This window comes from Petromyzon marinus, unplaced genomic scaffold, assembly GCF_048934315.1.
Source record: "Petromyzon marinus isolate PM22_M1 ecotype Great Lakes invasive population unplaced genomic scaffold, UKy_Petmar_22M1.pri1.0 PM_G_Scaffold_10, whole genome shotgun sequence".
Lineage (NCBI taxonomy): Eukaryota > Metazoa > Chordata > Hyperoartia > Petromyzontiformes > Petromyzontidae > Petromyzon > Petromyzon marinus.
This window is the reverse complement of record NW_027422651.1, coordinates 462,950-530,250: the sequence shown is the minus strand read 5'-3', so window position 1 is coordinate 530,250 and position 67,301 is coordinate 462,950. Positions and strand designations below refer to the sequence as shown.

Below are 67,301 nucleotides of genomic sequence, written 5' to 3'. Positions count from 1 at the left end.
GCTGTTATGGCACACAATGAGAGGGCAAATGGTTATAAACATGCCTGGAAGCCCTCGTATCTTCAAAATGAATGTTCACCAAAAACTCCGAGCACACAATTTCAGCTGTCTGGCTACAAAAGGAATATTTATGAGAGCTAAATTCAGCTGACATAGCAAAGGGTGTTGAAAACAATACTATTTGTGTTAGGCAGAAATGCATAAATTAACGTTCAATCGCAACTTAGAGGTGTGAATCCAGGCTCAGATGTCCTTGAATGCTGGGATGAACAGTTCCCACTTCAGCTGAATGTGTGTGCTGTGTTCACCTCCTGTTTCCATTATTATAAAGAGTTCCAGAGGAAAAAAAAATAAACTACTGTTATGATAAAACCTCCGTGTTCAACAGAGTTAATAGACGTTACTGCAAACACAAACTGTACACTGTCACTGGGTAAACAGGCGGTGGCGTGTCTAGAATCATGCCTGGCCACCTTCATCTGCTCAGCATTAATGCTTCCTCACTGCACCAAGTAATTAATTGAGGATCAACGAACATAGCCGAGGCAAACTGGATTTTGCGTCTCTCTCCGTGGTGAGATGTTAACTACCTCACCTGGTATACAGGAAGTCGTGGGTTCGATCCCGACCCTGACACCTGCTGTATATTTGGAGTTTGCGCGTCTCTCCGCTGAGTGTCTTTGACCGATAGACATTGACACACGTATTCTTGTTTCTTTCAGTAAAGTTACGTAGATAGAAAATAACAATAACAGATAATAGAATTACATTAAATAAAGACCATTTGTGTTGCGATCAAAATGACGTGAGTTTTTTTGCTTTATTCACAATTATTTATTTATTGTATTGCTATTTTTATTTAATTTTCTATCTACGTGACTTTACCGAAAGAACCAAGAATATTAATTCCTGCAGTCACCAAAGTTTTAAGTCAAAACATTCACACACGTTGACAAAGCCTCACCTTGTGTTGTTGTGGGCAGGTCGCTTCTGATAACAAGAGCGGTATAGCAGCTCAAGCGGACTTGGCCTGCTAACAAAAGAACGAAAATAAAAACTGCGTGAATATTTACAATAAAACAAATTTACAAAGTGGCGAGCCGGGTGAAGACAAATTAAACTTAAGCGAGATAATTAAAGTGAACGCAATCAGGCGAGGGCAGGAGGCAGGGCCCCGCGTGGCTAGGCCCCGCGTTGTAAAGTTCCAACCTGGACATCGATTCCAATGCTCGCTGCTACTCAACTGACATCCCTACGAGAGAGAGCGAGGCTCTACCTTGGTAAACAACAACAACCACCACCACAACAACCACAATCGCAATGATAATTTCTCACCTCGGATTTCAGTGCAGGAAGCGAGTTTCCTGCTACCTCGTGACGTCACCCGGCAGCAGGTGACATGACGTCACATCCGAGGTACGAAACACGTTCCTCCCACAATGAGCCGCTCCGTAACTGAATAAATTAGAGAATGAATAAATTATGTTAATGTCACATGTCCCATATGTCGTGGGCAATGAACCCGTCGCAATAACTCGTGACGGCTTTAACGAACACATTATGCTAATGAGCCGCCAGTCACTGGGCGTAGCTTTGCCAAAATAAGGATTGGCACTGGAACGCAATCGGCAGTGACCCAAGCGGAGATGACGTCACGCTCAAGAGCGCGGTGGAATACCTTGGTGACATGACGTCACTAGCGAGGTACACCTCACCCTGGCGTTTCACGCTGATGAGGTAATGCAGAGTGGTGACGTCACAGAGCGGGGTTGGAGTTTAAGTTGATTTAGATTCATTTTACATTGTTCCCTCCCTTGGGTGTGTGGGCTCAGCTACAACAACAACGTGGACATTATTGTGTATACACTGTGTGTGTGTGTACACTGTGTGTATACACTGTGTGTCTGTGTATACTGTGTGTGTGTGTACTGTGTGTGTGTACACTGTGTGTGTGTACACTATGTGTGTACACTGTGTGTGTGTGTACAGTGTGTGTGTGTGTACACTGTGTGTGTGTGCACTGTGTGTGTGTACAGTGTGTGTGTGTGTACACTTCTAGATTTAAAGCTTTCGTGACTGCAAGGATCCATACTCTTTGGTTCAAAGGGTAAAGTCACGTAGGTCAAAGATGTTGTACTGTCCCCTGACGATATCCTTGTCAGCTTCGATGTGGTCTCTTTGTTCACCAAGGTCCCAGTACCTGATACCATTGAAATAATTGAAAATTTTGTCCAACATGGACTAGACCCCGACACACCTGCACTGGTTAGGCACTGCCTCAACAATACCTACTTTACTTGGAATGGCTCCTTCTACAAACAAAATGAGGGTACCCCCATGGGATCCCCCTTATCACCAGTGATAGCCAATATTTTCATGGAGAAATTTGAATGAGACGCCATCCAGACTTCCACCCTCAGACCTTCCCTGTGGAAGAGATATGTGGATGACACTTTCGTCATTTGGCCACATGGCCTCCCAGCTTTGAACCTTTTCCTACACCACATCAATTCCAAACATCCCGCCATCAAATTCACCATGGAAGTGGAGAAAGATGGCAAGCTACCATTCTTAGATGTTCTGTTTGAGAGGAGACCTGATGGCTCATTGGGGCATTCTGTCTACAGGAAACCCACCCACACAGATTCCTACTTGAAACCTGATTTCCACCACCACCCAGCCCAAAATAATTCTCTCATCAAAACTTTATACCATAAGGCTCATTGCATTTCGGACGAACACCACCTGACCAGTGAATTAAAACATGTACACCTGGCCCTTAAAGGGAATGGTTACTCTGACCGTATCATCCGCCAAGCTGTTTCTCCCTCCATACAGAAACAACAACTTGATACTCCGGTCAAAACCATCACACTACCATATATAGCAGGCGTTACTAAAAAGATTTCCAAAATTCTAAACAAACACAAGATCCAGGTCCGGTTCAATACAGTACACAAAATTCGTGATCTGATCCCATCCGTGAAGGATGTCATTCCTGACTTACAGTACCCTGGGGTTTACAAATTGAGTTGTACCTGCGGTGATTGCTATATCGGGGAGACAAAGCGAAATGTCTCTGACCGAATCCACGAGTACAAATCAGATTTGAAACACGGCAAAACGAATTCTTCTGCCGTGGCTGATCACTGTTACAACGCTGTGGGTGATCACGATATCATTTTCTCCGATACCAAGGTTCTTTGCAAACCCACGGGTTTTTATCAGAGATTTGTTCACGAGGCAATTCAGATCTACAAACACAGACACAATTTCAACCGAGATGGTTTCAAATTTAGCAACCATTGGAAAAATGTTCTAAATCGAACTAAACATTAAACTAATTTCAATGGTACAGTATATTTTTCAAGTAGTGGTACCCCAAACTTTCGCAGCTCTTATAAATTCCCTTTTCACACCATCAATAGGTAAACTCTCCCCCCCCCCCCCCGCGCCAAACGGCAAGTCCACCGGCACGTACAACACCTCTTTTCTAAAATCGGCCAATCAAATGCTAATTTTTATGCTAATTTCTTTGTCAGGACACCTTGTTTGCTCGCACAAAGTTTAAAGGTCCGCGGTCTGAGTGTGGTTGTGTTTCGCTAAATTCTCCTGTTTGATTTGTACTAGGTGCCTCGGTGAATGTATATGCTCTGACTTTAACATAGCTATTTCTGTGACCAGTTACAAGCTAATCACTCAGCTATTTCAATGCTAAATTCTATGCTAATTCCTTTGTCAAGGGGTGCCTCTGCGGATGTGTATACTTTAACTTATCTATTTCAATGAGCCATTTCAATGCTAAATTATATGCTAATTCCTTTGTCAAGGTGCTTTGTTTCTTCTCACACAGCTTAAAGGTCGTGATCTGCGCGTGGCTTTTCCACTCCAGCGCTGTCCTCCAGACAGTCTCGTCCCTTCACCTGATGAAGGCCGCTGGTGTTGTGGCCGAAACGTCGTGATTTTTATTTTATTTTTTACCTACGTGACTTTACCCAATAGAAGCAAAGCGTATGGATCCTAGCAGTCACGAAAGCTTTAAATCTAGAATAGAAATGTAATGCAATACAACACAGAGAGTCGGCCAACATAAGAGTCAACACCCCACCTTGTTGATAACGTTCTTCCAAAGATTGCTCAATTTGAAAGAGAGACAAAACACAGACACGGAGACACACAGACAGAGAGAGATAGAACACAGAGACACACAGAGAGAGATACACACATACAGTGAGGGAAAAAAGTATTTGATCCCCTGCTGATTTTGTACGTTTGCCCAATGACAAAGAAATGATCAGTCTATAATTTTAATGGAAGGTTTATTTGAACAGTGAGAGACAGAATAACAACAAAAAAATCCAGATAAACGCATGTCAAAAATGTTATAAATTTATTTGCATTTTAATGAGGGAAAAAAGTATTTGACCCCTCTGCAAAACATGACTTAGTACTTGGTGGCAAAACCCTTGTTGGCAATCACAGAGGTCAGACGTTTCTTATAGTTGGCCACCAGGTTTGCACACATCTCAGGAGGGATTTTGTCCCACTCCTCTTTGCAGATCTTCTCCAAGTCATTAAGGTTTCGATGCTGACGTTTGTCAACTCGAACCTTCAGCTCCCTCCAGATTTCCTATGGGATTAAGGTCTGGAGACTGGCTAGGCAACCCCAGGACCTTAATGTGCTTCTTCTTGAGCCACTCCTTTGTTGCCTTGGCTGTGTGTTTTGGGTCATTGTCATGCTGGAATACCCATCCACCATCCATTTTCAATGCCCTGGCTGAGGGAAGGAGGTTCTCACCAAAGATTTGACGGTACATGGCCCCGTCCATCGTCCCTTTGATGCGGTGAAGTTGTCCTGTCCCCTTAGCAAAAAAACACCCCAAAGCATGTTTCCACCTCCATGTTTGACGGTGGGGATGGTGTTCTTGGGGTCATAGGCAGCATTCCTCCTCCTCCAAACACGGCGAGTTGAGTTGATGCCAAAGACCTACATTTTGGTCTAATCCGACCAAAACACTTTCACCCAGTTGTCCTCTGAATCATTCAGATGTTCACTGGCAAACTTCAGACGGGCATATATATGTGCTTTCTTGAGCAGGGGAACCTTGCAGGCGCTGCAGGATTTCAGTCCTTCACGGTGAAGTGTGTTATCAATTGTTTTCTTGGTGACTATGGTCCCAGCTGCCTTGAGATCATTGACAAGATCCACCCGTGTAGTTCTGGGCTGATTCCTCACCGTTCTCATGATCATTGCAACTCCACGAGGTGAGATCTTGCATGGAGCCCCAGGCCGAAGGAGATTGACAGTTTTTTTGCGTTTCTTCCATTTGCGAATAATCGCACCAACTGTTGTCACCTTCTCACCAAGCTGCTTGGCAATGGTCTTGTAGCCCATTCCAGCCTTGTGTAGGTCTACAATCTTGTCCCTGACATCCTTGGAGAGCTCTTTGGTCTTGGCCATGGTGGAGAGTTTGGGATCTGATTGATTGATTGCTTCTGTGGACAGGTGTCTTTCATACAGGTAACAAGCTGAGATTAGGAGCACTCCCTTTACTGTATTGTATTACATTGCTCTGTTGTTTATTTTTTAACTTTTCTTGTTTCATAGTATGTAATGGCAGAGATTAGGGATTCATAAAGTACAACGCAATCATACAAACACAAATCTACACATTGTTACATGAAGACAAGTCCACATTTTGTGGCCAAGGTTTAGCAAATTGTTTTTATTAACATAGCATAGCAATTATTATTTTAAATAATATTTTTATAGCAATAAATTGGGGGAGACATTTTGAGCATGTTTGATTATTGTGGGGGGATATGTCCCCCACCAATATATATTATAATTATTATAATATATTATAATTACGGCCTTGTGTCAATGAGAGATTTGGAACTTTGGTGACTGCAGGAAATAATAATAACACGAGTACACGCAGAGAGAGAGAAAGCACACTTATATTCTTGGTTCTTTCGGTAAAGTCACCACGTAGAAGGGGAAACAATAAAATAATTAAAATATTAAACAATAAAATTCTCACGACGTTTCGACTGCAACACAAGCAATCATCATTAGGTGTGAAAACCACAGCAAGAAACCACAGCAAGAAAATGTTCTTGCTGTGGTTTTCACACCTGATGATGATTGCTCGTTTTGCAGTCGAAACGTCGTGAGAATTTTATTGTTTGATATTTTTATTATTTTATTGTTTCCCTTCTACGTGGTGGTGACTTTACCGAAAGAACCAAGAATATGAATCCCTGCAGTCAAGAAAGCTTTAAATCAAAAGCACACTTAATCAAAGAAACTGAGTAAAATTTTTGAAATGTAATGCAATGCAACACAGAGAGTCGATCAACACACAATAAACGCATAGCCTGGTAGATTACTTTCTTACAAAGATTGTTCAACTAAGAGAGATAATTAAAGTAAACGCGATAAGGCGAGGGCAGGAGGCAAGGCCCCGGATGGCTAGGCCCCGCGTTGTAAAGTTCCAACCTGGACATCGATTCCCATGCTCGCTGCTACTCAATTGACATCCCTACGAGAGAGAGCGAGGCTCTACCTCTGTAAACAACAACAACCACAACAACCACCACCACCACAACCGCGATGATAATTTCACACCTCGGATTTCAGTTCACGCGCGGAGCGGCAAATTCCTGTTACCTCGTGACGTCGCGCGGCAGCAGGAGATGACGTCAATTGCGTGGTACAAGACCCTCCCCTCCCGCAACGAGCCGGACCTAATTTACATAAATTATGTTAATGAGCCCGGCCCATACGTGGAGGGATGGGGCGTGGGTGCTCAAACCCTTCGCAAATAAACTCGCGACGGCCTTCACGAATATATTATGTTAATGAGCCACCAGTCACCGGGCGTAGCTTTGCCCAAATAAGGAGTGTACTTGAACAGATAACGGAAGTGACCCGGCAGAGGTGACGTCACGCTCAAGGGCGCGGTAGACGGGGTGGGGTGAATACCTTGGTGACATGACGTCACTAGCGAGGGACACCTCCCCCTGGCGTTTCACGCCGATGAGGTGATGCTGAGTAGTGACGTCACAGAGCGGGGTTGGAGTTTAAGTTGATTTAGATTAATTTTCCATTGCTCCCTCCCTTGAACTCAGCAACAACAACGTGGACATTGCATCCCACTGGGATTTTTAGCACACAGCGTTGGTGTACGGTGCTTTTTTCAGGAATATTTTGTTGTTTTTTTCATGGATTTTCTGTTTGCAGAGTCACACACAAAGTAGTCACTTTAAGATGTTTCTTGTTTGTTTTGGTTGCACTTGATTCAAGAGCCGAATGGCTCACAGGGGTATACCAAAATATATAAACTGAAATTATTGTGTACACTGTGTGTGTACACTGTATGTGTACACTGTGTGTGTGTGTACACTGTGTGTACACGTACACAGTGTGTGTACACTGTGTGTGTACACTGTGTGTGTGTACACTGTGTGTGTGCACTGTGTGTGTGTACACTGTGTGTACACGTACACAGTGTGTGTGTACACTGTGTGTGTGTACACTGTGTGTGTACACTGTGTGTGTGTGCACTGTGTGTGTACACTGTGTGTGTACACTGTGTGTACTGTGTGTGTGTACACTGTGTGTGTACACTGTGTGTACAGTGTACACTGTGTGTGTGTACACTGTGTGTGTGTGTACGCTGTGTGTGTGTACACTGTGTGTGTGTGCACTGTGTGTGTGTACACTGTGGGGGGCACAGTCATCTCAGTCGACCAATGGGCATCTTTTCATCAATTTATTACTTTCCATTTTTTCTTATCTACGTGACTTTACCGAAAGAAGCAAGACTGTAAATGTTAACGAGCTGCACCACGCTGTGTGGGAGCTGCCTGGCCTGTCGCTCCGCACGAAGCTGCGTGGAGCCTCTGCGTGGAAGTTCTGCGCCGGTGAGAAACTCTCTCAGTCTGACCCCCACCCCCATCCCTCCACGCAGATTGAGGCGAGCCGAGTGGTGGCGCATTCTGTTTTGACTCAAAACGTTCGCGACTGCAGGAATTAACGTTCTTGGTTTTTTCCGTCAAGTCACGTAAATTAAAAAAAATGTTACATTGAAGAAAAAAATAAATTGACGATTTAAATAATAAAAATAAACGCGTTTTTTTCTTTCTTTTTGTTTTCTATTTACGTGACTTTACCGAAAGAACCAAGAATGTGGTAGCACATTCTCTATTTATTGCAGAGGTTCAAGGTTAAAATCCGACAGGCACACCTGGCTACCCCAGCAACATTCACCACAATATGCGCAGTCTGCTAAACGGCAGATGTAAAATATAACGTTGTGTCATTCACAACGCACAGGTCATTGCATGTTGGTCTCACGGTAAAAATTGGGGTAATTCCAAACATTATCGAGAAACTCCACAACGGAGAAACGCACCCCCTGTACCAACGACGGAGGCGCAGGGACAGACGCTCGATTACGTTGGAATCGATCTGCAGACGGCCAGCAGCTCCGTGTCGCCTTATCTCGATCCCGCAATCCCAAACAGGTGAAAGTCCGCATCAAACCGAACCCCCGGCAAGGCCGTCTACTTAACGACGAGAGAAAATTCACACGAAATGTCCTTCTCAACGAAGCCTTCCGGGTGTAAAATTAACTTTTAAGCTTTTAATGAAGAAATAACAATCATCTAATTCAAAACACAACACGATTCAAAGATGTTTCATTTTAAAACTTCAAAACGGAGCACGGGCGCTGGCGTGAATGCGTCCTTCGTGTGCCGTAAATGTTGTGACTTTCCTGGCCTGAAGGCCGTCAATGTGTTGGACCCTTATTGGTGCACAGCGTCTCAACAACAGCAGTGGAGTTTGCTTCAACCGATAGGTACGAACATCCAGACGTGAATCAGCAAGGTGCATTTCTAGTCCTAGTTAGACAAAATCTAAGTCAACACGTAAGACAAAACTACAATTCGTGTTGTAGAGAATGTACCTCCTCCTATGCGTGTAACTTTCAAGCGGTATGCCTTGTAACTGATGAATGATCCGAGCGTGCTCCCTATTTCAAAGACAATGAGTTGCTTCAGAGGCAGACGCTTTGTGAAACACAAAAGTACCCTTTGACATGTATCACATGGAATGTGTCTCACCCGAGTTATCTGTACAGGTTACTTCCAAACACACACATACTTTGTCCTAACATCACTTAATCAATCTAGATTTGAACACTTAATCAATGTTTGACCCTCATAGACAAAATGTTACATGTACACGCACAATCAGACAAGTATTCATTCTTAATTATTGACAGGCATATTAACAAAATTAAATTACTGCAGTGAAATATCCTGCAGCAGGTTACATCGTATTAACAAGAAGCTATTTTAAAAATACGCACGGTCTGCTTAAAAGTGGATGTAAAACATACTATTGTAGTGTCATTCAAAACGAGTAGGCCATTGCATGCTGGCGAATTCTAAACATTAGCGACAAATTACAAAACTGAGATGAAACATCAATCATCGCCCCCTACTGACAGCCTCTTGTTCACATACTCTTTGGTTCTTTCAGTAAAGTCACGTAGGTAGAAAAAATAATAACAGATCACGACGTTTCGATCGTAACACAAGCGGTCGTCCTCAGGCGGAAAAAATAATAAATGCAGGCCGGTGCAGGGCCACCACCCTGTGCCACACAGGGGCAGCTGCTACTTGTGGATGCTCTTCGAGTGTTTCAGACGAGATACGAAACTCCGAGTTGCCGAGGCGATTAAGCAAGCACCAAGTAAATGCAATTATTATAACATAGTGAATGCTTGGGGGCTTCTTGGCTCTCGCTCCTGGTTAAATATCTACCCAACCCACAGGTCCACAAAGACTGGCCGCTCGCTCTTACTCTGCAGGTTGAACCTAGGATATTGAGTGTTAAACTTCACATTCTTTTCATTAAAGGCCTGTGACAAAGGTGCATCTATTGTAGCCACATCGTCTCTGGCTTACACATCTACCGGGTCTCCACTTGACTTTGGATTGTCTCGGAAGTCCACCCACACCTCCACTTCCACAAACTGCTGGGAGTTGCCTCACTCTGCCTCACAATCAGAATTCTCCTCCTGCTTCACGTTGCCTCCATCGATGTGAAGGTCCAATTTTGGAGTTGAATCTTCATCTTCACATTTCACCATCACTTCTTCCCTCTTCACTATCACCTCTTCATATTTCACCTCGATACCTTTAAAAGTGTCCAAGCTGGGATTTTCTTCCGGTTCGTGTTTCATGAGGGATGGGCTCATGGTGGAACTTTGACTTTCACAAGCTGATTTCAGACTCCACTCCTTGTGGATCTTCTGATGCTTCTGTGTTCTCTGGTGTACTTGAAGATGTGATGACTGTGAAAACACCTTCCCACACAGAGTGCACTTGAAGGGTTTCTCTCCCGTGTGTGTACTCTGGTGTCGTTGCAGATTTGATGAATGTGCAAACGCCTTCCCACACACAGTGCACCTGAAGGGTTTCACTCCGGTGTGTGTTCTCTGGTGTCTTTGCAGATTTGATGAATGTGCAAACGCCTTCCCACACACAGTGCACCTGAAGGGTTTCTCTCCTGTGTGTTCTCTGGTGTTTTATAAGAACAGATGACTGTGAAAATGCCTTCCCACACAAAGTGCATTTGAATGGTTTCCCTCCCGTGTGTGTTCTCTGGTGTACTTTAAGATGTGGTGACTGTGAAAACGCCTTCCCGCATAGAGTGCACTTGAAGGGTTTCTCTCCCGTGTGTGTACTCTGGTGTACTTTAAGATGTGATGAAAGTGCAAAGGGCTTCCCGCACAGAGTGCACTTGAAGGGTTTCTCTTCCGTGTGTGTTCTCTGGTGTGTTACCAGAGCATATGACTGTGCAAACGCCTTCCCACACACACTGCACTTGAATGGTTTTTCTCCCGTGTGTGTTCTCTGGTGTTCTACAAGAGTAGATGAATGTGCAAACGCCTTCCCACACACACTGCACTTGAAGGGTTTTTCTCCCGTGTGTGTTCTCTGGTGTTCTACAAGAGTAGATGAATGTGCAAACACCTTCCCACACACACTGCACTTGAAGGGTTTTTCTCCCGTGTGTGTTCTCTGGTGTTCTACAAGAGTAGATGAATGTGCAAACACCTTCCCACACACACTGCACTTGAAGGGTTTCTCTCCCGTGTGTGTACTCTGGTGTCGTTGCAGATTTGATGAATGTGCAAACGCCTTCCCACACACAGTGCACCTGAAGGGTTTCACTCCGGTGTGTGTTCTCTGGTCTTTGCAGATTTGATGAATGTGCAAACGCCTTCCCACACACAGTGCACCTGAAGGGTTTCTCTCCTGTGTGTTCTCTGGTGTTTTATAACAACAGATGACTGTGAAAATGCCTTCCCACACAAAGTGCATTTGAATGGTTTCCCTCCCGTGTGTGTTCTCTGGTGTACTTTAAGATGTGGTGACTGTGAAAACGCCTTCCCGCATAGAGTGCACTTGAAGGGTTTCTCTCCCGTGTGTGTACTCTGGTGTACTTTAAGATGTGATGAAAGTGCAAAGGGCTTCCCGCACAGAGTGCACTTGAAGGGTTTCTCTTCCGTGTGTGTTCTCTGGTGTGTTACCAGAGCATATGACTGTGCAAACGCCTTCCCACACACACTGCACTTGAATGGTTTTTCTCCCGTGTGTGTTCTCTGGTGTTCTACAAGAGTAGATGAATGTGCAAACGCCTTCCCACACACACTGCACTTGAAGGGTTTTTCTCCCGTGTGTGTTCTCTGGTGTTCTACAAGAGTAGATGAATGTGCAAACACCTTCCCACACACACTGCACTTGAAGGGTTTTTCTCCCGTGTGTGTTCTCTGGTGTTCTACAAGAGTAGATGAATGTGCAAACGCCTTCCCACACACACTGCACTTGAAGGGTTTTTCTCCCGTGTGTGTTCTCTGGTGTTCTACAAGAGTAGATGAATGTGCAAACGCCTTCCCACACACACTGCACTTGAAGGGTTTTTCTCCCGTGTGTGTTCTCTGGTGTTCTACAAGAGTAGATGACTGCAAACGCGATCCCGCACAGAGTGCACTTGAAGGGTTTCTCTCCCGTGTGTGTACTCTGGTGTCTTTGCAGATGTGATGACTGTGAAAATGCCTTCCCACACACAGTGCACTTGAAAGGTTTCTCTCCTGTGTGAGTTCTCTGGTGCTGTGTCAAATTTCCAGTCCGATCCGTGCTGTATGCACGCTGGTCGCATTGTTGACTTGTCATACCGAGCTGCGCTGAGTGCATTTGCTCCATCAGACCAGCGCCAGCTGCAGACATAAAAAAAATATCCACACCATCTACACGTCAGTATCGAGGCACAGAGGAATGCATATATAGTACATGTGACTTACACGTCTATACTTATTAATATATTCATGATGTAGTGAAAAAGTGTCCCAAATTTATCACACGGGCTGTTATGGCACACAATAAGAGGGAAAATGGTTATAAACATGCCTGGAAGCCCTCGTATCTTCAAAATGAATGCTCACCCAATACTCCAAGTACACAATTTCGGCTGTCTGGCTAAAAAAGGAATATTTATGAGAGTTAAATTCAGCTGACATAGCAAAGGGTGTTGAAAACAATACTATTTGTGTTAGGCAGAAATTAATAAATTAATATTCTTAGTTTTTTCGGTAAAGTCACGTTGAAGAGAAACAACAAAATAACAAAATATATATAAAACAATGAAAAATTCTCACGACGTTTCGACCATAACTCAAACGGTCATCATCAGGTGCGTCGGTTTGCATAAATGTATTTTGAAAACGGCATATTTATTTATATATATATTAAAAAATAACGTTTGCGTCACGCGCAACGATTGGCAGTTTGCCCAGGACTAGTCCATCTATTTTTTTTAAAAGAGGAGGGGGGAGACGAAATTTGTTTTTATGTATGCTGTCTGAAAGCCACTGTAAGCGTGAACAATCAATCAAGAACTGAAATGATTTATCAAATCTTTCCAATGATTGCTAAGATAGAATCCATCTTCTCGGTTGAAATTGTCTCTGTGCTTGTATATGTGGATAGCCTCATGAACGAATCTCTCATGGAAGCCAGATGGCTTACAAAGAACCTCCGTCTTGGAAAAGTCAATGGCATGTGAGCCTACTGAATTAGAACAATGATCTGCTACGGCCGAGGTGTTGGTCCTACCGTGTTTAAGGTCTGCTTTATGTTCACGAATGCGGTCCGAGATATGGCGTTTGGTTTCTCCAATGTAACTACTACCACAGAGGCAACTTAGTTTGTAGACACCAGGGTATTGTATGTCCGGAATCACATCTTTTACAGACGGAACCAGATCACGGATTTTATGTAATGTGTTGAAACGGACCTGGATCTTGTGTTTATTCAAGATTTTGGAGATCTTTTTTGTGATCCCAGCAATGTAGGGTAAAGTGATGGTTTTGAAAGGCTCCTCAAGAGGGTTCTTCTTCATGGTTTGAGTGATAGCTTTGCGGATTGTATAGTCGGAGTAACCATTAGCCCTAAGAGCTTGGTGTACGTGCTTGAGTTCACTGCTTATGTGTTCCTGGTCGGATATGCATTGGGCTCTATGATACAGAGTCTTGATGAGAGAATTCTTCTGTGATGGATGGTGGTGGGAATCCGGTTTCAGATAAGCATCCGTATGGGTAGCTTTCCTGTAGACAGAGTGGCTCATTGAACCATCAGGTCTCTTTTTAATTAGGACATCCAAAAAAAGGTATCTTGCCATCTATTTCGACTTCCATGGTAAATCTGATGGCTGGGTGTATGGAATTGATGTGGTCGAAGAATTGGTCTAGAGCAGGCCGGCCATGTGGCCAGATGACAAAAGTGTCATCCACGTACCTCTTCCATAAGGTTGGGCGCAGAGTGGCAGTCTGGATGGCGTCAGTCTCAAATTTCTCCATGAAAATGTTAGCTATAACTGGAGAAAGGGGGGAGCCCATTGGGGTGCCCTCAGTTTGTTTGTAGAAAGTTCCATTCCAAGTGAAGTATGTATTGGTTAAACAGTGTCTCACCAGGGGGGGTACCTCAGTGTTTAGTCCTTGATGAACCAAGTCTTCAATGATTGCAATGGTGTCAGGTACAGGAACCTTGGTGAATAAGGAAACCACATCAAAACTGACAAGCAGGTCGTCTGGGGACAGGGAAATACCCTTGATTGTTGATACCAGGTGAGTAGAATTTTGTACCGCAGAGGTGGTCTTTCCAGTGAAAGGACGCAGGATTTCAGACAAAAAACGAGCTAGTTTGTAGGTGGGGGAGCTGATAGTAGAGACTATGGGACGAAGAGGTGTATCAACTTTATGTATTTTTGGTAAGCCGTATAATCTTGGTGGCCTGGCAGCAGAAGGTTTCAACGAAAACTGTTTAGATTGATCAATTAATGCGGTTGAATCAGAAATTATTTTGTTGGTTTGTGTGACGAGGCTGTTGGTGGGATCTCTTTTTATTTTTGTATAACTACCATCGTCGAGTAATTCTTTAATTTTGTTGTTGTATTCTATTTTATCCATGATGACAGTAGCATTGCCTTTGTCAGCTGAGAGAACTACAATATCATTCCTCTTTTTTAATTTATATAATTCAAAACGCTCATCTTTGCTGAGGTTGCTAGCTGGCATCTTAGCGTTTTTGAGGGTTGCAGCAATTTCAGATCTTGCTACGTCTGCAGCGATGTGACCCAGGCCCCTGAGAGCAACGTCTACTTGGGCAATTATATCATTAACTGGTATGTGTTTAGGTGTGACTGCAAAGTTTAGACCTTTAGCTAAAACGGATTTCAGACCATCGGAAATAGAACTGTTACTGCGATTAATTACGACTTTATTAACGTCTAACTTTTTGGTGTGTGGGTCCGGTCTTTTGTTGAAGAGGAGGTTAAATTTGGAAATCAGGTTTTCCTTACATTTGGTCGACATAGTAGCAGCTGAAGAGGCAGTCATATTGTCTACATGTTCCCAATCCGATGTGGACATTATTGCTGTCAATGATAAGTGTGATTTGTAAAGTGTCTTGTCTAACTGATCTAGTTCTGTGCGTATAAGTCTGATTTTTTCTGAGATAAGAGCTAAGCTAGTTTTGAAAAGAATTCGTTTTGCATTAGAAGAAGTTACAGTAGCAGAGGTGAGTGTAAATGCGATTGGTATTACCCCAGAGTCGCGGCATCTCTTCAGGAAGGTGAGAGACTCGATCAGCTGAGCTTTCTTATCCCGGAGTTTGTTGAAGGATCTTAAAGTTATGTGAAAACCCTCCCCGTAGAGGCGATTAAATTTTGATTTAAAGCTTTCGTGACTGCAGTAATTCATATTCTTAGTTTTTTCGGTAAAGTCACGTTGAAGAGAAACAACAAAATAACAAAATATATATAAAACAATAAAAAATTCTCACGACGTTTCGACCATAACTCAAACGGTCATCATCAGGTGTGTCGGTTTGCATAAATGTATTTCGAAAACGGCATATTTATTTATTTATTTATATATAAAAAAAATAACGTTTGCGTCACGCGCAACGATTGGCAGTTAGCCCAGGACTAGTCCATCTATTTTTTGAAAAGAGGAGGGGGGAGACGAAATTTGTTTTTATGTATGCTGTCTGAAAGCCACTGTAAGCGTGAACAATCAATCAAGAACTGAAATGATTTATCAAATCTTTCCAATGATTGCTAAGATAGAATCCATCTTCTCGGTTGAAATTGTCTCTGTGCTTGTATATGTGGATAGCCTCATGAACGAATCTCTCATGGAAGCCAGATGGCTTACAAAGAACCTCCGTCTTGGAAAAGTCAATGGCATGTGAGCCTACTGAATTAGAACAATGATCTGCTACGGCCGAGGTGTTGGTCCTACCGTGTTTAAGGTCTGCTTTATGTTCACGAATGCGGTCCGAGATATGGCGTTTGGTTTCTCCAATGTAACTACTACCACAGAGGCAACTTAGTTTGTAGACACCAGGGTATTGTATGTCCGGAATCACATCTTTTACAGATGGAACCAGATCACGGATTTTATGTAATGTGTTGAAACGGACCTGGATCTTGTGTTTATTCAAGATTTTGGAGATCTTTTTTGTGATCCCAGCAATGTAGGGTAAAGTGATGGTTTTGAAAGGCTCCTCAAGAGGGTTCTTCTTCATGGTTTGAGTGATAGCTTTGCGGATTGTATAGTCGGAGTAACCATTAGCCCTAAGAGCTTGGTGTACGTGCTTGAGTTCACTGCTTATGTGTTCCTGGTCGGATATGCATTGGGCTCTATGATACAGAGTCTTGATGAGAGAATTCTTCTGTGATGGATGGTGGTGGGAATCCGGTTTCAGATAAGCATCCGTATGGGTAGCTTTCCTGTAGACAGAGTGGCTCATTGAACCATCAGGTCTCTTTTTAATTAGGACATCCAAAAAAGGTATCTTGCCATCTATTTCGACTTCCATGGTAAATCTGATGGCTGGGTGTATGGAATTGATGTGGTCGAAGAATTGGTCTAGAGCAGGCCGGCCATGTGGCCAGATGACAAAAGTGTCATCCACGTACCTCTTCCATAAGGTTGGGCGCAGAGTGGCAGTCTGGATGGCGTCAGTCTCAAATTTCTCCATGAAAATGTTAGCTATAACTGGAGAAAGGGGGGAGCCCATTGGGGTGCCCTCAGTTTGTTTGTAGAAAGTTCCATTCCAAGTGAAGTATGTATTGGTTAAACAGTGTCTCACCAGGGGGGGTACCTCAGTGTTTAGTCCTTGATGAACCAAGTCTTCAATGATTGCAATGGTGTCAGGTACAGGAACCTTGGTGAATAAGGAAACTACATCAAAACTGACAAGCAGGTCGTCTGGGGACAGGGAAATACCCTTGATTGTTGATACCAGGTGAGTAGAATTTTGTACCGCAGAGGTGGTCTTTCCAGTGAAAGGACGCAGGATTTCAGACAAAAAACGAGCTAGTTTGTAGGTGGGGGAGCTGATAGTAGAGACTATGGAACGAAGAGGTGTATCAACTTTATGTATTTTTGGTAAGCCGTATAATCTTGGTGGCCTGGCAGCAGAAGGTTTCAACGAAAACTGTTTAGATTGATCAATTAATGCGGTTGAATCAGAAATTATTTTGTTGGTTTGTGTGACGAGGCTGTTGGTGGGATTTCTTTTTATTTTTGTATAACTACCATCGTCGAGTAATTCTTTAATTTTGTTGTTGTATTCTATTTTATCCATGATGACAGTAGCATTGCCTTTGTCAGCTGAGAGAACTACAATATCATTCCTCTTTTTTAATTTATATAATTCAAAACACTCATCTTTGCTGAGGTTGCTAGCTGGCATCTTAGCGTTTTTGAGGGTTGCAGCGATTTCAGATCTTGCTACGTCTGCAGCGATGTGACCCAGGCCCCTGAGAGCAACGTCTACTTGGGCAATTATATCATTAACTGGTATGTGTTTAGGTGTGACTGCAAAGTTTAGACCTTTAGCTAAAACGGATTTCAGACCATCGGAAATAGAACTGTTACTGCGATTAATTACGACTTTATTAACGTCTAACTTTTTGGTGTGTGGGTCCGGTCTTTTGTTGAAGAGGAGGTTAAATTTGGAAATCAGATTTCCTTACATTTGGTCGACATAGTAGCAGCTGAAGAGGCAGTCATATTGTCTACATGTTCCCAATCCGATGTGGACATTGCCGTCAATGATAAGTGTGATTTGTAGAGTGTCTTGTCTAACTGATCTAGTTCTGTGCGTATAAGTCTGATTTTTTCTGAGATAAGAGCTAAGCTAGTTTTGAAAAGAATTCGTTTCGCATTAGAAGAAGTTACAGTAGCAGAGGTGAGTGTAAATGCGATTGGTATTACCCCAGAGTCGCGGCATCTCTTCAGGAAGGTGAGAGACTCGATCAGCTGAGCTTTCTTATCCCGGAGTTTGATGAAGGATCTTAAAGTTATGTGAAAACCCTCCCCGTAGAGGCGATTAAATTTTGATTTAAAGCTTTCGTGACTGCAGTAATTCATATTCTTAGTTTTTTCGGTAAAGTCACGCTGAAGAGAAACAACAAAATAACAAAATATATATAAAACAATGAAAAATTCTCACGACGTTTCGACCATAACTCAAACGGTCATCATCAGGTGTGTCGGTTTGCATAAATTTATTTTGAAAACGGCATATTTATTTATATATATATAAAAAAAATAACGTTTGCGTCACGCGCAACGATTGGCAGTTTGCCCAGGACTAGTCCATCTATTTTTTGAAAAGAGGAGGGGGGAGACGAAATTTGTTTTTATGTATGCTGTCTGAAAGCCACTGTAAGCGTGAACAATCAATCAAGAACTGAAATGATTTATCAAATCTTTCCAATGATTGCTAAGATAGAATCCATCTTCTCGGTTGAAATTGTCTCTGTGCTTGTATATGTGGATAGCCTCATGAACGAATCTCTCATGGAAGCCAGATGGCTTACAAAGAACCTCCGTCTTGGAAAAGTCAATGGCATGTGAGCCTACTGAATTAGAACAATGATCTGCTACGGCCGAGGTGTTGGTCCTACCGTGTTTAAGGTCTGCTTTATGTTCACGAATGCGGTCCGAGATATGGCGTTTGGTTTCTCCAATGTAACTACTACCACAGAGGCAACTTAGTTTGTAGACACCAGGGTATTGTATGTCCGGAATCACATCTTTTACAGACGGAACCAGATCACGGATTTTATGTAATGTGTTGAAACGGACCTGGATCTTGTGTTTATTCAAGATTTTGGAGATCTTTTTTGTGATCCCAGCAATGTAGGGTAAAGTGATGGTTTTGAAAGGCTCCTCAAGAGGGTTCTTCTTCATGGTTTGAGTGATAGCTTTGCGGATTGTATAGTCGGAGTAACCATTAGCCCTAAGAGCTTGGTGTACGTGCTTGAGTTCACTGCTTATGTGTTCCTGGTCGGATATGCATTGGGCTCTATGATACAGAGTCTTGATGAGAGAATTCTTCTGTGATGGATGGTGGTGGGAATCCGGTTTCAGATAAGCATCCGTATGGGTAGCTTTCCTGTAGACAGAGTGGCTCATTGAACCATCAGGTCTCTTTTTAATTAGGACATCCAAAAAAAGGTATCTTGCCATCTATTTCGACTTCCATGGTAAATCTGATGGCTGGGTGTATGGAATTGATGTGGTCGAAGAATTGGTCTAGAGCAGGCCGGCCATGTGGCCAGATGACAAAAGTGTCATCCACGTACCTCTTCCATAAGGTTGGGCGCAGAGTGGCAGTCTGGATGGCGTCAGTCTCAAATTTCTCCATGAAAATGTTAGCTATAACTGGAGAAAGGGGGGAGCCCATTGGGGTGCCCTCAGTTTGTTTGTAGAAAGTTCCATTCCAAGTGAAGTATGTATTGGTTAAACAGTGTCTCACCAGGGGGGGTACCTCAGTGTTTAGTCCTTGATGAACCAAGTCTTCAATGATTGCAATGGTGTCAGGTACAGGAACCTTGGTGAATAAGGAAACCACATCAAAACTGACAAGCAGGTCGTCTGGGGACAGGGAAATACCCTTGATTGTTGATACCAGGTGAGTAGAATTTTGTACCGCAGAGGTGGTCTTTCCAGTGAAAGGACGCAGGATTTCAGACAAAAAACGAGCTAGTTTGTAGGTGGGGGAGCTGATAGTAGAGACTATGGGACGAAGAGGTGTATCAACTTTATGTATTTTTGGTAAGCCGTATAATCTTGGTGGCCTGGCAGCAGAAGGTTTCAACAATGAGGCTATCCACATATACAAGCACAGAGACAATTTCAACCGAGAAGATGGATTCTATCTTAGCAATCATTGGAAAGATTTGATAAATCATTTCAGTTCTTGATTGATTGTTCACGCTTACAGTGGCTTTCAGACAGCATACATAAAAACAAATTTCGTCTCCCCCCTCCTCTTTTCAAAAAATAGATGGACTAGTCCTGGGCAAACTGCCAATCGTTGCGCGTGACGCAAACGTTATTTTTATATATATATAAATAAATATGCCGTTTTCAAAATAAATTTATGCAAACCGACACACTTGATGATGACCGTTTGAGTTATGGTCGAAACGTCGTGAGAATTTTTCATTGTTTTATATATATTTTGTTATTTTGTTGTTTCTCTTCAACGTGACTTTACCGAAAAAACTAAGAATATGAATTACTGCAGTCACGAAAGCTTTAAATCAAAATTTAATAAATTAATGTTCAATCGCAACTTAGAGGTGTGAATCCAGGCTCAGATCTCCTTGAATGCTGGCATGAACAATTCCGACTTCAGCTGCATGTGTGTGCTGTGTTAATTCCTGTTTCCATTCTTATAAAGAGTTCCAGAGGAAAACAAAAGTAAACTATTATGATATAACCTCCGTGTTCAACAGAGTTAATAGACGTTACTGCAAACACAAACTGTACACTGTCACTGGGTAAACAGGCGGTGGCGTGTCTAGAATCACACCTGGCCACCTTCATCTGCTTGGCATGATTGCTTCCTCACTTCACCAAGTAATTAATTGAGGATCAACGAACATAATCGAGGCTAGCTGGAGTTTGCGTGTCTCTCTCCGTGGTGAGATGTTAACTACCTCACCTGGTTTACAGGAAGTGGTGGGTTCGATCCCGACCCTGACGCCTGCTGTATATTTGGAGTGTGCGAGTCTCTCTCCGTGGTGAGATGTTAACTACCTCACCTGGTATACAGGAAGTTGTGAGTTCGATCCCAACCCTGACGCCTGCTGTATATTTGGAGTTTGCGTCACTCCGTTTAGCGTCTTTGACCGATAGACATTGACACACGTGTTCTTGTTGATTTCGGTAAAGTTACGTAGATAGAAAATAACAATAACAGATGATACAATTACATTAAATAAAGACCACTTGTGTTGCGATAAAAACGATGTGAGTTGTTTTGCTTTATTTGGAATTATTTTTTTGTTATTTTCATTTAATTTTCTATCTACGTGACTTTACCGAAAGAACCAAGAATATTAATTCCTACAGTCACCAAAGTTTTAAGTCAAAACATTCACACACGTTGACAAAGCCCCACCTTGTGTTGTTGTGGGCAGGTCGCTTCTGATAACAAGAGCGGTATAGCAGCTCAAGCGGGCTTGGCCTGGTGAAAAAAATAAAAAAACTGCGTGAATATTTACAATAAAACAAAGTTACAAAGTGGCGAGCCGGGTGAAGACAAATTAAACTTAAGCGAGATAATTAAAGTGAATGCAATCAGGCGAGGGCAGGAGGCAAGGCCCCGCGTGGCTAGGCCCCGCGCTGTAAAGTTCCAACCTGGACTTCGATTCCCATGCTCGCTGCTACTCAACTGACATCCCTACGAGAGAGAGCGAGGCTCTACCTTGGTAAACAACAACAACCACCACCACAACAACCACCACAACCGCCACCACAACAACCACAATCGCAATAAGAAGTTCACACCTCGGATTTCAGTGCAGTGTTACCTCGTGACGTCACGCGGCAGCAGGTGACATGACGTCCCATCCGGGGACCGATACACGCTCCTCCCACAATGAGCGGCTCCGTAACTAAAATAGTGAATAAATTATGTAAATGTTACTTGTCCCATGTGTCGTGGGCAATGAACTCGTTGGCTTTAACGAATTAATTATGTTAATGAGTTGCCATCACTGGGCGTAGCTTTGCCCAAATAAGGATTGGCACTGGAACGCAACCGGCAGTGACACATGAGGTGACGTCACGCTCAAGAGCGAGGTGTAATACCTTGGTGACATGACGTTACTGGTGAGGTACACCTCCCCCTGGCGTTTCACGCCGATGAAGTAATGCTGAGTGGTGACGTCACAGAGCGGGATTGGAGTTTAAGTTGATTTAGATTCATTTTCATTGCTCCCTTCCTTGGGTGCGTGGGCTCAGCTACAACAACAACGTGGACATTATTGTGTGTACACTGTGTGTGTGTACACTGTGTGTATATACTGTGTGTGTGCACAGTGTGTGTACACTGTGTGTGTGTACACTGTGTGTACACTGTGTGTGTGTACACAGTGTGTGTACACTGTGTGTGTACACGTACACTGTGTGTGTGTACACTGTGTGTGTGTACACTGTGTGTGTGTACACTGTGTGTGCACAGTGTGTACACTGTGTGTGTGTACACTGTGTGTATACTCTGTGTGTGTGTGTGTGTACACTGTGTGTGTGTACACTGTGTGTGCACAGTGTGTACACTGTGTGTGTGTACACTGTGTGTGTACACAAGGTGTGTGTGTGTACATAATGTGTGTGTGTACACAATGTGTGTGTACACTGTGTGTGTGTACACAATGCGTGTGTGTACACTGTGTGTGTACACTGTGTGTACACTGTGTGTGTGTACACTGTGTGTTTACTCTGTGTGTGTTTACACTGTGTGTGTACACTCTGTGTGTTTACACTGTGTGTGTGTGTACACTCTGTGTGTGTTTATACTGTGTGTGTTTACACTGTGTGTACCCTGTGTGTGTACACTGTCTGTGTACAGTGTGTGTGTGTGCACTGTGTGTGTGTACTCTGTGTGTGTGTACACTGTCTGTGTACACTGTGTGTGTGTGTACACTATGTGTGTGTGTACACTGTGTGTGTGTACACTGTGTGTATGTGTGTACACTGTGTGTGTACACTGTGTGTGTACAATCTGTGTGTGTGTGTACACTGTGTGTGTGTTTACACTGTGTGTGTGTACAATGTGTGTGTACACACACAGACACAACCTCTACCGTCAGCAGTGGATGGGTGTAGCAAGGTGCAATGCCCCCCCCCCATCTCTGTGATTAAAACACACAAACACCACTAGCCTATAATAATAAAGTGACCAAAAAGGACAAAGAGTACGTTTGACCTGTCAACTGATATAAATTCCACATTTATATTGCGTAGCCCAGTCTCTCCATTGGATGACTCCTGTTAACCTCAGACAGAGTAGTACTCAATTTATTGAGCTCTGATGCCCAAACTGTATCTTGAAATTGCAACCTTTAAAACTGCTAGACAAACGTTTTAACCACATCACTTTCCAGCCAGATATCTCTGCCCAAGTTGGAGCACTCTACCAATGAATCCAGTCATCTGAAATGAACGTTATTGTAACATGCATTCGGAATTCCTTTGGTCGCCCAAATGAGCCTCCGCACCTTGGCATGGATAGCGAGTCCTGCACTCACGTCAGAAGCAATAACGTCCAGCTATTTTATTTCAGCATGGCAGATTTTAAGCCATGTTGACTTGGGATAAACCTCCCCAGGTACTTGGTCCGATTGAAACTGTAAAAATAAAATTGTACCCTTAGGGGTTAGCCTGAATTGAACCCATGAGATCGGATCCAAGCGTAATGCATCAAAGCAGCACTCCCATCTCACTGGGTTTGTACAAAATATCTGTGCTATACACCATACTACTTTACAGTAATATACTACTATACTTTAGCTGGAATGTAGCATGTTTATGGTAGAGTGGATTATTGGTAAATTTTGATTGAAAATCCGAAGTGTCTTCAGTCATAAGACTCCGTCATTCTTCAAGCTGCATACCAATGTTGAACAAACATTTACATTGCTAAAGGACATTTGCAGATGATGCATTATTAATCTTTGAGACAGAGGGACATGCCAATGCACGTGAATGTTTTTCAATAAAACATATCAAAACTATACAGTTGCAATGATATTAAAATTAAATCCAAGCAACATTACCATTTTCCCCGCTCCTTGAGTTTGTGCTCAATACTTTAACGTGTACAGGGCCATGGCGGTGTGGGGGCCGACGTCCACCCCACCGCCCTCGCTGGGTTGGTGGGGCGCGACGTCCGCCCCTTCCGCCGCCTCCTCCACCGCGTCGGTCGGCTCCCGCCGGGCCCCCGCCGACCGAGCGATCGGGCCCCCCGCGCTAGCGCCCTCTCCGAGGGACAGACTCGTGCTGCTGGCTCACGGCCGCACGGAGTAAACCCACGCACCCCCGCGCGCACCGCGGCTATCGCTAGCGCAGCGGACAGCGGCACGCTAGCGCCTACACCGGCGAGCGATTACCTCCACGAGCATCCGCGCACACCGCAGCCGTCGTTAATACGGGGCCCGAACGGTCTTGCACCTGCGGGCGATTATTTCAACGCGCGTCCGTGCACGCCGCGCGCCCACTACGGCTGACGCTGATGCAGCACGCGGCGGCCCACTCGCGTCCACGCCGACGGGCGATGATCTCAACGCACGAGCTCCGGCCGCGGCTCCACCCTCGCTCTCGCCGCGCATCCGCCCACAGAGCCGCTCCGCACGGGAATCACACGCGCACCACACCGATGCTCTCTGCTAACTTTTATTCGTGGCGCAAATTCCCGCACCGCCCGGAGGGAATATTCTACGAGCCGACCCTAGGTCTACCGCTACCCAAGTCCGCAAATGCTAGCACGCCCCATCACGTACCTCGCGGCCGTGCTCACGGCGTCGCGCGGACACCGTGAGAGTCATGAGGGACGAAGACGAAAGGGAACTTTGCCTATTGCCGCCTCGTAGCGGCGCTCGCCGGCGTCGCACGGATTCCGCGAGTGGCTCGAGAAGGCGGGGAGCGTCGCGTGCGACTCGTCGCCGCCGACCCGGCGAAACTTCGCGCGCCCAAACAATTTGAAGCCAACTCAGGGGCGCCGCAATGTGACTCGCTCCGCGAGGGTCGGCCATTCTCCTGGCGCCGGGAAACCGCGGGACTTTCATCCCAGAGACCCTTCGGATGAAAACCCGTCGTGCAGGGCAATCCCCCGCCAGGACGCTACGTGCGCTCGCTGCAGGTGCGTGCTCAGTGTGGGGGGGCACGGGGGAGTCGAGGCGCCGGCAGAGTTGCTCCGAGACCGTGGCACCACAACGGATCGGGAATTGTGTTGAAATCCGGCTCACGCAAAAGCACAAAAGGGGCGACCCAACGGGACCCGAAATCAAATCGATTCGCCGAGTCGACAAATGTGCACATTGCCCCGGGGATGGCAACTGACAGTCGAGTACGGAAAATCGTGATGTGCACAGATTCTGTTTATGTGCGACACAACTTCACGCCACATGGTCCCACGGGGAAAGACGGTGGCATAAGTAAATACAAAAATGAACCAGTAAACCATTGGTGATTGAATTTAGATTTAAAGCTTTCGTGACTGCAGGGATTCATATTCTTGGTTCTTTCGGTAAAGTCACGTATAAGGAAAACAATAAAATAATAAAAATATAAAACAATAAAATTCTCACAACGTTTCGACTGCAACACAAGCAATCATCATCAGGTGTGAAAACCACAGCAAGAAAATTTGAAAAAAAAATTGGTAATGGATCAAAGCTATGAAGGTGATGATCCAGGAAAATTATATTATGATGCTGTGGGAAAAGGTAATAAGTTACTCTAAAGTGCCTGGCCATGGAAACGTTGGTAATGATTAGGAAAAAGTCTTAAATATGTTGACGTGTAAATCAGCAAATCAAATTAAATCCACAGAGGAGGGAAAGAAGGATCCCAAACATGCGACACTCAGAACCAAAAGTGGCAGAGACTCGGCCGAGAGAGTGGAGAGAGAGGAAGAGACTTTTCAGGACTTTATTTCCACTAAAAAATTTACAAAAAAACATTACAGGAAAAAAACAGCTAAATGGAAAATCAATAAAACATCAAACTCTTAACAGCGGTATGCGCATGAAATACAAATGGCAGCGGGATAGAAGCTGTGGAAACGAGGCATGCACGGACATCTCCGTGTGCAGCAAAGTTGTTCAAGGGTTTTTCAATTTTATAAAGAATCAAATGTTTTGACATCAGAATGCGATGTGAACAATATATATTTTTCTCCCGTACAAAACGAAATGTCAAACACCTGAATTCGTTTTTTCTTCAAGGATTCTGTTGTCGTAGTTACGTATGCAGTCTGCAAGTTTTTTTAATGTGGGCACGTGCAAATATTGTCTGGGTACATGAAAATATTTCTTTGAAAATGTGTCCTAGACACTATATTTGTAAGTTAATAAAAGTAGAATTGAAACATTAGCACAATGTAGATTTGTATATTGTAGGGTAGAAATATATTTATCATAGCGATGATCTAACATTGGTTTAATACAATTTATATTTTTACTTAGAATACTTTAGCCATGCAATAGACTAAATACAATGCTTGTGTTTTAAAAGAAAAAAATATATTTACTAGGATTAAAGTTGCGCGAAAGATTTTCTAAAATCTGAGGCTTGGAGAATTGCATGCTGGGAATTAAATTGAGACAGAAAGGGGTTAATGCATGGCTTGCAGAGCAGTCGCACGTTACAGAGATCATTGACAAAACAGAATGCGATGTGAACAATATATATTTTTCTCCGCTACATTTTCAAAACGAAATGGCGTTGACATGTCAAACACCTGAATTAGTTTTTTCTTCAAGGATTCTGTTGTCGGTTTTCATTAAAGTGCAATGACAGGGTGACACCTGCTGACATCACAGGGTGACACCTGCTGACATCACAGGGTGACACCTGCTGACATCACAGGGTGACACCTGCTGACATGACAGGGTAACACCTGCTGACATGACAGGGTGACACCCGCTGGCCTGACAAGGGCTTCACGGGTACGGCCACAGAGGTAACAACCAATCAGGGAAGGAGGCGCATCTGGGGCAAAGGCAACAGGTGGGGCTAGCCGAGTTACTCCGGTAACCTTTGCGAAAGGTTCCACGAGAGGGCGTGGCCGGAGGCGGGGCCTAGCCACGCCTCTGGCCACATTCTCAGAGGATTTGCCATGCTGAGGATGTTGTAGGCGAGCTGACATGCCACCTCCCGTGCTCCCTCCTCGCTGGAGCTCATAAATTCGGGGAAGATGTCGGCGCCTTCTCCCACCCCGGGAATCGACACCTTATAGAGGAGGCCCACGGGTATCCCGGGCTCCGAGTGAGCGTGCAGCTCGAAGATTGGGTAGCTGATGCCGGCGGTCCGGCACAGCATCCGCAGCCGCACCTCCCACGACAGCATGGCCGCCTCCGGCAGCGCCTCGAGAGCTACGGGCATGGGCCGCAGGTGGAGAGGTACCCACCACAGCCACGTGCGTGCCCCCCAGCCCTCAAACAGGCTGTGTGCGGCTTTACCGGTGCCCGTGCACTCCGGCTGCAGCAGGTCTGGCACGGCCGCCTCCATCTCCACCGCCGCGGCCGCAGCCACCTGTTCCGGGATGGCCCAGTCCACCTTGATGGTCTGGCCCCATAGCTGCAAGGTGATTCGAAGGAGCTTCTTCCTGGCCATGGCGGCCGCGTGATGGCTCCCGTACTCGATGAACGCGTAGCCTCGGTTGAGGGTTTTGTCCCAGCAACAGACGCTCATCGTGACGTCCACCACGCCCTCCGTGGCACCGCTCATCGCAATCATCACCTCCGCTCGCTTCTTGTCCTCTGGCAGCCCCCCAATAAAGAGGTGGCGATTGTCCACACTGAAGCGGACTCCAATGCGGCGTCCGGGACGGATCTCGAATTTGTTGAGTTTCTTGACAGCATCCGTGGCTTGGGCGCGCGTGGCGTAGGTAGCGAACGCATAGCCGCGGTTCTCTCCGCTATGCTCCATCATGAGGTGGAGCTGGTAGAGATTCCCCACCGTCTCCAGCACGGGCACCAGCTCGTCCTCGTAGAGGTCGCGCGGGATCCTCCCCAGAAACACCTCGCAGCCACGTGCGGGAGGAGGCCCCTGCCAGTCGGGCGGCGGTCCGAACTTCCTCTGTCCGTTCTCCTGGACGATGTTGTACCCCGTGCGCAACATGAAGTCCAGCAAGACCTTCATACAGGCCATGCCGAGCACCGGTGGTTTGGCTACTACGGTGGTGCTGGGGCAGCGCCTTGGGGCCCGGTGGAGCCCTTGACACTCCGCGCGGTCGCCTCGTGCCGACAAAGCCACGGGGGGAATCAGCTCCTGAAAAGCCAAATCCCCGGCAGGAACTCGCTCGGCCCAAACCTACAGGCCAGCAGTGGAGAGAGGAAGAGAGAGAGTGGAGACGGATGGAGAAAGAGAGACGCGTTTGTTCGGTCCATGGGCCTAAATGTGACGTTAGCGTAGCCTGTGCAGTATGCATACAGCGCTTTTGTCAATCCACTGCTGGATGAACCCCTTCCCCACATTGTGCAAAGGAGACAAGAAACACAAACCCACACGGTTCCCGAGCGGCGCTCACGAGGCGGCGTTTGACTTCGCGTGGTGAACTTCGCCCGTGATGACGTCACTGGGCACGACAGGAGAGGTTGGCGCTGACTTTTAGCGCCGTTTTTTTTCTCCCCATCCAATAGTCCATGAGACGCTTCAAAATGAGACCGTTTTGCCGGTATCAAAGTATGACAAAATAAGAATAGATTTGATCTTTTTTTGGCAATAAAACGGGTGTTTAGATGTTCAAACACCAAACAGAAACCTTCAATGAATCGTAAGATCTGTTTTATTGCCAGAAAGGATACAACCTATTCTTATTTTTTCATAGCCCATGAGATGTCTCCTTTGTCGGTACCACGTGAGGTGGCCTAAATTGAGCAGTTTCAATTTCTCTACGTGGCCAGTGATAAACAAATGCAATGAGTGAGACTATCAAGTAATTTACTTTCATTTTCCATCCAAATAAATGGGTACGACTGAAGTGTTGCTACCTTAGGTGGTACCGAGTTCTGCTCTGGACCATGAGTGGGCCGTGTAATAAATTTTGGCCAGTTTTCAACATTGTTAGGTCCCTAACAGCAACAGAGCTGTTGTACTACAATTGTGTTCATATTGGATCATCTTTACAACAGAGCAGACATGCAGACAGAGCTAATGCTTAATGCTTTCAACCCACGTTGTTGAAATGTGAGTTTACTTGCAAATGGAATCACAGTTCTAGATTTAAAGCTTTCGTGACTGCTAGGATCCATACTCTTTGGTTCTATTGGGTAAAGTCACGTAGGTAAAAAAATAAAATAACAAAAATCACGACGTTTCGGCCACAACACGGCCTTCATCAGGTGAAGGGACGAGACTGTCTGGAGGACAGCGCTGGAGTGAAAAAAGCCACGCTCAGATCACGACCTTTAAGCTGTGTGAGAAGAAACAAAGCGCCGTGACAAAGGAATTAGCATATAATTTAGCATTGAAATAGCTCATTGAAATAGCTAGGTTAAAGTATACACATCCGCAGAGGCACCCCTTGACAAAGGAATTAGCATAGAATTTAGCATTGAAATAGCTGAGTGATTAGCTTGTAACTGGTCACAGAAATAGCTATGTTAAAGTCAGAGCATATACATTCACCGAGGCACCTAGTACAAATCAAACAGGAGAATTTAGCGAAACACAACCACGCCAGACCGCGGACCTTTAAACTGTGTGCGAGCAAACAAGGTGTCCTGACAAAGAAATTAGCATAAAAATTAGCATTTGATTGGCCGATTTTAGAAAAGAGGTGGTGTACGTGCCGGTGGACTTGCCGTTTGGCGCGGGGGGGGGGGGGGGGGGAGGGGGAGTTAAACCTATTGATGGGTGTGAAAAGGGAATTTATAAGAGCTGCGAAAGTTTGGGGTACCACTACTTGAAAAATATACTGTACCATTGAAATTAGTTTAATGTTTAGTTCGATTTAGAACATCTTTCCAATGGTTGCTTAATTTGAAACCATCTTCTCGGTTGAAATTGTGTCTGTGTTTGTAGATCTGAATTGCCTCGTGAACAAATCTCTGATAAAAACCCGTGGGTTTGCCAAGAACCTTGGTATCGGGAGAAAATTATATCGTGATCACCCACAGCATTGTAACAGTGATCAGCCATGGCAGAAGAATTCGTTTTGCCGTGTTTCAAATCTGATTTGTGCTCGCGAATTCGGTCAGAGACATGTCGCTTTGTCTCCCCGATATAGCAATCACCGCAGGTACAACTCAATTTGTAAACCCCGGGGTACTGTAAGTCAGGAATGACATCCTTCACGGATGGGATCAGATCACGAATTTTGTGTACTGTATTGAACCGGACCTGGATCTTGTGTTTATTTAGAATTTTGGAAATCTTTTTAGTAACGCCTGCTATATATGGTAGTGTGATGGTTTTGACCGGAGTATCAAGTGGCTGTTTCTGTATGGAGGGAGAAAAAGCTTGGCGGATGGTACGGTCAGAGTAACCATTCCTTTTGAAGGCCAGGTGTACATGTTTTAATTCACTGGTCAGGTGGTGTTCGTCCGAAATGCAATGAGCACTATGGTATAAAGTTTTGATGAGAGAATTATTTTGGGCTGGGTGGTGGTGGGAATCAGGTTTCAAGTAGGAATCTGTGTGGGTAGGTTTCCTGTAGACAGAATGCCCTAATGAGCCATCAGGTCTCCTCTCAAACAGAACATCACTCAGCTATTTCAATGCTAAATTCTATGCTAATTCCTTTGTCAAGGGGTGCCTCTGCGGATGTGTATACTTTAACATAGCTATTTCAGTGAGCCATTTCAAAGCTAAATTCTATGCTAATTCCTTTGTCAAGGCGCTTTGTTTCTTCTCACACAGCTTAAAGGTCGTGATCTGCGTGTCGCTTTTTTTCACTCCAGCGCTGTTGTTGTATATGAGCCTTTTCCAAAATTGATATTAACAATAATATTTGCCGTTGTATATATCATATTTTTTTTAACAAACGAAAAAAATAATCAATAAAACCCGTAAGCCAGGCACACGAAAAACCAGATGTCGGTCATAAACAGGCCATTAATAAATAAATAAATAATAAAACTCTCGAGGCGAGGATGTTAGCAGCTATCTGCGAAGATCTCCAGATGAACAAGAGATTAATGTGCCCTAAGGGAGGTCACGCAGAGGGAAGCCATCCGCAAGCCAGAAATGAGGACGCCCACGGGTTAAACCATTTTTTTTAAACGGTTAAAATTTTAAATGCAATAACAAGAATAAGCTAAAGTTAGCGGTCCTCGCGCTCACTCCAATTAAGACCAGGCCACCAGATACATCAGTGAATTATTATCCAATAATTAATTCGCTATCAAATGATTTTCACCTTTAATACTTTTACTGTTAAAACAAAGCTTGGAGACAAAATACAGAGTCACATCAAAGGTTTTCGAGAAGGAATGAGACGACGGGCAAACTTGCGAAAGAGTTTAAACAATATCCCAAGCAACCCCGACCACCTTTGTCTCTCTCGCAGCGCGGAGAAGCAAGAATTACACCTTATCACAAGGGGCCATCTGGAAAAGCCAGCCGGGTTTGATGAGGAGACACACCCCACCCCACACACGGCAACCAGGCAAACAAAGTTTTAAAGAAATTGCAATATAACATTAATAATAACGTGTTAACCTTAAACTATATTCCATTATAGAACCTTACAGAACCAAGGGATATGGATTCCAACAATCAAGAAACGGAACTCTTAAACTCAGGATGAAAATTATTTTTCTTTTTAATAATTCCATCATAACAATGCGAACCTCGGTAACCCGAGAGGGGTGTCGGGAGGACGTAGTTACAAACACGAGTCTTGGTGAACATGGGACCAAATGGTATTTGAGAAATATAAAGTCGAAAGTATAAAGAGATAGGTGCTCCCGACCACCTTTGTCTCTCCCGCAGAGCGCGAGAGAGGAATTTCACGCCAGGGCAAACAGATCGTTATCGCAGGAGCCATCTGTACACACACGAACTCACACACAAACAGACCACCCCCGCCTTTTCCACAGCGCGGAGAGAATTGTCTTTGAATATAACGGTCAGCCGCATTTTCAAAAGTCAGTCAACAGTCAAGAGTCAAGACAGATCAGCGAGTCAAGACGTCCACAGGACGAGCAGTCGCATGGAGCGGCTGGCTGCGAGCCTTGCTGAGTAGCGAGGATCGCATGAGTCGCCATGTATCAACGAAATTGAGTCATACAGCAGTGGAGAGAAACTGCTATCAGCGAATCAGCGCTGAGAGCACTCGAGCATCTCCACAGGGAGAGAGCGTGCAACGTGGCTCAACCAGCAGCGGAAAAGCTTGGACAGCCGCCAACAACTTCAGCAAACCAGCGACCAAGCGCATGCGACTTGAGTCATACAGCAGTGGAGGAAACCTGCTGTCAGAGAGCCGCCAACAACTTCAACAAAGAGAGCACGTGCGACTCGGCTCACTCAGCAGAAGAAAACTTGACCTGTCACCCGCGAGCGCAGCGTCAGATACTACAGCAGTGGAAAGAGCGTGGCCAGCAACGCCAAGCAAGAGCATGCAGCAGCTCATCCAGCAGTGCAGGAAACTGCTGTCAGCGAACCAGCACGGGCGCGTTCGCGCATCTTCAAGGAGAGGGAGCGCGCGCCACCAGCGTGCCATCAGCACCAGCATCAGCACCAGTGCGCGAACAGCGTGCCACCAGCGTGCCACAGCGCGCAACTTCGCGTCACCAGCGCTGAGAGGGCAGCGGCCCCGCACTCAACACCCATCGGCGCGACGACGGCGAGCGTCGTGCTGACTCATCCAGCCAGCGGTGGACAGAAACTGGCAGTCGTTCATATGCCCCCCACACTCTCCCCCCTCCTCACTCCCCCACCGCTACACAACGAACAAACATTTTTTTTTGACAAGGAAATCAACCTAGGCGTTTGCTCAACGCAAGAAATCAACAACGCTCCCATTAAACATACAAGACTCATGATAACTGCGTCAACTATTAGCTGATAACGAAAAACATCGCCACCCATTGAGTTACGTTGATGAGGCAATCAGAATTATTTCAATAGAACGCTTTAATTGCATAATCGTTGATGAATCAATGAACGAACATCGCCGTGGTACTGTGCTGACGATTTCAAGCATAATAATTTTGCATATCAGAATGTGTTAAGGATTGGATACGAATCAAAGACCGAGTGCCGTCTTGTGTAATAATTCAAGTATACGAATTCGCATATAATAGAGTTAAGGTTTGATAGAATAGTTATGCATGTTTAATCTCTCTCTCAACAACCGATTGATTGCATTACGCGTCGGGAATTAACCACAGGTGCCGCTATCGAGGTGAAACAACGCAATCGTGATGGTATCATGTTAACGCTGTGTTGAAATTCCAAAATCCCGAGATTGAGTTTTCATATTATCTAAAATTAAAGTTAGCTAGAAAATAAAATTGATTAAAGCAGAAGGTTTGTGTGATTCTTCCTGAAATTCTGCATATTGTTCTGCGTATGAGATCTGAATCCTGGGGACCTATCATAAGCACACTATCACCACACATAATCCATAACACACATAATTCATAATGTTCAATCGAGAGTAATCGTATCCTTATCGATAATACGGAATTAAAGAGCAGAGTCGAATCGACTCTCTCTCATTCGTGCTCACAACACCTACAGAACTGCATACGATTAATCGCGTTGTTCAAATTCATAACACAATCCTCGTCACCGAGGCTCGACCTAATTATCATAACGACCTGCATTATTATAACCACGCCCACTCGCATAAATTAATACGATCATCTCTCGAATCAGCATAATGTATGCGCATAATTACACAAATTAACATAATTTCGGATAAATTATGCAAATTTCATTTACTTTTCATTATTTTCATCAATTTTCATAACACCTATATATACAACAGTTCCAACCTAGACATCGATTCCCATGCTCGCTGCTACTCAACTGACATCCCTACGAGAGAGGCTCTACCTTGGTAAACAACAACAACCACCACTACCACCAGCATGAGAATTTCTCACCTCGGATTTCAGTGCAAGCGTGGATCCGCAGCCTCCTGTTACTCGCGACGTCACGCGGAAGCAGGTTGGGGGAGTGTGAATACCTTGGTGACATGACGTCACTAGCGAGGTACACCTCCCGCTGGCACTTCATGCCGATGAGGTCATGCTGAGTGGTGACGTCACAGAGCGGGGATGGAGTTTAAGTTGATTTAGCTTCATTTTTCATTGCCCCCTCCCTTGGGTGCGTGAACTCAGCAACAACGTGGACATTATTGTGTGTACAGTGTGTGTACGTACACACAGTGTGTGTAGTGGGGGACAAAGGCGGTGGATTGGCCAGTCATCTGAGTCAGTCGACCCCTGGCATCTTATCAACTTATTTTTTTAAATTTATTTTTATTTGTTATTTGTATTAATTTTTATTTTAAAAATCTTTTATTTTGTTTTCTATCTACGTGACTTTACCGAAAGAACCAGGAATATGGTAGCGTATTCTCTATTTGTTGCAGAGGTTCAAAGTTCAAATCCGACAGGCACACCTGGCTACCCCAGTAACATTCACCACAATATGCGCTGTTCTGCTTCACGGCGGATGTCAGAGTATTTTGTCACTCACAATGCACAGGTCATTGCATGTTGGTGTCACGGTCAAAATTGTGGTTAATTCCAGACATTATCCGGAAACTCCACAATGTAGATGACGCGTCAATGATCGCCCCCTACTGACAGACTCATGCCACGTGCAGGCCGGTGCAGGGCCACCTTGTGCCACACAGGGGCAGCTGCCACTAGGGGGCGCCCTTCGATTGTTTGAGATGAGATTCGATACGAAACACCGAGTTGCTGAGGCAATTAGACAAGCGACTTATGAGTGAAAATATGTTGTTTATAACGTAGTGAATGCTTGGGAGCTTAATTATCTCTCGCTCCTGCTCACAGATTTACCCAGCCCACAGATCTTACATATGAAAAGCTAACGGTCAGTGAGGTCAGCAGCACTGTAGGTTCTGGTGTCAAGGACATGGGCCTGCATTCGCTGGTCCACTGCTATATAGTCCCGCGGATGTTCTTGCTTGGACCCGGCGTGAATTCAAGATGTTGTCTGGATGCACAGATGCCAGAACAGCGTGTTGGCCATGACAAGCCCACAGGCTCCACAGAAGTCTAACAGCCTCCTACCGTTGTTATTGAGTTGATCTGGCCCATGCCTTCCAATCGCTCCAGACCAGGTGCCAGCATCATCACCAACTCGGGCATTGAAGTCACCCAACAGGATGACTCTATCCCGAGGGGGCACTTTTAGCTAACACCTGTGACAGGAGGTCATAGAAGGAATCTGAATCCACGGGCTTGCCTGCATCCCTCCACTGATGTTCGTCTTCGGTGGGGGCGTAAGCAGCCACCACCACCATTCTCTGCCTCCTGTTGATGGGGAGGCGAGCCCAAAGTAGCCTGGGGCTTACAGCTTCCCACACCTCGCCGCCACCTTCCCACGCCGCCTTCATTCTTTTTTTCAGAATAAGAGCCACTCCTTGTTGTTTGGCAGTCTCCTGCCCCGAGTGGATGACTCTGCACCCCTCATGATGATTGGAGTCAGAGCCAGTCCACTGGATCTCCTGAATGTCACAGAGATCCAGGCGGTACCGGTCCAGCTCTGTGCAGAGTAGCAGCCTCTCCTCCACGTGGCCACTCTCAGTGACTTTTTGCCATTTCTAGAGGAACCCCAAGGGTAAGGATTCAGGCATTGCTCCTCACAATGTTATCGTCTGGCATCACAACCACCAACAACACACCTGTATTTGAATTGCAAGTAACTTTAATGAACACAACGCAACCCAAACAACCGTTCGTTTGAAAAACATATCCTAAAGAATCGTCACTGGGTGTTGGCTGTGAGCGGGAATCAAACTCGAGTCGTCATGTTTGTAGAGCAGCACACTAACTGCTAGACTACCGCCACACACGTTACGCACACACAAGGTACACACACACACAGTGTACACACACATGGTACACACACACACACACAATATATATACACACACACACAGTACACACGCACGCACAGTACACACACACACAGTACACACACACACGCACGGTACACACACACACACACACGGTACACACACACATGCAAGTACACACACACACAGTACACACACACATGGTATATACACACACACGCACGGCACGCCCTCACTCCTTCAGTCACGTGACTAAGGTTGACGTGCCGCCCCGTCTCCCGAGGTGACCTCTTGGTTCTCTCGTCTCTCCTCGACACGTAGATTCATTTCTTACTCTTACCTAGAAACGTCATTGTCTGTGTCTGTGGACGCAACTTGCGAGGAATTGTACTCACACACTGTGGGGTTTACGTTTCAAATAAAGTGCCCAGATACCACGCGATAAGCCCCGTGGTGAGCCAGTGCTATTCGTAGTTACAATCCGTCAACATGAAAGTAATTAAATTAACAATTTATTACTAATCTCCATATATATCAAAGGCAAAGTTGTGAATGTGTGTGTCTGTTCAAAATGTTTAGCGTACTTCCCGACACGCACCAAGCTTGAAATTTGCCATGTGGGTAATTTCCAGACTGTACACCATGCAAACATTATAAAAATACACTTTTGTATATTTTTTGGGGGGGCGCGCAATAATGGATAAGCATGAAAACACCAAGATACATAGGACTTACTTTGATTAGAATCTTGGAATTGATTGTGTACATGTTGAAATTGGTAAATTTGCATTTTGAGCACACTGCTGTTTTAATAAATGTTCATGATTCTGAGAATATAAGTGTAATTCTGAGCATCATAATGACCATATTGGATTTGTCATCATGAATGGGGGTTCAATTATTTTTTATAATAGGAATGCGGTTTTGAGCATGACTATTGCTATTTCGGACTCATTAATGACAATAGATTGATGATTAAATTGCGATTTTGTTTTGCTCATCAATCAGGACACTGTTAATGATGCGCCCGCCCATAAATTGTTGAAATTACTAGAAATGCAAGTTGTGTATACTCTCCAACCCCATTCCTCTACCTACCCATTCCCTTGGCGGGCTCCATGCCCACTTAAAACCCATGACGGTGACGATTCCACCCATCGCTGTAACAATCAAAGCACCTCCAACTTCTGAATGCAAAGGTGCTGGTTGGTGTAACGCCAAAACACATCGTCAACGCCGCTCCCAAGCCCGCCCAACGTTAGTTAAAGCGTTAGAATCAACAAAATAAAAAGTTCCACAGAGGAAACTAAAATGACATTACGCAATCCCCAAAGTTGCACGCGGTAGGCTACATGACTCGGAGAACAACGTCAGACTTCAAGACTTGCATCGCCATCATCATCATTCTTCCTCTCCACAAGTCATCGCACGTCAATATTCAATAAGCTGCACACACGTGCAAGTCACCTCTCGACCCGCCACCTGCACAGTTAACGCGATCAGACCCGGGGGTCAAATTAAAATTGTGTCGTCTTTGGTGACGTATTACAATCGGTGTAATTTTAATGATGTACGTACAGCAACTGCTGTACAGCAACTGCTGTACGTACATCGAATTATATCATTGACAACGGGGTCCACTTTTGCGGTATTTGCGTGCGGTCTTTTAATTATATAGATACGTAGTCAGTTCATTAGTATGGGGTTCCTCTATAAGGAATTGTAATTGTAAAATGTATTACTTAATAATACGATTCCAGGCCGCACTTAGCTTGTAGCAGTCAGAGCAGTTAAAATGACTGTACATGTGTAGGTATGAAATAAAATAAATTTAATTTAAATAAAATAAATGTAATTTATAAAAAATTTAAATTCAACGTAGGTATAAAATAAATTTAATTTAAATAAATTTAATTCATTAAAAAAATCAATTTAATTTAACGTATGTATGAAATAAAATTTAATTTATTACAAATTTAAATTAAATTTAACGTAGTTATAAAATAAAAATAATTTAAAGTATGAAAAAATATTCATTTATAAAAAAAATTACGTAGGTATAAAATAAATTTTAATTAAATTAATTACAATTTTAAATTAAATTGAACGTAGGTATGAAATACATTTTAATTAAATTAATTAAAATTTTTAATTAAATTTAACGTAGGTATAAAATAAAATGTAATTAAATAATAAATAAATTATATTTTCTACCTCCGTGACTTTACCGAAAGACACAAAGAGTGTGGACCCACGTGACATCAAGGCTGTCCTAGTCTAGGCAAGGCCTCAGGGTGTACCAGGCCTTTCACAACAACAGCAGCAGCAACAACAACGGTTCTCTTGAGAAAATGCTTTAAAAAATAAAGTCTACGTAGCTTACCTTGACACTCGCGAATTTTAATGATTAAAATAATTAAAACAAAACTAAACACTCACACGCACATGGGCGCGCGGCTTTCAGCGTTTAAGGCATTAAAAATGGTAGCGTCCTCCCGCGATCTGATTGGTCGCAGCGTGCCAAAGTGGGGAGGAGGGAGGGCCAGCGATCCGATTGGTCGAGAGGCAAACCTGGGCGCGTCTCCAGCGATGGTGCGCAGCGATTGGTCAACGCTCGACCTCCCTAATCGACCCAACTAAACGTCCCTCCCTAAAACCTTCTGCTGCAAGACCCCCTAGATCAGGGGTCGGGAACCTTTTTGACTAAGAGAGCCATGAAAGCAAAAAATTTGGAAATTTATTTCAGTGAGAGCCATATAATATATTTTAAAAGTGAATTCAACTAAATGTCAGTATAATAAGCCTCTGAATTTATTCTTTTAAATAATGTTGTTATAACACTCACCATTAATGCGACTTCTGGTGCTGCATGGATTTGCTGATGTCTTTGTAGTCGAGTTGGTACTTTGTAGTCGGGTTGGTACTTGGTGAGGTTAAGCTTCATGCAAGCGTTGAGGCTTTCATCCGTTAAACGTGATCGTAGGTTGGACTTGATGTTTTTAAGATGTGAGAATGACTGCTCACATGCATACGTAGATCCAAACATGGTCAATACAGCAATACTCACACGCTGCAGTGTGTGGTATGTGACAGGAAGCGCGTTCCAAGTTTTGAGAATCAGCTGGTCTTCGGGTTGGAGTTTTTTCATTTCTGTCCACATGTGCTTGCTCGCCAACTCCGCTTTCTGTCGTGTGATTCTTTCCAAATCTTCATTCAGTGACTTGAACTTATTCACCCACATGTCTGAGGCCTTCAGGTCAGCCACTTCTGCTTCAAAATCTCTGACGGAGACACCAGGGATGTAATTCAGGTCGGCTGTGTTCAGTGAACACTCGTTTGGATGGGTGATGAACTTAAAAAGACGAGTGTGCTCACGAAATTCTCCAAAGCGTGCTTTGAAGGACTGTAGGAGACTGGATGTGCAGCCAGCTAGCTGGTGGAGATCAAGGTTTTGAATGGGCTCACTTGCTGTGCATGCATCTTTAAATTGGCTCAGTTTTTCAAAATGTAGTAAACGACCTGTTTCAAGATCCGTGATGAAAAGCTCCAGCTTGTTTTCAAAAGCAAATACAGCTTGTTGAAGGGATAACACTGTATTTCCAATGCCTTGCATTTTCACGTTGAGCTGGTTCAGATGTTCAGTCAGATCTACGAGATAGTAAAACTTGAGGAGCCACTCGGTGTCGGCTAGCTCAGGATGCCCGACGCCTTTCATTTCAAGGAAAGTCCGGATTTCGTTCAGGCAAGCCGCAAAACGGCTAAGCACCTTCCCTCTTGACAACCAACGCACATTGCTGTGCAAAAGCAGACCAGGATAGTTATTTACAACTTCATCCAGCAGTGTTTTAAACTGGCAATCATTTAAGGCTCGGGCAACAATAAAGTTGATCACACGAATGACCAGCGACATCACTTCGCCAAACTGCCTGTCACACATCTGAGCACAAAGTGCCTCCTGGTGTATAATGCAATGGAAACTTAGGATGGGTCTATTTTCATGTTCACGGAGAAGCGCCACAAATCCTTTGTTTTTCCCCACCATACACGGAGCACCATCAGTACACACTGAGAGAAGTTTATCCATAGGTAGACTTTTTTCTTGAGCAAACTCTATGAAAGACTTGAATAAATCCTCACCTCTTGTGGACCCTTTTAATGGCAGAACAGCAAGACTTTCTTTGCGCAGTGTGTCACCAACAGCATATCTTGCAATCACGCTGAACTGCGACAAATGGCTCACGTCTGTTGACTCATCCAAAGCCAGAGAAAAGAACGGCGCTGCATTTATGTCCTTCACTTGCGTTTCCTCCACTTTGTTTGCCATCACGATGGTACGATCATGAACAGTTCTTGCCGACAGGCATGTCTTGTATCCGTTTGATTATCTTGTCTTTGTTCGGAAGATCATCAAAAAGTTCATTGGCTACATCCAGCATGAACGTTTTAGCATACTCGCCATCTGTGAATGGTTTTCCGTTCCTCACTATTGCTAAAGAACCAGCAAAGCTAGCCGAATTATAGTCACCTTGCCGGGTCTATACGCGGAGTTGCTGCTGGCTAGCTTGCACCCTGCTCAGAAGCTCTTGGCATGCTTTCTTTCTGCTGTCTCCCGCAGGGTATTTTGATGCAAAGGTAGCGTGGCGCGTGTCGAAGTGCCGCTTTACATTCGACCGTTTCAACGATGTAATTTTGTCATTGCAAATTAGACACACCGCAGAACCCGCTCTCTCCACAAAGGCGAAGTCTTCGGTCCATTCGTCCTGAAATGTACGATACTCGTCGTCTTTTTTTCTTTTCGCCATCTTCTTCGTCGAAGGGTTAGCTTTGAGCTAATGACCAAGCAGACGCAGTCTCAGACTGATTCAAAAGGGGGCGTTTACCTGTTTTACCCAGCAACGGCAAACGTAGGCCAGTATCATCCAATTAAAATAATGGACAATTGCTCCTGCAGCCCTGAACAGGACATGCGCAGTGAAAAATCGATGGATGGATTAAAACAAGTGAGAATATTTTGTTTTATCTGCGAGCCATATGCAATCATCAAAAGAGCCACATCTGGCTCGCGAGCCATAGGTTCCCGACCCCTGCCCTAGATTCTATGGTCTTCCCAAGATTCATAAAGAAGGCACCCCACTACGACCCATTGTATCCACGATCAACTCCCCTACCTATAGACTAGCCCGTTTTCTGTCAGATACCTTGCTGCCTTTCACTGGCAAGACCACCTCAGCAGTACTTAACTCAGCCCAATTGGTCTCTATGGTCAAAGACGTTGTACTGTCCCCTGACGATATCCTTGTCAGCTTCGATGTGGTCTCTTTGTTCACCAAGGTCCCAGTACCTGATACCATTGAAATAATTGAAAATTTGGTCCAACATGGACTAGACCCCGACACACCTGCACTGGTTAGGCACTGCCTCAACAATACCTACTTTACTTGGAATGGCTCCTTCTACAAACAAAATGAGGGTACCCCGATGGGTTCCCCCTTGTCACCAGTGATAGCCAATATTTTCTTGGAGAAATTTGAATCAGACGCCATCCAGACTTCCACCCTCAGACCTTCCCTGTGGAAGAGATATGTGGATGACACTTTCGTCATTTGGCCACATGGCCTCCCAGCTCTGAACCTTTTCCTACACCACATCAATTCCAGACATCCCGCCATCAAATTCACCATGGAAGTGGAGAAAGATGGCAAGCTACCATTCTTAGACGTTCTGTTTGAGAGGAGACCTGATGGCTCATTGGGGCATTCTGTCTACAGGAAACCCACCCACACAGATTCCTACTTGAAACCTGATTCCCACCACCACCCAGCCCAAAATAATTCTCTCATCAAAACTTTATACCATAGGGCTCATTGCATTTCGGACCAACACCACCTGACCAGTGAATTAAAACATGTACACCTGGCCCTCAAAAGGAATGGTTACTCTGACCGTACCATCCGCCAAGCTGTCTCTCCTTCCATACAGAAACAACCACTTGATACTCCGGTCAAAACCATCACACTTCCATATATAGCAGGCGTTACTAAAAAGATTTCCAAAATTCTAAACAAACACAAGATCCAGGTCCGGTTCAATACAGTACACAAAATTCGTGATCTGATCCCATCCGTGAAGGATGTCATTCCTGATTTACAGTACCCCGGGGTTTACAAATTGAGTTGTACCTGCGGTTATTGCTACATCGGTGAGACAAAGCGACATGTCTCTGACCGAATTCGCGAGCACAAATCAGATTTGAAACACGGCAAAACGAATTCTTCTGCCGTAGCTGATCATTGTTACAACGCTGTGGGGGATCACGATATAATTTTTTCTGATACCAAGGTTCTTTGCAAATCCACAGGCTTTTATCAGAGATTTGTTCATGAAGCAATTCAGATCTACAAACACAGACACAATTTCAACCGAGAGGATGGTTTCAAATTAAGCAACCATTGGAAAGATGTTTTAAATCGAACTAAACATTAAACTAATTTCAATGGTACAGTATATTTTTCGAGTAGTGGTACCCCAAACTTTCGCAGCTCTTATAAATTCCCATTTTCACACCATCAATGGGTAAAATCCCCCTCCCCCCTTTCCCCCCCCCCCCCTCGCCAAACTGCAAGTCCACCGGCACGTACACCACCTCTTTGCTCGCACACAAGTGCGATGTCTGAGCGTGGTTGTGTTTCGCTAAATTCTCCTGTTTGATGAGTACTAGGTGCATCGGTGAATGTATATACTCTGACTTTAACATAGCTATTTCTGTGACCAGTTACTAGCTAATCACTAAACTATTTAAATGCTAAATTCTATGCTAATTCCCTTTGTCAAGGGGCACCTCTGCGGATGTGTATACTTTAACTTAGCTATTTCAATGAGCCATTTCAATGCTAATTTATATGCTAATTCCTTTGTCAAAGCCCGTGGTCTTCTTCTTCTTCTCACACAGCTTAAATGTCGTGATCTAAGCGTGGCTTCTTCCACTCCAGCGCTGTCCTCCAGACAGGCTCGTCCCTTCACCTGATGAAGGCCGCTTGTGTTGTAGCCGAAACGTCGTGATTATTGTTGTTTTATTATTTACCTACGTGACTTTACCGAATAGAACCAAAGAGTATGGATCCTTGCAGTCACGAAAGCTTTAAATCTAGAATTGATTGGTCAACGGTTGACCTATGCTAATTTTGGTATGCTAATATATTTTAATCTTGACTTAAAGCTTTCGTTACTGCAGTAATTCATATTCTTAGCTCTTTCGGTAAAATCACGCTGAAGGGAAAGAATAAAATAATAAAATATATATAAAACAATAAAAATTCTCACGACGTTTCAACCATAACACAAACGGTCGTCATCAGGTGTGTCGGTTTGCAATAATTAATTTATTTTAAAATGTGCATTTATTTATTTAAAAAAACGTCAGCACCACACGCAGCGATTTGGCAGTTTATTTAGAAGGACTAGTCCATCTATGTTCTGAAAAGAGGAGGGAGACGAAAAATTAATTTGTTGTCTGAAAGCCAATACCAGCGACAATTAGGGGCCGTCCGTGAATGACGTCACGCACCTAGAGGGGGGGCGGTGTCAGACGTTTGTGACGATGACAAGAATAGTTTAAAGCGATTTGAAGCATGTTTTATTTTTTTGGGGTGGGGGGGCAGAGCTTTGTGACGTCATAATTGAGGGGGGAGGGGTCTGACTTTTTGTGACGTCGTGTGACGATGGGGCGGGGGTCAAAAATCCTCTAAAATCGCGTGATGTCATTTAAGGTCGGCCCCTTACCTGAAGCAGTCCTGAGCGTCACTTAGGTGGACTCAGCCATAATTAAGGAGGTGGTGAGGTGGGTGGGGGTGCTAACATCAGAATTTGAGAGACGAGCGGCCAGCCGTGGTTCTGTCCACACCAGCCCCTGGTGTTGTTCCATTGCGACCCTCACCGGTGCTCGCTAACAGCGCACGCCCAGTGGGAGTCGATGAGTCCGTGGGTTTCTGTGCGAGTCCGTGGGTCCACGTGTGGGTCTGTGGATGCGTCAGTCTACATTGGGGAGCCTTTGTCTTTGCAGTTTGGGGACTAGTGCAGCACTAGTGTGTAGTAGTGGTGTATAGTAGTGTATAGTGTAGTGTATAGTATGATAGTGTTTAGTGTAGTGTATAGTGTAGTGTATAGTAGTGCATATTGTAGTGTATAGTCGTGCATATTGTAGTGTATATTGTAGTGTATAAGTGTAGAGTGTAGTGTATAGTAGTGTATTGTATAGTAGTGTATAGTGTAGTGTATAGTAGTGTATATTACAGTGTAAAAGTATATAGTGTAGTGTATAGTAGTGTAGTGTATAGTAGTGTATAGTGTATAATAGTGTTTAGTGTATAATAGTGTTGTGTAGTGTATAGTAGTGTATAGTGTAGTGTATAGTGTATAATAGTGTTTAGTGTATAATAGTGTAGTGTATAGTAGTGTATAGTGTAGTGTATAGTGTATAATAGTGTTTAGTGTATATAGTGTTTAGTGTAGTGTATAGTGTAGTGTATAGTAGCATAGTGTATAGTGAAGTGTATAGTGTAGTGTATAGTTTAATATATCACGTGACTAGTGTAGTTAGCCAGGTGCTGACCAGCAGTTTGCCTGCCGACCAGTAGGCAAACTCGTATCGAACTCTTCGTGAATTCACTTGGTCAAACAGTTCAGGTACTCGGCAAAGCATTTCACCACCCAGTATGCAACAGTTAAACAATCTACTCCAAATCAACACCAAAATTTCAAATTATCATCCACCATTGACTTCCACATCGATTGAAGCCATTTGCCACGACGTCCAAGCCATTAAACACAGGAACAACGAACGTGCCATTCAAGTACATCTTGAAACCCATTATCTGAAGTAGTTTGTATTAAACAATAACTAAATAATAGAAACACGTTTACAATATTGAGCGAAGTTATAGTCACGGACTTTTTTCAACTTTAGCTCAACAGGACCACAAAAGCTCAGATATGTGGTTCATAATAAATGAATCAATCTGATTCAAATCATGACCTGGCCAAACACTTTTCGATTTCAACATCACCTTATAAAAGAATAACATTTTAAATATAAGCGCACAACTTTATCTGTAATGAGCGCTGCACTTTCCGTTGTTTTCATGCAGGGGGCGCTGCAAACCTACGCACCCCCTGCATGGACGACGGAGGCGCAGGGACAGACGTTCGATAACGTTGGAATCGATCTGCAGACGGCGGTCTTCTCACACGGCCAGCTCCGTGTCGCCTTATCTCAATCCCGCAATCCCAAACAGGTGAAAGTGCGCATCGAACCGAACCCCCGACATGGCCATCTACTTAATGACGAGAGAAAAGTCACATTAAATGTCCTTTTCAATTAAGTCTTCCAGATGTAAATTGATACAAGCTTTTAATGAGGAAATAAAATCATCTAATTCAAAACACAACACAATTCAAAGATGTTTCATTTTAAAACTTCAAAACGGAGCATGGGGTACTTGCGTGAATGCGTCCTTCGTGTGCAAATGTTGTGACTTTCCTGGCCTGAAGGCCATCAATGTGTTGGACCCTTAAATGGTGCACAGCGTCTCAACAACAGCAGTGGGGTTTGCTTCAACCGATGGTTACGAACATCCAGACGTGAATCAGCAAGGTGCATTTCTAGTCCCAGTTAGACAAAATCTACGTCAACACATAAGACAAAACTACAATTCGTGTTGTAGGGAATGTACCTCCTCCTATACGTGTAACTTTTAAGTGGTAACTGATGAATGTTCCGAGCGTGCTACCTATTTCAAAGACAATGAGTTGCTCCAGATGCTTCGTGGAACACAAAAACACCGTTTGACCTGTATCACAAGAACAACGGGTCTCACCTGAGTTCTCTGTACAGGTTACTTTCAAACACACACACCTTGTCCTAACATCACTTATTCAATGTGTGACCCTTATAGATCAAATGTTACAAGTATGCACAAAACCAGACAAGTATACATTCTAAATTATTGACAGGCATATTAACAAAATTGGATTACTGCAGTGAAATATCCTGCATCACGTTACATCGTATTAACAAGAAACTTTTTTAAAAAGTTGCACATTCTGCTTCACAGTGTATGTAAAACATACTATCGTGTCATTCAAAACGAGGCCATTGCATGCTGGCGTCTGAGTGAAAATGTAGCAAATTCTAAACATTACCTACAAACTACACAACTGAGATGACACATCAATCATCGCCCCCTACTGACAGGCTCTTGTCCACATGCAGGCCGGTGCAGGGCCACCATCTTGTGCCACACAGGGGCAGCTGCTACTTGGGGATGCTCTTCGAGTGTTTCAGACGAGGTACGACACAAAACTCCGAGTTGCTGAGGCAGTTAAGCAAGCACCATGTAAAATAAATTATTATAACATAGTGAATGCTTGGGAGCTTATTAGCTCTTGCTCCTGGTTAGAGATCTACCCAACCCACAGGTCCACAAAGACTGGCCGCCCTTACTCTGCAGGATTAACCTAAGAAATGAGTGTTCAACTTCACATTCTAGTCATTAAAGGCCTGTGACAAAGGTGCATCTATTGGAGCAACATCGTCTCTGGCTTACACATCTACCGGGTCTCCACTTGACTTTGTATTGTCTAGGAGTAAGTCCACCCACACCTCCACTTCCACAAACTGCTGGGAGTGGCCTCACTCTGACTCAGAGTCAGAATTCTCCTCCTGCTTCACGTTGTGAAGGTCCCATTTTGGAGTTGAATCTTCATCTTCACATTTTACCTTCACTTCTTCGCTCATCACCTCTTCACATTTCACCATCACCTCTTCATATTCCACCTTTATACCTTTAAAAGTGTCCAAGCTGGGATTTTCGTCTGGTTCTTGTTTCATGAGGGATGGGCTCATTGCGGCACTTTGACTTTCACAAGCTGATTTCAGACTCCGACGCGGCTCCTTGTGATGCTTTTGTGTTCTCTGGTGTCTTCGAAGATTTGATGAATCTGCAAACGGCTTCCCGCACAGAGTACACGTGAAGGGTTTCTCTCCTGTGTGTTCTCTGTTGTTTTACAAGAGCAGATGACTGTGCAAACGCCTGCACGCACACACTGAACTTGAAGGGTTTCTCTCTCGTGTGTGTTCTCTGGTGTACTTCAAGATTTGATGAACGTGCAAATGCCTTCCCGCACAGAGTGCACCTGAAAGCTTTCTCTCCCGTGTGTGTTCTCTGGTGCGTTACAAGATGCCATGAATCTGAAAACGCCTTGCCGCACAGAGTACAGTTGAAGGGTTTCTCTCCTGTGTGTGTTCTCTGGTGTTTTTTAAGACCAGATGACCGTGAAAATGCCTTCCCACAAACACTGCACTTGAAGGGTTTCTCTCCCGTGTGTGTTCTCTGGTGTGTTTTAAGAACAAATGAACCTGAAAATGTCTTACCACAAACACCGCACCTGAAAGGTTTCTCTCCCGTGTGTATTCTCTGGTGCGTTACAAGATGCCATGAATCTGAAAACGCCTTGCCGCACAGAGTACACTTGAAGGGTTTCTCTCCTGTGTGTGTTCTCTGGTGTTTTTTAAGACCAGATGACCGTGAAAATGCCTTCCCACAAACACTGCACTTGAAGGGTTTCTCTCCCGTGTGTGTTCTCTGGTGTGTTTTAAGAACAAATGAACCTGAAAATGTCTTACCACAAACACTGCACTTGAAGGGTTTCTCTCCCGTGTGTGTTCTCTGGTGTATTACAAGATTATATGACTGTGTAAACGCCACCCCGCATATCGTGCACCTGAAGGGTTTCTCTCCCGTGTGTGTTCTCTGGTGGGTCTGAAGAACTGATGGCCATGCAAATGCCTTGTTACACACAGTACATTTGAAGGGTTTCTCTCCTGTGTGACTTCTCTGGTGCCGTGTCAAATTTCCAGACCGGTCCGTGCTGTATGCACGCTGGTCGCATTGTTGACTTGTCATACCGAGCTGCGCTGAGTGCCTTTGCTCCATCAGACCAATTCTGCAGAGGAAGCGTCAGCTGCAAACAGAAAAAAAGAATATCCACACCATCTACACGTCAGGCACAGAGGAATGCACACGTGACTTACACGTCTATACTTATTAATATATTCATGATGTAGTGAAAAAGTTTCCCAAATTCATCAGATTTGATGAACGTGCAAACGCCTTCACGTACACAGTGCACCTGAAGGGTTTCTCTCCACGGGCTGCTATGGCACACAATGAGAGGGGAAATGTCATGAATATGCCTGGAAGCCTTCATATCTTCAAGATGAATGTTAACTCAAAACTCTAAGCACACAATTTCGGCTGTCTGACTACAAAATGAATATTTATGAAAGCTAAATTCAGCTGACAAAGCAAAGGGTGTTGAAAACAATACTATTTGTGTTATGCAGAAATGCATAAATTAGCGTTCAATCGCAACTTAGAGGTGTGAATCCAGGCTCAGATGTCCTTGAATGCTGGGATGAACGGTTCCGACTTCAGCTGCATGTGTGTGCTGTGTTCACCTCCTGTTTCCATTCTTATAAAGAGTTCCAGAGGAAAACAAAAATAAAGTATTGTTTTGATAGAACCTCCGTGTTCAACAGAGTTAATAGACTTTACTTCAAACACAAACTTGACATTGTCACACACTGCCATGAGTAAACTGGTGGTGGAGTGACCAGAACCATGCCTGGCCACCTTCATCTGCTCAGCATTAATTCTTCCTCACTCCACCAAGTAATGAATCGAGGATCATCAACATAGCCGAGGCTATCCGTGTCTCTGTCTCTCTCTCCCCGTGGTGAAGGTGTTCCCCTCCACACATTCAGAGTCAACAGCGGCACGCGCTTAGCGTCTTTGACCAATAGACATTGACACACGTATTGTTGGTTCTTTCAGTAAAGTCACGTAGATAGAAAATAAAAATAACAAATTAAATTCAATAAGATAAAGACCACTTGTGTTGCGATTGAAACGTCGTGGGTTTTTTGCTTCATTTTAATTTTTTTATTTTTCATTTAATTTTATTGTTATTTTTATTTTATTTTCTATCTACGTGACTTTACCTAATAAACCAATAATATTAATTCCTGCAGTCACCAAAGTTTTAAGTCAAAACATTCACACACGTTGACAAAGCCTCACCTTGTGTTGTTGTGGGCAGGTCGCTTCTGATAACAAGAGCGGTATAGCAGCTCAAGCGGGCTTGGCCTGGTGAAAACAAAAGAAAATAAAAACTGCGTGAATATTTACAATAAAACAAAGTTACAAAGTGGCGAGCCGGGTGAAGACAAATTAAACTTAAGCGAGATAATTAAAGTGAACGCAATCAGGCGAGGGCAGGAGGCAAGGCCCCGCGTGGCTAGGCCCCGCGCTGTAAAGTTCCAACCTGGACATCGATTCCCATGCTCGCTGCTACTCAACTGACATCCCTACGAGAGAGAGCGAGGCTCTACCTTGGTAAACAACAACAACAACCACCACCACAACGACCACCACCACAACGATGAGAATTTCTCACCTCGGATTTCAGTGCAAGCGCGCACACGGCAGCTTCCTGTTACCTCGCGACAGCAGGAAGTAGTATGACGTCACTTCCCTCCCAAGAGCGGCTCTCCAACTGAATAAATTATGTTAATGAGGCCGGCCCATGTGTCGAGGGATGGGGGCGTGGGCGCTGAACCCGTCGCAATAAACTCGCGACGGCTTTAACGGATACATTATGTTAATGAGCCGCCAGTCACTGGGCGTGATGAGTACTAGGTGCCTCGGTGAATGTATATGCTCTGACTTTAACATAGCTATTTCTGTGACCAGTTACAAGCTAATCACTCAGCTATTTCAATGCTAAATTCTATGCTAATTCCTTTGTCAAGGGGTACCTCTGCGGATGTGTATACTTTAACTTAGCTATTTCAATGAGCCATTTCAATGCTAAATTATATGCTAATTCCTTTGTCAAGGCGCTTGGTCTTTTTCTTCTCACACAGCTTAAAGGTCGTGATCTAAGCGTGGCTTCTTCCACTCCAGCGCTGTCCTCCAGACAGTCTCGTTCTTTCACCTGATGAAGGCCGCTTGTGTTGTGGCCGAAACGTCGTGATTTTTTGTTAATTTTTTATTTTATTTTCACCTACGTGACTTTACCCAATAGAACCAAAGAGTATGGATCCGAGCAGTCACGAAAGCTTTAAATCTAGAATTTACCCAATAGAACCAAAGAGTACTGGGCGTAGCTTTGCCCAAATAAGGATTGCCACTGGAACGATATCGGCAGTGACCCAAGCGGAGGTGACGTCACGCTCAAGAACGCGGTGGACGGGGTTGGGGTGAACACCTTGGTGACATGACGTCAGTAGCGAGGCACACCTCCCCCTGGCGTTTCACGCCGATGAGGTAATGCAGAGTGGTGACGTCACAGAGTTGGAGTTTAAGTTGATTTAGATTCATTTTCCATTGCTCCCTCCCTTAGGTGCGTGGGCTCAGCAACGTGGACATTATTGTGCATACACTGTGTGTACACTATGTGTGTACACTGTGTGTGTGTGTACACTGTGTGTGTGTACACTATATGTGTGTACACTGTGTCACTGTGTGTCACTGTGTGTGTACACTGTGTGTGTACACTGTGTGTGTACAGTGTGTGTATGTACACTGTGTGTACGTATATACATTGTGTGTGTACACTGTGTGTGTACACTGTGTGTGTGTACACTGTGTGTCACTGTGTATACACTGCGTGTGTATACACTGTGTGTACACTGTGTGTGTGTACACTGTGTGTATACACTGTGTGTGTCACTGTGTGTCACTGTGTGTCGCTGTGTGTGTCACTGTGTCACTGTGTGTCACTGTGCCTGGAACAAGCGTCGTGGTGACGTCACCGCCACTTAGTGGCGAATGGCGGCTGTTATGTCACTGTGTGTACACTTTGTGTGTACATTGTGTCACTGTCACTGTGTGTGTACACTGTGTGTGTGTGTACACTGTGTATACACTGTGTCACTGTGTGTGTACACTGTGTGTGTACACTATGTGTATACACTGTGTGTCACTGTGTGTCGCTGTGTGTGTCACTGTGTCACTGTGTGTGTCACTGTGCCTGGCACAAGCGTCGTGGTGACGTCACCGCCACTTAGTGGCGAATGGCGGTTGTTGTGTCACTGTGTCACTGAGTGTGTACACTGTGTGTGTGTACACTGTGTGTACACTGTGACACAGTGTGTACACTGCGTGTGCACAGTGTGTCACTGTGTGTGTGTACACTGTGTGTGTGTCACTGTGTGTGTACACTGTGTACACTGTGTGTGTATACACTGTGTATGTACACTGTTTGTGTCCACATTGAACCAAACCCCCGGCAAGGCCATCTACTTAATGACGAGAGAAAATTCACACGAAATGTCCTTTTCAATTAAGTCTTCCAGACGTAAATTGATACAAGCTTTTAATGAGTAAATAAAATCATCTAATTCAAAACACAACACAATTCAAAGATGTTTCATTTTAAAACTTCAAAACGGAGCATGGGGTACTTGCGTGAATGCATCCTTCGTGTGCAAATGTTGTGACTTTCCTGGACTGAAGGCCGTCAATGTGTTGCACCCTTATTGGTGCACAGCGTCTCAACAACAGCAGTGGGGTTTGCTTCAACCGATAGGTACGAACATCCAGACGTCAATCAGCAAGGAGCATTTCTAGTCCCAGTTAGACAAAATCTACGTCAACACGTAAGACAAAACTACAATTCGTGTTGTAGAGAATGTACCTCCTCCTATACGTGTAACTTTCAAGTGGTATGCCTTGTAACTGATGAATGATCCGAGCGTGTTCCCTATTTCAAAGACAATGAGTTGCTCCAGATGCTTCATGGAACACAAAAACACCGTTTGACCTGCATCACAAGAACAACGGGTCTCACCAGAGTTCTCTGTACAGGTTACTTCCAAACAGACACACACACTTTGTCCTAACATCACTTATTCAATGTTTGACCCTCAGACAAAATGTTACATGCACGCGCACAATCAGACAAGTATTCATTCTAAATCATTGACGGGCATATTAACAACATTGAATTACTGCAGCGAAATTGACTGCATCACGTTACATCGTATTAACAAGAAGTTATTTTACAAATACGCACTGTCTGCTTAACAATGTATGTACACCGTACTATTGTTGCGTCATTCAAAACGAGTAGGCCGTTGCATGCTGGCGTCTGGGTCAAAATGTAACAAATTCTAAACATTGCGCTACAAATAATAGATCAGGGAGTTTCGATGGCAACACAAACAATCGTCATCAGGTGGGACAAGCACAGCAGCACTAATAAGAAACTGCTGGAGTAGGCGCCTACTACTTCAGCAGTTTCTCTTGCTGTGGTTGTCCCACCTGATGACGATTGCTTGTGTTGTGATCTAAACGCCGTGATCTGTTATGTTTCTACCCACGTGGTGACTTTACCGAAAGAACTCAAGAGTGTGGATTCCTGCAGTCACGAAAGCTTCGAATCAAGATTACCTACAAACTACACAACTGAGATGACGCATCAATCATCGCCCCCTACTGACAGGCTCTTGTCCACATGCAGGCTGGTGAAGGGCCACCACCTTGTGCCACACAGGGGCAGCTGCTACTTGGGGATGCTCTACGAGTGTTTCAGACGAGGTACGACACAAAACTCCGAGTTGCTGAGGCGATTAAGCAAGCACTGTGTAAATGCAATTATTATAACATAGTGAATGCATGGGAGCTTATTGTCTCTCGCTCCTGGTTAAAGATCTACCCAACCCACAGGTCCACAAAGACTGGCCGCCCTTACTCTGCAGGTTGAACGTAGCAACTGAGTGTCCAACTTCACATTCTTGTCATTGAAGGCCTTTGATAAAGGTGCATCTATTGGAGCGACATCATCTCAAGCTTACACATCTACCGGGTCTCCACTTGACTTTGTATTGTCTCGGAGGAAGTCCACCCACACCTCCACTTCCACAAACTGCTGGGAGTTGCCTCGCTCTGCCTCACAGTCAGAATTCTCCTCCTGCTTCACGTTGCCTCCATCAATGTGAAGGTTCCATTTTGGATTTGAATCTTCATCTTCACATTTCACCTTCACTTCTTCACTCTTCACCATCACTTCTTCACATTTCACCATCACTTCTTCACATTTCACCATCACCTCTTCATATTTCACCTCGATACCTTTAAAAGTGTCCAAGCTGGGATTTTCCTCCGGTTCGTGTTTCATGAGGGATGGGCTCATTGCGGCACTTTGACTTTCACAAGCTGATTTCAGATTCCACTCATTGTGGATCTTCTGATGCTTGTGCGTTCTCTGGTGTACTTGAAGATTTGATGAATTTGAAAATGCCTTCCCACACACACTGCACCTGAAGGGTTTCTCTCCCGTGTGTGTTCTCTGGTGTGTTTTAAGAGTAGATGACCGTGAAAATGCATTCCCACACACACTGCACTTGAAGGGTTTCTCTCCCGTGTGTGTTCTCTGGTGTCTTTGAAGATTAGATAAATTTGGAAATCCCTTCCCACACACACTGCACTTGAAGGGTTTCTCTCCCGTGTGTGTTCTCTGGTGATTTTTAAGAGTAGATAAATCTGAAAATGTCTTCCCACACACAGTGCACCTGAAGGGTTTCTCTCCCGTGTGTGTTCTCTGGTGTGTTTTAAGAGCAGATGACCGTGAAAATGCCTTCCCACAAACACTGCACTTGAAGGGTTTCTCTCCCGTGTGTGTTCTCTGGTGTAATACGAGATTATATGACTGTGTAAACGCCATCCCGCACATCGTGCACCTGAAGGGTTTCTCTCCCGTGTGTGTTCTCTGGTGTTTTACAAGAGCAGATGAATGTGCAAATGCCTTCACGCACACAGTGCACTTGAAGGGTTTCTCTCCCGTGTGTGTTCTCTGGTGTGTTACAAGATGACATGAATCTGAAAACGCCTTGCCGCACAAAGTACACTTTAAGGGTTTCTCTCCTGTGTGTGTTCTCCGGTGTTTTTTAAGAGCAGATGAATGTGCAAATGCCTTCCCACACACACTGCACTTGAAGGGTTTCTCTCCCGTGTGTGTTCTCTGGTGTATTACAAGATTACATGACTGTGCAAACGCCATCACGCACACAGTGCACTTGAAGGGTTTCTCTCCCGTGTGTGTTCTCTGGTGTGTTACAAGATGACATGAATCTGAAAACGCCTTGCCGCACAAAGTACACTTTAAGGGTTTCTCTCCTGTGTGTGTTCTCTGGTGTTTTTTAAGAGCAGATGAATGTGCAAATGCATTCCCACACACACTGCACTTGAAGGGTTTCTCTCCCGTGTGTGTTCTCTGGTGTATTACAAGATTACATGACTGTGCAAACGCCATCCCGCACATCGTGCACCTGAAGGGTTTTTCTCCTGTGTGTGTTCTCTGGTGCCGTGTCAGATTTCCAGTCCAATCCGTGCCGTATGCACGCTGGCCGCATTGTTGACTTGTCGTACCGAGCTGCGCTGAGTGCCTTTGCTCCATCAGACCAATTCTGCAGAGGAAGCGTCAGCTGCAGACATAAAAAAAGAATATCCACACCATCTACACGTCAGGCACAGAGGAATGCACACGTGACTTACACGTCTATACTTATTAATATATTCATGATGTAGTGAAAAAGTTTCCCAAATTCATCAGATTTGATGAACGTGCAAACGCCTTCACGCACAGAGTGCACCTGAAGGGTTTCTCTCCACGGGCTGTTAGGGCACACAGTGAGAGGGAAAATGTCATTAATATGCGTGGAAGCCCTCATATCTTCCAGATGAATGTTAACTCAAAACTCTAAGCACACAATTTCGGCTGTCTGGCTACAAAAGGAATATTTATAAGAGCTAAATTCAGCTGACATAGCAAAGGGTGTTGAAAACAATACTATTTGTGTTATGCTGAAATGCATGAATAAATGTTCAATCGCAACTCAGATGTCCTTGAATGCTGGGATGAACAGTTCCGACTTCAGCTGCATGTGTGTGCTGTGTTCACCTCCTGTTTTCATTCTTATAAGGAGTTCCAGAGGAAAACAAAAATAAACTATTGTTTTGATATAATCTCCGTGTTCAATAGAGTTAATAGACTTTACTGCAAATACAAACTTTACACTGTCACACACTGGCGGTGGCGTGTCTAGAATCATGCCTGGCCACCTTCATCTGCTCAGCATTAATGCTTCCTCACTACACCAAGTAATTAATCGAGGATCAATTAACATAGCCGAGACTAACTGGTGAGATGTTAACTACCTCACCTGGTATACAGGAAGTCGTGGGTTCGATCCCGACACTGACGCCTGCTGTATATCTGGAGTTTGCGCGTCTTTGACCGATAGACATTGACACACGTATTGTTGGTTCTTTCTGTAAAGTTACGTAGACAGAAAATAACAATAACAGATAATACAATTACATTAAATAAAGACTACTTGTGTTTCAATCAAAACGTGGGTTTTTTTTGCTTTATTTACTATTTTTTACGTTTATTGTTATTTCATTTTCTATCTACGTGACTTTACCGAAAGAACCAAGAATATTAATTCCTACAGTCACCAAAGTTTTAAGTCAAAACATTCACACACGTTGACAAAGCCTCACCTTGTGTTGTTGTGGGCAGGTCGCTTCTGAAAACAAGAGCGGTATAGCAGCTCAAGCGGGCTTGACCTGCTAACAAAAGAAAATAAAAACTGCGTGAATATTGACAATAAAACAAAGCTACAAAGTGGCAAGCCGGGTGAAGACAAATTAAACTTAAGCGAGATAATTAAAGTGAATGCAATCAGGCGAGGGCAGGAGGCAAGGCCCCGCGTGGCTAGGCCCCGCGTTGTAAAGTTCCAACCTGGACATCGATTCCCATGCTCGCTGCTACTCAACTGACATCCCTACGAGAGAGAGCGAGGCTCTACCTTGGTAAACAACAACAACCACCACCACCACCACAACGACCACCACCACCACAACGATGAGAATTTCTCACCTCGGATTTCCGTGCAAGCGCGCACACGGCAGCTTCCTGTTGCCTCGCGACAGCAGGAAGTAGTATGACGTCACTTCCCTCCCAAGAGCGGCTCTGCTACTGATTAAATTATGTTAATGATGCCAGCCCATATGTCGAGGGATGGGGGCGTGGGCGCTGAACCTGTCGCAATAAACTCGCGACGGCTTTAACGGACACATTATGTTAATGAACCACCAGTCACTGGGCGTAACTGTGCCCAAATAAGGATTACCACTGGAACGATATCGGCAGTGACACGGGCGGAGGTGACGTCACGCTCAAGAGCGCGGTGGACGGGGGAGGGGTGAATACCTTGGTGACATGACGTCCTAGCGAGGTACACCTCCCCCTGGCGTTTCACGCCGATGAGGTAATGCAGAGTGGTGACGTCACACAGTTGGAGTTTAAGTTGATTTAGATTAATTTTCCATTGCTCCCTCCCTTGGGTGTGTGAGCTCAGCAACAACAACGTGGACATTATTGTGTATACACTGTGTGTGTCACTGTGTGTGTGTACACTGTGTGTCACTGTGTGTGTGTACAGTGTGTATATATACACTGTGTGTGTACCCTGTGTGTGTACACTGTGTATATACTGTATGTACAATGTGTGTGTACACTGTGTGTGTACACTGTGTGTGTACAGTGTGTGTACATTGTGTGCACACTGTATGTACACTGTGTGTGTGTACACTGTGTATACACTGTGTGTACACTGTGTGTGTGTACACTGTGTGTGTACACTGTGTGTGTGTACACTGTGTGTGTACACTGTGTGTACACTGTGTGTGTACACTGTGTGTGTCACTGTGTGTGTGTACACTGTGTGTGTACACTATGTGTATACACTGTGTGTGTACACTGTGTGTGTGTACACTGTGTGTGTACATTGTGTGTGTGTGTACTGTGTGTGTACATTGTGTGTACACTGCGTGTGTGTGTACATTGTGTGTGTGTGTACACTGTGTGTATACACTGTGTGTGTACACTATACTCTTTGGTTCTATTGGGTAAAGTCACGTAGGTGAAAATAAAATAAAAATCACGACGTTTCGGCCACAACACAAGCGGCCTTCATCAGGTGAAGGAACGAGACTGCCTGGAGGACAGCGCTGGAGTGAGAGAAGCCACGCTTAGATCACGACCTTTAAGCTTGTGATCGCGGCATCTTTTGAGGAAGGTCAGCGTCTCGATGAGTTGCGACTTCTTGTCTCGTTGTCTGTTAATAGAATAGAACCAAAGAGTATGGATCCTAGCAGTCACGAAAGCTTTAAATCTAGAATTGTGTGTACACTGTTTGTATACAGTGTGTGTGTACACCGTTTGTATACACTGTGTGTACACTGTGTGTATACACTGTGTGTCACTGTGTGTCGCTGTGTGTGTCACTGTGTGTGTCACTGTGTCACTGTGTGTGTCACTATGTGTGCGTCACTGTGTCAGTGTGTATATACTGCGTGTGTATATATACTGCGTGTGCACACACTGTGTGTGTACACTATGTATATACACTGTGTGTGTACACTGTGTCACTGTGTGTGTGTACACTGTGTGTGTGTACACTGTGTACCCTGTGTGTACACTGTGTGTACACTGTATGCGTGTACAGTGTGTACAGTGTGTGTACACTGTGTGTGTGTACACTGTGTGTGTGTACACTGTGTGTGTGTACACTGTGTGTGTGTACACTGTGTATACAGTGTGTGTGTACACTGTGTGTGTACCCTGTGTGTACACTGTGTGCACTGTGTGTGTGTACACTGTGTGTACACTGTGTATACAGTGTGTGTACACTACGTGTGTTTACAGTGTACATACACTGTGTGTGTACACTGTATGTGTTCACTGTGTGTACACTGTGTATACACTGTGTGTGTAAACTGTGTGTGTACACTGTGTGTGTACACTGTGTGTGTACACTATGTGTGTGTACACTGTGTGTATACACTGTGTGTGTACACTGTGTGTGTGTGTACACTGTGTGTGTGTACACTGTTTGTGTCCGCATTGAACCGAACCCCCAGCAAGGCCATCTACTTAATGACGAGAGAAAATTCACACGAAATCTCCTTTTCAATGAAGTCTTCCAGATGTAAATTGATACAAGCTTTTAATGAAGAAATAAAATCATCCAATTCAAAACACAACACAATTCAAAGATGTTTCATTTTACAACTTCAAAACGGAGCATGGGGTACTTGCGTGAATGCGTCCTTCGTGTGCAAATGTTGTGACTTTCCTGGCCTGAAGGCCGTCAATGTGTTGAACCCTTATTGGTGCACAGCGTCTCAACAACAGCAGTGGGGTTTGCTTCAACCGATAGGTAACGAACATCCAGACGTCAATCAGCAAGGTGCATTTCTAGCCCTAGTTAGACAAAATCTACGTCAACACGTAAGACAAAACTACAATTCGTGTTGTAGAGAATGTACCTCCTCCTATACGTGTAACTTTCAAGTGGTATGCCTTGTAACTCATGAATGATCCGAGTGTGCTACCTATTTCAAAGACAATGAGTTGCTCCAGAGGCAGATGCTTCGTGGAACACAAAAACACCCTTTGACCTGTATCACAAGAACAACGGGTCTCACCTGAGTTCTCTGTACAGGTTACTTTCAAACACACACACACACTTTGTCCTAACATCACTTATTCAATGTTTGACCCTTACAGATCAAATGTTACAAGTATGCACAAAACCAGACAAGTATACATTCTAAATTTATTGACAGGCATATTAACCATTACTGCAGTGAAATATACTGCATCACGTTACATCGTATTAACAAGAAGCTTTTAAAAAAAGTTGCACAGTCTGCTTCAAAGTGTATGTTAAACATACTATTGTGTCATTCAAAACGAGTAGGCCATTGCATGCTGGCGTCTGAGTGAAATTGTAGCAAATTCTAAACATTACCTACAAACTACACAACTGAGATGACGCATCAATCATCGCCCCCTACGGACAGGCTCTTGTCCACATGCAGGCCGGTGCAGGGCCACCACCTTGTGCCACACAGGGGCAGCTGCTACTTGGGGATGCTCTTCGAGTGTTTCAGAAGAGGTACGACACAAAACTCCGAGTTGCTGAGGCAATTAAGCAAGCACCATGTAAAAGCAATTGTTATAACATAGTGAATGCTTGGGAGCTTATTGGCTCTTGCTCCTGGTTAGAGATCTACCCAACCCATGGGCCCACAAAGTGCTCAACTTCACATTACTGTCATTAAAGGCCTGTGACAAAGGTGCATCTATTGTAGCGACATCGTCTCTGGCTTACACATCTACCGGGTCTCCACTTGACTTTGTATTGTCTAGGAGCAAGTCCACCCACACCTCCACTTCCACAAACTGCTGGGAGTTGCCTCACTCTGCCTCAGTCAGAATTCTCCTCCTGCTTCACGTTGCCTTCATCAATGTAAAGGTCCCATTCTGGAGATGAATCTTCATCTTCACATTTTACCTTCACTTCTTCGCTTATCACTTCTTCACATTTCACCTTCACCTTTTCATATTTGACCTTGATACCTTTAAAAGTGTCCAAGCTGGGATTTTCGTCTGGTTCTTGTTTCATGAGGGATGGGCTCATTGCGGCACTTTGACTTTCACAAGCTGATTTCAGACTCCGACTCCGCTCCTTGTGATGCCTTTTTGTTCTCTGGTGTCTTCGAAGAGTTGATAAATCTGCAAACGGCTTCCCGCACAGAGCACACTTGAAGGGTTTCTCTCCTGTGTGTGTTCTCTGGTGTTTTACAAGATCAGATGACTGTGCAAATGCCTTCCCACAAACACTGCACTTGAAGGGTTTCTCTCCCGTGTGTGTTCTTTGGTGTTTTACAAGATTACATGACTGTGCAAACGCCTTGCCACACACACTGCACCTGAAGGGTTTCTCTTCCGTGTGTGTTCTCTGGTGGGTCTGAAGAACTGATGGCCATGCAAATGCCTTGTTACACACACTGCACTTGAAGGGTTTCTCTCCTGTGTGACTCCTCTGGTGCCGTGTCAGATTTCCAGTCCGGTCCGTGCTGTATGCATGCTGGTCGCATTGTTGACTTGTCATACCGAGCTGCGCTGAGTGCCTTTGCTCCATCAGACCAATTCTGCAGAGGAAGCGTCAGCTGCAGACAGAAAAAAAGAATATCCACACCATCTACACGTCAGGCACAGAGGAATGCACACGAGACTTACACGTCTATACTTATTAATATATTCATGATGTAGTGAAAAGTTTCTCAAATTCATCAGATTTGATGAACGTGCAAACGCCTTCACGCACAGAGTGCACCTGAAGGGTTTCTCTCCACGGGCTGTTATGGCACACAATGAGAGGGAAAATGTCATAAATATGCCTGAGAGCCTTCATATCATATTCTTAGTTTTTTCGGTAAAGTCACGTTGAAGAGAAACAACAAAATAATAAAATATATATAAAACAATTAAAAAATTCTCACGACGTTTCGACCATAACTCAAACGGTCGTCTTCAGGTGTGTTGGTTCGCATACATTTATTTCTAAACGGGGCATTTATTTATTTATAAAAAAACGTTAGCGCCACGCGCAGCGATTTGGCAGCTTACCCAGGACTAGTCCATCTATATTCTGAAAAGAGGAGGGGGGAGACGAAATTTTGCAATCATTGAAGACTTGGTTCATCAAGGACTAAACACTGAGGTACGCCCCCTGGTGAGACACTGTTTAACCAATACATACTTCACTTGGAATGGAACTTTCTACAAACAAACTGAGGGCACCCCAATGGGCTCCCCCCTTTCTCCAGTTATAGCTAACATTTTCATGGAGAAATTTGAGACTGACGCCATCCAGACTGCCACTCTGCGCCCAACCTTATGGAAGAGGTACGTGGATGACACTTTTGTCATCTGGCCACATGGCCGGCCTGCTCTAGACCAATTCTTCGACCACATCAATTCCATACACCCAGCCATCAGATTTACCATGGAAGTCGAAATAGATGGCAAGATACCTTTTTTGGATGTCCTAATTAAAAAGAGACCTGATGGTTCAATGAGCCACTCTGTCTACAGGAAAGCTACCCATACGGATGCTTATCTGAAACCGGATTCCCACCACCATCCATCACAGAAGAATTCTCTCATCAAGACTCTGTATCATAGAGCCCAATGCATATCCGACCAGGAACACATAAGCAGTGAACTCAAGCACGTACACCAAGCTCTTAGGGCTAATGGTTACTCCGACTATACAATCCGCAAAGCTATCACTCAAACCATGAAGAAGAACCCTCTTGAGGAGCCTTTCAAAACCATCACTTTACCCTACATTGCGGGGATCACAAAAAAGATCTCCAAAATCTTGAATAAACACAAGATCCAGGTCCGTTTCAACACATTACATAAAATCCGTGATCTGGTTCCGTCTGTAAAAGATGTGATTCCGGACATACAATACCCTGGTGTCTACAAACTAAGTTGCCTCTGTGGTAGTAGTTACATTGGAGAAACCAAACGCCATGTCTCGGACCGCATTCGTGAACACAAAGCAGACCTTAAACACGGTAGGACCAACACCTCGGCCGTAGCAGATCATTGTTCTAATTCAGTAGGCTCACATGCCATTGACTTTTCCAAGACAGAGGTTCTTTGTAAGCCATCTGGCTTCCATGAGAGATTCGTTCATGAGGCTATCCACATATACAAGCACAGAGACAATTTCAACCGAGAAGATGGATTCTATCTTAGCAATCATTGGAAAGATTTGATAAACCATTTCAGTTCTTAATTGATTGTTCACGCTTACAGTGGCTTTCAGACAGCATACATTATAAAAATTTTCGTCTCCCCCCTCCTCTTTTCAGAATATAGATGGACTAGACCTGGGTAAACTGCCAAATCGCTGCGCGTGGCGTTAACGTTTTTATAAATAAATAAATGCGCCGTTTAAAAATAAATTTATGCGAACCAACACACCTGAAGACGACCGTTTGAGTTATGGTCGAAACGTCGTGATATTTTTTTATTGTTTTATATATATTTTATTATTTTGTTGTTTCTCTTCAACGTGACTTTACCGAAAGAACTAAGAATATGAATTACTGCAGTCACGAAAGCTTTAAATCAAAAGCCTTCATATCTTCAAGATGAATGTTAACTCAAAACTCTAAGCACACAATTTCGGCTGTCTGACTACAAAAGGAATATTTATGACAGCTCAATTCGGCTGACATAGCAAAGGATGTTGAAAACAATACTATTTGTGTTATGCAGAAATTAATGTTCAATCGCAACTTAGAGGTGTGAATCCAGGCTCAGATGTCCTTAAATGCTGGGATGAACAGTTCCGACTTCAGCTGAATGTGCGTGCTGTGTTCACCTCCAGTTTCCATTCTTATAAAGAGTTCCAGAGGAAAACAAAAATAAACTATTGCTTTGATATAACCTTCGTGTTCAACAGAGTTAATAGACGTTACTGCAAACACAAACTGTATGCTGTCACTGGGTAAACAGGCGGTGGCGTGTCTAGAATCTGGCCACCTTCATCTGCTTGGCATGAATGCTTTCTCACTCCACCAAGTAATTAATTGAGGATCAACGACCATATCCGAGGCTAACTGGAGTTTGCGTGTCTCTCTCCGTGGTGAGATGTTAACTACCTCACCTGGTATACAGGAAGTCGTGGGTTCGATCCCGACCCTGACGCCTGCTGTATATTTGGAGTTTGCGCGTCACTCCGTTTAGCATCTTTGACCGATAAGACATTGACACACGTATTCTTGTTGATTTCGGTAAAGTTACGTAGATAGAAAATAACAATAACAGATAATACAATTACATTAAATAAAGAGCACTTGTGTTGCGATCAAAACGACGTGAGTTTTTTGCTTTATTTACAATTATTTGTTCATTTTATTGTTATTTTTATTTAATTTTCTATCTACGTGACTTCACCGAAAGAACCAAGAATATTAATTCCTGCAGTCACCAAAGTTTTAAGTCAAAACATTCACACACGTTGACAAAGCCTCACCTTGTGTTGTTGTGGGCAGGTCGCTTCTGATAACAAGAGCGGTATAGCAGCTCAAGCGGGCTTGGCCTGCTAACAAAAGAAAAAAAACTGCGTGAATATTTACAATAAAACAAAGTTACAAAGTGGCGAGCCGGGTGAAGACAAATTAAACTTAAGCGAGATAATTAAAGTAAACGCAATCAGGCGAGGGCAGGAGCCAAGGCCCCGCGTGGCTAGGCTCCGCGTTGTAAAGTTCCAACCTGGACATCGATTCCCATGCTCGCTGCTACTCAACTGACATCCCTACGAGAGAGAGAGGCTCTACCTTGGTAAACAACAACCACCACCACCACGACCACCACCACCACAACGATGAGAATTTCTCACCTCGGATTTCAGTGCAAGCGCGCACACGGCAACTTCCTGTTACCTCGCGACAGCAGGAAGTAGTATGACGTCACTTCTCTCCCAATATCGGCTCTCTGAATAAATTATGTTAATGAGGCCGGCCCATATGTGGAGGGAAGGGGGCGTGGGCGCTGAACCCGTCGCAATAAACTCGCGACGGCTTTAACGGATGCATTATGTTAATGAGCCGCCAGTCACTGGGCGTGATGAGTACTAGGTGCCTCGGTGAATGTATATGCTCTGACTTTAACATAGCTATTTCTGTGACCAGTTACAAGCTAATCACTCAGCTATTTCAATGCTAAATTATATGCTAATTCCTTTGTCAAGGGGCACATCTGCGGATGTGTATATTTTAACTTAGCTATTTCAATGAGCCATTTCAATGCTAAATTATATGCTAATTCCTTTGTCAAGGCGCTTGGTCTTTTTCTTCTCACACAGCTTAAAGGTCGTGATCTAAGCGTGGCTTCTTCCACTCCAGCGCTGTCCTCCAGACAGTCTCGTCCCTTCACCTGATGAAGGCCGCTTGTGTTGTGGCCGAAACGTCGTGATTTTTTGTTAATTTTTTATTTTATTTTCACCTACGTGACTTTACCCAATAGAACCAAAGAGTATGGATCCTAGCAGTCAAAAAAGCTTTAAATCTAGAATTTACCCAATAGAACCAAAGAGTACTGGGCGTAGCTTTGCCCAAATAAGGATTGCCACTGGAACGATATCGACAGTGACCCAAGCGGAGGTGACGTCACGCTCAAGAGCGCGGTGGACGGGATTGGGGTGAATACTTTGGTGACATGACGTCACTAGTGAGGTACACCTCCCCCTGGCGTTTCACGCCGATGAGGTAATGCAGAATGGTGACGTCACAGGGTTGGAGTTTACCTTTGTCGTTCCGCAAGAATATTAACGCTCAAACTCGTATCGAACTCTTCATGAATTCACTCTGTCAAACAGTTCAGGTACTCGGCAAAGTATTTCACCACCCGATATGCAACAGTTAAACAATCTACTCCAAATCAACACCGAAATGTCAAATTATCATCCACCATTGACTTCCACATCGATGGAAGCCATTTGCCATGACGTCCAAGCCATTAAACACCGGAACAACGAACGTGCCATTCAAGTACATCTTGAAACCCATTATCTGAAGTAGTTTGTATTAAACAATAACTAAATAATAGAAACACGTTTACAATATTGAGCGAAGTTATAGTCACGGACTTTTTCCAACTTTAGCTCAACAGGACAACAAAAGCTCAGATATGTGGTTCATAATAAATGAATCAATATGATTGAAATCATCAATTGGCCAAACACTTTCCGATTTCAACATCACCTTATAAAAGAAAAACATTTTAAATATAAGCGCACAACTTTATCTATCTGTGATGAGCGCTGCACTTTCCGTTGTTTTCATGCAGGGGGCGCTGCAAACCTACGCACCCCCTGCATGGACGACGGAGGCGCAGGGACAGACGTTCGATTACGTTGGAATCGATCTGCAGACGGCGGTCTTCTCGCACGGCCAGCCCCGTGTCGCCTTATCTCGATCCCGCGATCCCAAACAGGTGAAAGTCTGCATCGAACCGAACCCCCGGCAAGGCCGTCTACTTAACGTTGAGAGAAAATTCACACGAAATGTCCTTTTCAATGAAGTCTTCCACATGTAAATTGATACAAGCTTTTAATGAGGAAATAAAATCATCTAATTCAAAACACAACACAATTCAAGGATGTTTCATTTTAAAACTTCTAAACGGAGCATGGGGTACTTGCGTGAATGCGTCCTTCGTGTGCAAATGTTGGGACTTTACTGGCCTGAAGGCCGTCAATGTGTTGGACCATTAAATGGTGCACAGCGTCTCAACAACAGCAGTGGTGTTTGCTTCAACCGATAGGTAACGAACATCCAGACGTTAATCAGCAAGCAGCATTTCTAGTCCCAGTTAGACAAAATCTACGTCAACACGTAAGACAAAACTACAATTCGTATTGTAGAGAATGTACCTCCTTCTATACGTCTAACTTTCAAGTGGTATGCCTTGTAACTGATGAATGATCCGAGCGTGCTCCCTATTTCAAAGACGATGAGTTGCTCCAGAGGCAGACGCTTCGTGAAACACAAAAGTACCCTTTGACCTGTATCACAAGAACAACGGGTCTCACCTGAGTTCTCTGTACAGGTTACTTCCAAAACACACACACACTTTGTCCAAACATCACTTATTCAATGTGTGACCCTCAGACAAAATGTTACATGCACGCACACAATCAGACAAGTATTCATTCTAAATCATTGACGGGCATATTACAACATTGAATTACTGCAGCAAAATTTACTGCATCACGTTACATCGTATTAACAAGAAGTTATTTTACAAATACGCACTGTCTGCTTAACCGTGTATGTACAACGTACTATTGTTGCGTCATTCAAAACGAGTAGGCCGTTGCATGCTGGCGTCTGGGTCAAAATGTAGCAAATTTAAAATATTACCTACAAATAATAGATCACGGCGTTTCGATGGCAACACAAGCACTCGTCATCAGGTGGGACAAGCACAGCAGCAATAAGAAGAAACTGCTGGAGTAGGCGCCTACTACTTCAGCAGTTTCTCTTGCTGTGGTTGTCCCACCTGATGACGATTGCTTGTGTTGTGATCTAAATGCCGTGATCTGTTATGTTTCTACCCACGTGGTGACTTTACCGAAATAACTCAAGAGTGTGGATTCCTGCAGTCACGAAAGCTATGAATCAAGATTGCCTACAAACTACACAACTGAAATTACGCATCAATCCCCCTACTGACAGGCTCTTGTCCACATGCAGGCCGGTGCAGGGCCACCACCTTGTGCCACACAGGGGCAGCTGCTACTTGGGGATGCTCTTCGAGTGTTTCAGACGAGGTACGACACAAAACTCTGAGTTGCTGAGGCGATTAAGCAAGCACCATGTAAAAGCAATTATGATAACATAGTGAATGCTTGGTAGCTTATTGGCTCTTGCTCCTGATTAGAGATCTACCCAACCCATGGGCCCACAAAGTGTCCAACTTCACATTCTTGTCATTAAAGGCCTGTGACAAAGGTGCATCCATTGTAGCGACATCGTCTCTGGCTTACACATCTACCGGGTCTCCATTTCACTTTGTATTGTCTAGGAGCAAGTCAACCCACACCACTTCCACAAACTGCTGGGAGTTGCCTCACTCTGCCTCAGTCAGAATTCTCCTGCTTTACGATGTGAAGGTCCCATTTTGGAGTTGAATCGTCATCTTCACATTTTACCTTTACTTCTTCGCTCATCACTTCTTCCCTCTTCACCATCACCTCTTCATATTTCACCTCGATACCTTTAAAAGTGTCCAAGCTGGGATTTTCGTCCGGTTCGTGTTTCATGAGGGATGGGCTCATTGCGGCACTTTGACTTTCACAAGCTGATTTCAGACTGCACTCCTTGTGGATCTTCTGATGCTTCTGTGTTCTCTGGTGTACTTGAAGAGTTGATGAACCTGCAAATGCCTTCCCACACACACTGCACTTGAAGGGTTTCTCTTCTGTGTGTGTTCTCTGGTGTGTATTAAGAGCAGATGAATCTGAAAATGTCTTCTCACACACACTGCACTTGAAGGGTTTCTCTCTCGTGTGTGTTCTCTGGTGTTTTTCAAGATTTGATGAACGTGCAAACGCCATCCCGCACATCGTGCACCTGAAGGGTTTCTCTCCCGTGTGTGTTCTCTGGTGTGTTACAAGATTACACGACTGTGCAAACGCCATCCCGCACATCATGTACCTGAAGGGTTTCTCTCCCGTGTGTGTTCTCTGGTGTTTTACAAGATCAGATGACTGTGCAAACGCCTTCACGCACACACTGCACTTGAAGGGTTTCTCTCCCGTGTGTGTTCTCTGGTGTTTTTTAAGAGCAGATGACTGTGCAAATCCCTTCACGCACACACTGCACCTGAAGGGTTCCTCTCCTGTGTGTGTTCTCTGGTGTTTTACAAGATCAGATGACTGTGCAAATCCCTTCACGCACACACTGCACTTGAAGGGTTTCTCTCCTGTGTGTGTTCTCTGGTGTTTTTTAAGAGTATATAAATCTGAAAATGCCTTCCCACACACACTGCACTTGAAGGGTTTCTTCCATGTGTGAGTTCTCTGGTGCAATGTCAAATGTTCAGTACGATCCGTGCTGTAT

At 44.3% G+C, this 67,301-nt stretch overlaps 1 pseudogene; it reads right to left on the bottom strand.

Annotated features, from left to right (window-relative positions):
• Positions 1-26,609: 26,609 nt before the first annotated feature.
• On the bottom strand, positions 26,610-38,141 carry LOC142908637 (putative RNA-binding protein 46 pseudogene; annotated as a pseudogene).
• Positions 38,142-67,301: the final 29,160 nt, after the last annotated feature.